Source organism: Lupinus angustifolius, chromosome LG09, assembly GCF_001865875.1.
Source record: "Lupinus angustifolius cultivar Tanjil chromosome LG09, LupAngTanjil_v1.0, whole genome shotgun sequence".
Lineage (NCBI taxonomy): Eukaryota > Viridiplantae > Streptophyta > Magnoliopsida > Fabales > Fabaceae > Lupinus > Lupinus angustifolius.
The window spans coordinates 16,732,335-16,804,423 of NC_032017.1; the positions used below are offsets into that span (position 1 = coordinate 16,732,335).

The 72,089-nt window shown below is 31.6% G+C and overlaps 7 protein-coding genes and 1 pseudogene across 10 annotated transcripts; 5 read left to right on the plus strand and 3 right to left on the minus strand.

Annotated features, from left to right (window-relative positions):
* On the plus strand, positions 24,398 to 26,292 carry LOC109355721 (annotated as a pseudogene).
* On the minus strand, positions 29,615 to 33,920 carry LOC109357239 (ORM1-like protein 3). The gene is made up of 3 exons (XM_019601051.1): positions 33,510 to 33,920; positions 31,173 to 31,321; positions 29,615 to 30,013 (listed from the first exon to the last, which is right to left on the minus strand). Exons 1-3 carry the CDS (start codon positions 33,693 to 33,695, stop codon positions 29,875 to 29,877), a joined length of 474 nt encoding a protein of 157 aa, XP_019456596.1. The 5' UTR covers positions 33,696 to 33,920; the 3' UTR covers positions 29,615 to 29,874.
* LOC109355834 (dynamin-related protein 1B-like) lies at positions 35,419 to 36,742 on the plus strand. Its single transcript, XM_019599070.1, has 4 exons — positions 35,419 to 35,490; positions 35,631 to 35,859; positions 36,112 to 36,251; positions 36,519 to 36,742. The coding sequence occupies exons 1-4, from the start codon at positions 35,431 to 35,433 to the stop codon at positions 36,645 to 36,647; spliced, it is 558 nt and encodes a 185-aa protein (XP_019454615.1). The 5' UTR covers positions 35,419 to 35,430; the 3' UTR covers positions 36,648 to 36,742.
* Positions 39,751 to 45,962, plus strand: LOC109355833 (dynamin-related protein 1B-like). 2 transcript variants are annotated; one of them, XM_019599068.1, is made up of 16 exons: positions 39,751 to 40,041; positions 40,228 to 40,291; positions 40,416 to 40,520; positions 40,993 to 41,094; positions 41,566 to 41,616; positions 41,728 to 41,789; positions 42,145 to 42,235; positions 42,895 to 42,959; positions 43,452 to 43,646; positions 43,786 to 43,905; positions 44,121 to 44,191; positions 44,296 to 44,521; positions 44,752 to 44,802; positions 44,943 to 45,171; positions 45,424 to 45,563; positions 45,831 to 45,962. In XM_019599068.1, exons 1-16 carry the CDS (start codon positions 39,913 to 39,915, stop codon positions 45,957 to 45,959), a joined length of 1,830 nt encoding a protein of 609 aa, XP_019454613.1. In that variant the 5' UTR covers positions 39,751 to 39,912; the 3' UTR covers positions 45,960 to 45,962. The 2 variants fall into 2 exon arrangements, with proteins under 2 accessions (XP_019454613.1, XP_019454614.1); XM_019599069.1 differs by lacking the exon at positions 41,566 to 41,616.
* Positions 60,132 to 60,798, plus strand: LOC109356356 (calcium-binding protein KIC-like). The gene has a single exon (XM_019599679.1). It carries the CDS (start codon positions 60,332 to 60,334, stop codon positions 60,704 to 60,706), a length of 375 nt encoding a protein of 124 aa, XP_019455224.1. The 5' UTR covers positions 60,132 to 60,331; the 3' UTR covers positions 60,707 to 60,798.
* LOC109357407 (serine/arginine-rich splicing factor RS31-like) lies at positions 61,637 to 64,570 on the minus strand. Of its 3 annotated transcripts, none has more exons than XM_019601358.1 (6): positions 64,501 to 64,570; positions 64,208 to 64,321; positions 62,788 to 62,900; positions 62,458 to 62,681; positions 62,067 to 62,360; positions 61,637 to 61,937 (listed from the first exon to the last, which is right to left on the minus strand). In XM_019601358.1, the coding sequence occupies exons 2-6, from the start codon at positions 64,311 to 64,313 to the stop codon at positions 61,913 to 61,915; spliced, it is 762 nt and encodes a 253-aa protein (XP_019456903.1). In that variant the 5' UTR covers positions 64,314 to 64,321; positions 64,501 to 64,570; the 3' UTR covers positions 61,637 to 61,912. The 3 variants fall into 3 exon arrangements, with proteins under 3 accessions (XP_019456903.1, XP_019456902.1, XP_019456901.1); XM_019601357.1 differs by having other exon boundaries at positions 64,208 to 64,330; positions 64,501 to 64,567; XM_019601356.1 differs by lacking the exon at positions 64,501 to 64,570 and adding an exon at positions 63,034 to 63,515 and having other exon boundaries at positions 64,208 to 64,320.
* Positions 66,982 to 68,811, minus strand: LOC109355978 (pentatricopeptide repeat-containing protein At5g08510). The gene is made up of 2 exons (XM_019599284.1): positions 67,800 to 68,811; positions 66,982 to 67,661 (listed from the first exon to the last, which is right to left on the minus strand). The coding sequence occupies exons 1-2, from the start codon at positions 68,727 to 68,729 to the stop codon at positions 67,059 to 67,061; spliced, it is 1,533 nt and encodes a 510-aa protein (XP_019454829.1). The 5' UTR covers positions 68,730 to 68,811; the 3' UTR covers positions 66,982 to 67,058.
* Positions 69,758 to 71,538, plus strand: LOC109356014 (ras-related protein RABA3-like). The gene is made up of 2 exons (XM_019599331.1): positions 69,758 to 70,280; positions 70,763 to 71,538. Exons 1-2 carry the CDS (start codon positions 70,003 to 70,005, stop codon positions 71,217 to 71,219), a joined length of 735 nt encoding a protein of 244 aa, XP_019454876.1. The 5' UTR covers positions 69,758 to 70,002; the 3' UTR covers positions 71,220 to 71,538.

Here is a 72,089-nt window from a genome sequence, read left to right on the forward strand (position 1 = left end):
CTCTATTATTTGTCGTGCTTCATAAAAAAATAATTATATATATATATATTTGTTTTGGCCTTAAAAATATACTATAAAATATAAGTTGTCTCTTTATTAATAGAGATGAGTCTTATTCATTTGTTAATGAGTTAAACTCCTCACTATTAAATATTAATATATAGACAAATTACGAAAAATGCACTAAAAAATTAAAAGTAAATAAGAAAACTAATATTTAATTTTCATTAAAGTTATACTATTAACTTATCATCTATCATTACTATATTAATCATAATTACTTATAAAATAAAACAATAAACATGAATAATGTATTGAGCATATAAGAAACTTTACCCTAATATAATACGTATTAAACTCTATTTCCAATACGTCACTTTGAAATTAAGGAGAATATTTTGGCAAGTGTCTTGTTAGACAAAAGTTAACCAAATTTGAAACTTGAGGCATTCGATATATTTTAACAAAAAGAGACAATGGAGTACATCAGCAAGTAGATTATATAGCCTGATAAGTTTTCATTTCCAAGCACGAGTTCAATGCTTATTATTTTACTATCTCCGCATCGATTTAATATGAATTAAGAAAAAACCCAGAAACACTGCAGCTCCTATGTTTTAAAGTTCGTGTGCTGATATTTGCACTTTATTTTAATGATTACATTTTCTTATTGCCAACAAACCTAATTATTTATTTTAGCGTGGCACCCAAAATGTTTGATAAAACCTAATAAGATTGTCTTAATTTGTATCAAATTAGAAAAATATGCAATAAATTAATTTCAAGTCAAAGCTATTTGAAATAAGAGTGTAATATATATGTATTATTAATGTAAAATTTTTTACATAATTAATGTATCATTCATCTTTAATGTGTATTAATTTTTTAAAGAGTCAATAATATTGAAACATGAATGATGAATAATTCAATAATAATTATATAACTCATATTCTATTAATAATACATTTTTTCTCTTGAAATAAACCATAATTAGCCTTCTCCACTCATTAGTTTGGAATTACATTTCCTGTCCTACAAATTATATCATTTTATATATCATTGTTTGTGTGTTTGGTTGAACGTCAGAACTCTGGGTAGATGTGCCTCCAAATCCTTCATAAATGCTTATTAATTAGTTCAATATCTTTACGAATAAATTAAATGTTGTTGGAAAGTTTATGAACAATAACGTATGGGGATAGTGAAGTGATATAAATTTGATTTCATTGGTGGTAGGGTTTACTGGGTGTGTCGAGGAATGAGACTCTTCTCTAATAATGGAAAGGCAAGTGATATAAAAAACTAAAGAAAATGAGATATGCTTTTATATTTACCCTTCAAACTAAAGAGAAAAATTGCACTTGCCTCTTCATTAATGAAGAGGAGCCTGACCCGTGTTGAGCGAGTGATAAACCAAATATTATATTTTTGTTTTATTTTTATTTATTTATTGTGTTATTAATTATTATCACCTATGCATAAATTGATTCAGTTTAGTTGTAATCATCATTGTTTTATATTAGTATATCGTGTAATACTCCAGTTATGATATTCGATCTCTCATACGTATGAATATATTGAGCGTGTCACCCACAAGTTTAAATATCTGTAATATTTTATTTCCCATCAAGGGAGTCACCCGCGACTCGAACTCATGACCTAAGAGACAAATAGTTCCTTTAGCTTAATTGTAACAACTCAGTGATATAGTGACTATTTATCCATGATGTCACAGGTTCGAGTCGCGGAAGGCTCCCTTTGTTGGAACAAAATACTGCAGAGAGTATTTAAGTTGGTGGATGACACGTTCAGTATATTCAGGGTCCGAGAAATCGCATATCAGGGCTGAAGTATTATGTAGAATTGAAATAAGGTTTGACGAGAGGTGATGAAAGTATAAGGCCATTTAAAATCATTAATAAGTGATTCTAAAAAAATATTGGATTAAAGGTCCCAAAATAAAATATATCTTATGTTATCATGATTTATCTGACATATTTTATTTAAAATTTATTGTAAAAATAATATAAATAAATCTTTTCATAAACAATATGTACTTCATTTTATTTTGACCTTACAATATATTTTATACTCTTATCTATCAAACTTTGACATATAAAAATTACATAATTAAAATTTTAAAACAAAATTGGGACCCAATTGTTTTCACGTGGGGCCTATATGGTGTCAGGAACGGCCCTGATTGGTGGACAATATAAATTTGGTACTGTTAACATGATGAGACAATCATGAAATACAAATGAGTTAATCTTAAATTGAGAAATAGTTTATATTAAATTTGATTTGATTCAATTCTTAATAAGTCAAAGCTAAACTTGATTAGACTAGATTCATTCATACCTCAAACTTTGTTTCTTTTAACTCTCTTTTTCTCTTCCTTTTTTCGTTTCCATTTAAAAAAATAATGAATTGTTTCAAAAAAACATATTTTAATTCCTTTTAAAAATTATGAATGTATTTAGTTTTGTTTTTTATAAAAATAAAATTCAACATTTGACTGCCAACTTATGAGAGAATACAATTACCTAAAAAAAAATCCTAATGCATTTATTCAAAATCTTATGTAGTATACTCATTCATCAAACTCAATATCCCATCTCTGATAAATTAAGTGTATTGTCTTCTTAATATTTTACCTGCATTCACATTAACTAATAAAATTTTATACATGGCATGTTGTAGTGAGTTACTGAATATATATTATAGGTGTTTGAGTTTAAATATATATCCATAATTCTTTCTCCATCCCTGCTCCCCGTGTAAAACCTCACATCACAGGCCTCTCTTAAAAATATATTAACAAATTTGACTTGAATTATAACGGTCGGTTGCTTCTCCCTTAGTTTATAGAAAATACGTAAGGAAATTAATTTAGAGAGAATACCTTTTCTTTTACTTAGTTACATTGAATTATTAAACGATGATTGTGTTATTTTGGAAACATTCAATTTTTATATACTACTTGTTTGGAACGATAACCTTTTTAAAACTCTTTACTCAGTATTTACTGGTCCAGTTTGGAAAGAGTCATTTTTTGCAACTCACGTTCAAACTATTGGAATAGGCAGATGAAAAATTAATTTTGAACTTATATTTTTTAATACTTCGACTTTCTAAGCTAATGTGTTATGTATTTTCTATATCTTTTTAATTTTTGTGAAAATGTTGCCTTATTTCTGACTTTAAAAGTTAATAATCTCACTTCGGAAACGTATATGTTTCAATATAATAGAATAACTATTTATATCATCATTAAAGCTGACAATAGAGTCATAAGTGATCTTCAAAGTTAGAATGAATTGTTTAAGTGATAAAGTGAAAAACATTATAAATTTGAGTCTCACTAGTATATTAACATTTACTTATAAGAAAATTATTAAAGCTTACGAGCAAAGCAAACTCAAATTACAGTGTTCAAATCTCCTTCCAACTCCTTAGTTTCTCAGTCTCCGCCATCAGAGGAATGTAGACTTTTCTGTATTCAATCTCACGTGCGTGGGGTTTAATATATTTCTATCCTTCAACGCTAAAGCCTAACACAAAGATTAATAAGATAATTTATTTTGTTTAGATTTTAGTATAGAAAAATACTGAAGTTTCAGCTTAATTGCATCTTTACCTCTCACTTTTATGATGTATGATTTTAGACTCTTAACATTTTAATAACTTTTATTCTCCAACTTTTCACTTATAGAAATTATATATTTTGTCCATCTACATTATGTAGTGTGATTAATAATCTATTAGTTGGCAGTTAGATGACATGATCACACAGCATGGGCCATAGGACTTATATTAATGTTACGTGTGACCTATAAATTATTATTATATCATCATATTTCAAAACACTAATCAAAATATTATTATTATATTATTTTTTATCATCGTACCTAATATGTTGATAGTCAATGTCATGCCTATCAAACCGTTTTGTTATCGTTTATAATGTGTAGTTTGTACTTTATAAGTGATAAATATAATATTGTGTGTCAGATATTTGTAATTTGCGGTTGAATTTATTCTATTAGTGTAATGTTCAATTTTTAAATACACTTTCAAAATAAGAAGATAATGAAGGTAAAAATAAGAAAATAATGTTATATCGTTTTTGTATAAATAAGAAAATAATGAGGGAAAATAGAGAATCATAAATTATACAATGGTGGATAATTATTTTGTATTTTCCCTTTATTAAGTAGTATAAATATAGATTAAATGCTTCGTCAAAAAGTCAATAAACCCAAATCTACCTTCCCTTGGCCGCACAAGTAATTTTTGTGAATAAACTAATTAATTGAAGATAATCAAAGGGATAAAGGTTTTCTTTAACAAAAGTAGTTGATAAATTACGAAAACTCTTAAACTAACTAAGAACTTTGTAAAGTTAACTATTCTTTAATAACTTTGCTTCATTAATAAGTTGGTATGTATATATAAAATGAAATAAGCCTCTAACTTACCTAATTAAACATGAGTTTATAAACTCAATAATTATTAAAATAAGTTCCATTTACCAAATAAAATCTACTCGCTAATTTATAGTTAACTAAGTTATATTACTAACTAATAAGCTATATTTCATAGTGCAATTCAAGAAAAAATATATTAGAAAGTGTTACTAAATACACTCTAATTTTTTTTTATCAGCAATAAATTTTATTAAAACATAAAAAGTAAAAATTAGGAAAATAAATGATACTTCTATCCACACACATAAAATTAGTTATTAAAAAGACATTTGTATGGATTCAACGTTCAATCTAAAAAAGAGAAATTGAAACTATTACAACAAATTCTTAGGATATTATAAGAATGTAAGAAAATAAATTTTATCACATCCTTAAGACCAAATCTCGAATTTTCGAAAATAATATTGTGCCTCACAAACCATATGTTCCAAATAGTGATGAATCAAAGAGACATCCACCTTTGTTTATTCTTGTTCGTCAATCACAACAAAATCATATGAGTAGAAAATTTTATCTTAGAATCATTGTAAAGAATGGAGGTAAGGCCAAATACAGATATCACCAAACATTGCAAGAATAAAAACACTCTAAAAATACAAAAATACTACCAAATTGGTCCTCAAGATACAACCAAACACATTTCAATCACCAAAAACAAAAACAAAAACAAAAACTAATTTATCACAAAATTGTCGCGGCCTGACGGCATCATTCAATGACTTCAAGTAGCTAGATATTTATAATGTAATTGAGATTTTGTTCTTTCAAAATCAAAACAGGTGGCTATTTTGAACTTATTCAATTATACGGTTATTATTAATATTGTTTGACAGTGTAGGCAAAAATATTGACTTCAAGACAGTTTTTATTTGATCATCAAATTTGACCATCATATTTAAGAATTTAATACTTATATTTAAGAGTAATGTTGATTAATATTGATGTACATTCAATATATTATTCATGATTCATGTATATTACTTTTATTGTTATACTAACAATTTAAAATAATTCTTGCATCCATGTATAGAACAAGCTAATAGTGAAACATGTATTTATAATGTTTTTAAGAAGTTACTTTAAATGTTTGTTGATGTCGGAATTAATTAGAGTTAGTAAGATATAAAAATTAATTAGAATTATATTTGTTATTGTATTACTTGCCTCAAGTATAGGAAAGTATCCTTACTAAGCAGTTAAAGGATGTCACTCAAGGGCTATTCCTCAAGGGCTCCACCACTTCCTACCACCATCATTAGTGATAGTAAGATGCCATTGGCAACTTAATGGAGATACTGTAAGAATGTCAAAACAATTGGGTCTAATTTTGTCTCAAAGGGCGAGTGATGCTCAAATTCTATATAAAGACAACATGGTTAAGTTAGTCATTAGAAGACTTGAACATCCCATACTAGGTTAGACTCAATTGCTCTTCATGTCTGTCCCCTATTTTCACCTTGTCCCATCTTTGATACCTACTTTGGGCAACATTTTATTATTTTTGTTTTCTATCCTTGCTCGTCTCTTCACGGATCTCCATGTATTTCCCAAGCTTTAATTTATAAAAAATAGTAAAAACTAACTAAATAGAATAGACAATTATTATAAAGTCCAAAATATAAAATTAAAGCAATCTCCAACTAACTCACATGCATCAAGTAACAATAATTAAAAAGAAATGAGTTAAAAAATCATAATTCCAAACATCAAGTTTATTTATCCCCAAATTGTCTATGTGTAGTTATGAAAAAATTAATCCCATAAGAATCTGGATTCTATCCATTTTTAAGAAAAATGAAGAAGATTCAAACCCTTCAATAATATATCTATTTTTAAGTAAAGTTCTCTCAAAGGTTTATCACCTGCTAGATGGATAAGAAATAATGGACACAAGGAAATGAAGAAGATGCCCAAAATATTCATATTTTAAATTATAGTTGTCCTTACATTACGTTTTTTATGAAGCAATGTAAGTGCAATTGTGGTCGCGATCAGATAATACAATATGATGATAACAATTGCTATAATGGATTGCAATGTAAAAGACTGCTCTTAATTATTGTAGTTATTTATATTAGTGTTTGCGTTTTTCGACCATATTTTTACTTTTTTGTATAAAATAATTATAATTTATGGTTGAATTTATTCGATTGGTATCAAATATTTTTTGGTGTAATGTTCAATTTTTTAAATACACTTTTAAAATAAGAAGATAATGAAAGTAAAATAAGAAGATAATGTTATATGAGTTTTTTGTAGAAATAAGAAGATGATGAAGACAAAATAGAGAATCACAAATCACATTATGGTGAAATAAATAGAGAATCACAAATCACATTATGGTGAAGTAATTATTTTATGTTTTTCCTTTATTAAGTAGTATAAATGACAAAGAATGTTGATGGTAGTACAGGAAAATTACAATGCAAGATCGTAGGTAACACCTCCCTAAAATCTATCTGGTCACCTTTATATATTCCCTAAAATGGTTTTCCTTTCACTAAAAAACAAGCTTGTAGATACTGTGTCGCCCTTATTGGAAACTGAAATCTAGTCTAAACCAGAACAATTAAAAATGTAATCATACATAATACATAATGAACTTAAACAAAACGTATACCATGCATGATATATAATAAAATAATGCATAAATTGTTATTTTTAAGACGTTTAGGAGGATTAATTTTATGCAATTTGATCACACGTCAAGGTGTAATTGACTGAAATTTAAATCGTTGATTAATGATAATCTCAGCAAGATCATATTATGAAATAATAGCATAGTTGGATCTATTATATTAAATATATTTTAGAGATTATTTTAGAAGTTGATTAATTGATTAGAAAGTTAGTTAGAATAACCATTTTAATTAGTTGATTGCTTTGTAAACTTTCTTTTTCTCTTATACAAGTATCTACTTTTGGCTTGTAAATTTAATCAATAATAATAAGGTAAAATTCCAAATTTGTAACAAAGATCCAAAGTTTTAAGCATTTTATCTTCTCATAATTTGAATAAGTAAAATTTACGAGAGGTTATCATATTAAAGATATATGATAAGTTATTTTGGAAGATGATAGTTGGTTATAAAGTTAGAAATTAACAAGTTAGGTTTATGTTAGTTACTTGCTTTACAAGCTTTCTTTTCTTCTTTTCTCTTGTATAATTAAACCATATTGGCTCACTTCTTATTCAATCAATTCAATTCATTCAATGAGAATATTATCAATCTTTGTTTCTCATTCTTCTTTCTTTAAGCTTTCTTTTATACACTTCTTGATTCATCAAGAAATTTTCTTTTCATGGCTCTTACCACATTTTAACATGGTATTAGAGTGTAATTATTATTTTGGTAGCTTCCGCTTATGGCTGTATCTTCCAAGATTGAACAAAGAATCATCGTCATTCTTAATGAGCCACACATGTGAAACAACAACTTTCTTGCAAGAGGTTCATGAATCTACTAGAGGAAGACTTTGGTATTCTACTATTTATCATTTCATCCTAGACTTTCTTGGCCTCAAAAAAGTTTTGTTCCAATGCCATTATATCAAGCTTCATACTCTACTTCAAATTGAGACTCTAATGTCATGGACGAAGGCGGCCAATTATTGAAGATTATCTATAGATTGTAAATGGTCAGAAATGTTGGATTTCTTTGAAGTATATTGTTTTTCATTCTTGATTATGTTTCCGATGGAGCATTGCATTTCAAGATTCTAACTTTCTTTTGCAACACTTTCTAAAGCATTCATTTTTTTGCTACACTTTCGACCATATTTTCTACTGCTTAAGGCAACAATGACTATTCTTTTAAGCCTTCCAAATCAAGTTCCAATTGTTATAGTTGGTACCATTTCTTTTCTTGCCCTTCTTGTACATGAAAGCTTTAAAGCTTTGGGCTATGATTTTACTAAAGATGAATTCTTCATCATTTACTCCCCCAATTATTTATTTTCTTTACTACTCTATTTTCTTTACTTCTCTCTCGTTAAACACACAACATTATGGTGTGTAATTTTTCCTCATTGAAGCATCATATTAGGATCAAGATTAAGATCCATTTTTCTCTCTTTCATCCATTATGGTTGGTTTGGTTGGTTAAGCTTCTGTCAAAATAGATGGTTAAGCTCAGATATAACTTCTGTCATGGATGGTTAAGCCTTGGATGGGTAGCTTCTGTCGATAGTGGTTAAGCAAAGATATAGCTTCTATTATGGATGGTTAAGCATTTGATGATATAGCTTCTGCCATGAGTGGTTAAGCGTTGTTATTACTTCAAATCAAGCTTCAAATTAATTCCAAGTTGAAGAGTGAAAATTTTCACTCACCAGCTTGATGAGGGATATTAAAGATATATGATAGGTTATTTTGGAAGATGATAGTTGATTATAAAGTTAGGAATTAGCAAATTAGGTTTATGTTAGTTACTTGCTTTACGAGCTTTCTTTTCTTCTTTTCTCATGTATAAATAAACCATATTGGCTCACTTTTTATTAATCAATTCAATTCATTCAATGAGAATATTATCAATCTTTGTTTCTCATTCTTCTTTCTTTAAGCTTTCTTTTATACACTTCTTGATTCATCAAGAAGTTTTCTTTTCATGGCTCTTACCACATTTTAACAGAGACTGATTTTCAGTATACATGATTAAATCAAAGATGTTGGTGCAATATAGTGATAATTCCTTAATCAAATCCCATACTAATGAAATTAAATATATATATTAAAATTTGTTAGTATACCATGTTTTAGAAGTATAAACAAATTTAATGATTGTTTATTTGATTCTTTACAATAATATTTTGGTAAAAGTAAAATCATTTTTATACAAATTTTAAATTTTAAATGAAAAGCTGACTAATATTACCAGAATGGTTTTAATGAAAATGGTTAATATGACTAATTTTAACTATTGTTATACGATCGATATAGTTATTATACCGTAATGACATAGGGATCCGTATGATGATATCATAATTATTTTATTGTTAGTACGAGGGTGGAGAATTCAAGAAGTGACGTGATATGAAAATTAAGGTCTCAACCCTTAATAATATTAATATGGGACTAAAAAACTTTGTTTTAGTCCAACCGTTGAAAGCGTGCTACTATGAAAATTCCAAATGAGACAATCAAAAGTGTCATTCTAAATAATAGAGAGTAGCACTAATATTAAACTGATTCTCGCACTGACTAAGTAAGCCTGTCATACTCTATAGTCTGACTAAAGGTATTTCATATTTGCAATTTTGCATCACATTCAGACTTATCTGGTTGTATATATTGATAAGTTAAACAGTTGTAGCTGTCTAATGAAAAGAAGTTGTATATTTTAATCAACCACTGTTTTAAGGTGCTCGTGTGTGTTGATTCAGATTTAATATTGGTTAAGATTTTGATTATGGACCCAGTCTAATTCAAGACGATTTAGATAAAAAAAACAACTTTAAATATCATGTTTAGTTAAATTATTTACAAAAAGGATTTTAAATTATAAAATTTTAGAAGCAAAAACCTACAACTATATTGTCTTTATGTTTTTCTTAAATAAAATATTAATATAATATCAATGTCTTATTTCTGGAGAAATTTTTGTTTCATGAATAATGGTTTATATTAATATTATCTATATTTACTATTATAAAGGGAACTCATACTTATTCATGTAAATTAGTTTTTACCCTATTTTACTCTCACTAATATTTTATATTTTCAGTTTATATTATATTCTAACTATCATGTCTTTAAATTTAATTATCATTATCACTAATAATAAATTTGTATTTTTTATATTACATTTATTGTGTTGTTTAAGATAATGAATTTATTAAATTATAAAATTGCAGATCGATAAATATGGTAATGTGTGTAAAAATACTAGTCATATTAATATAAAGTATTTTTAATTTATCTATAACTTTCTTAAGAAAATATTTTATGTAAACTATTATGCAACACCAAGTCAATTTTCTAATAAGTAGGATTGTTACATAAGCACCCTACTTAATTTTGTGGCACAAGCTGTTTAACTTCTACCCATTATAGCCTACTTGATATCATATAGCACTTTTTTATTACAAAACCAACTTTTATTGTGGTATCAGGCTAATTTGTTCATAGACTGATCTTTTTTTTATCTACCCTTTGTCATTTAAACAAAATGAAGATCATTCATGTTAGGATTAGGTAATGTAACTTTAATTGAGGAGGTCCCTAATACCAATTACAAGACTCTCAAAACTGTATTAAAGCTGCTCTAATTTGATAAGCCCCTCATACCAAAACTCATACTTTTCTATTCTTCAAAACAAAATATAAAAGATTAGGTGTTTTATCAGAATATTGTAAATGATAATTAAAATAGTTAAGACTAAATGTCTCTTTAAATATAATCACACAATATATTTTTAAAACCACCCTTTTAAATTCTGCTAATCTCATATAGTGTTGACAAAACATGTTAAGATATTTTTGAGTTTTTGGGTACTCGCCAATAAATTTTAACTTTAAGCACTTGAGGCAAATGAGATGCCTTCTTTCGAGGGAGTCATAAGGTGATCAAGTGATGAGAGCACATTTGCTGTTCCACAAAGAGTGTCACTCCATGTGCCACTACTTGTGATTGGTTGAAAAAATATATTTAAATTAAAATTTTAATAATTAATTATTTTTCTGACCAATCATAAATAGTGGCACATCAAGTGGTACACTATTGTGGGACAGCAGATGTCCACCCTCAAGTGATAAGGGTAGAAGGTTTGGAGAGTGGAGTGATAAGGATGATGAGGGTTCAATTCTCACGTACTGATCACAAAATACAAATATAGTAACATTTGTCTATAAAGAAAGATATATCCTTTTCACATGGCTTGCTTTGACCCTTCCACCTTTTCATTCGAAAATTAAGTTGGTGAATGAATGGATATCCACTTCATAAAAATCAATTATGTTCGATTGTAGTGAAGTTTGTGAAGTTTGCTTCTTCTAAGTTATGCGGCTACCAACCTGAGTTGAAAAGATAGTGCTTGTAGTTCATATCACTTTTGTTGCTTAGAAAGTATGAGTTTGATAGTTTGTTTGACTTTGAATATCACCAAATGTAAAATTTGGCTTTGACAAATTGCTTCACTAATCTTGCTATTACTTCAGTATTAATTGCTTTGCTTTATTAATACAATTTGTTTGCTTATACAAAATTGTTTTGTTCTAACGATCTTGATCGGCATTACAATTGAGCTGTGAACCAATTGATAGTGTTTCTGGCTTGTTCACACTTTTTCCTGAAAAGTTAGATATTTTTGGATAATAACCTATAAGATGAAAATGAAAAATAAAAGGAAAAAATGCTAATAAAACTCTAGAGGAAGTTAAATTAATAAATTCAAATAAATAATTTAATATTTTAAAGTTGGAAAAAATTATTGTTTCAGTCTTTAACTAATGACCGAGAATTTTCATTGTTAATGTGAGATGAAAAGAATAAAAATCACTCATAAGTAAGATACTATGTCTTAAATCAAAACTTACAATAATTTCACGAGTTTTTTTCGCTTATAAAATCTTATACTTATCTCTCATATCACATTCAATATGATATATTACACTTAAATATATTTAACAATTGAAACTCACATGCCCATGCTCTCTTGCCATTCCTTTTGTGATTTTCATTTTTTTAACTTCTGACATATAATGTGAGATGGCAATAATTTCTTGTACATCAATGATGTAATTAAAACTGTTGAATTTTGTTATATATGTGTGGACCCATAATGGCACCAATTTTTATCTCTAGATCTAGCACTGCTACGCATTTTTTTAATCATGAGAACGACCTACGCAGATTTCAATTATGCTAAAAGATATTCTTTAATTTTATTCATATGGGTATAAGTTTCCAACAAAATCTATTTTCAGGAAAAAGGATTGTACAAATAGCTAGCATATTCGAAAATCGTAGAATATTTGTTCTGTTCATGATCATTTACATGTACACGTTGCTTAAATAAGCTTTCCTTTGTACACTGCATGTACAATTGAATGTAGATGCTATTAGGTATACTACTCTATGATTCGTTTATGATTAAATATATGGCAGCCCACGTGAGTTTTTGAAATTGATAAGAAAAACTACAATGATTTTGTTTATAATTTCTTGTTAATGATATCGGGTATATTTTTTATTTAATAATTATGCTATTCTTTCTTAAAATTTATGTTATAAAAGTATAAATATAATGTGAACATAAACCTTAAAGAATGTAACTATCATGAAAACATGACAAGAAAAATCTGGGTAATTTTTAAAATGACCGAACTATGAAATTAAATTAAATACCAAGCAATATGAATGTAATTTCTCTCAATTCGTGTTTTCCCATTGTATACCAGTTTTTTATATTTATTTGTCTCCGTTGATCAATATGATAAACTATTTCTATACAATGGCCGCTCCAATTTTGGCTGCTTTGTAAGAATCCAAGAACAAGGGTTGCACTAAGTTGCTGGGAAAATTGTTTTATTGTGACTGCTATTTGATCAAGAGTAAAAAATGTATATATAAAAAATGTAAGAATTTTATATATTATTAGTATATAATTTATTATTTATTTTTAATTATTATTGACTATTCAAAAAAAGTAATATAAATAATAGTGGCTGAAATAATGATTATATATAAATATTTATAACGACGGTACATAGATATTATATTATTTGAAAAATGTTAGTACATTGTACAAATTTTATATTATTTATGGGAAATAAGGCAACAATATAAAGGAATTGCTAATTGGCTAGCGGGTTGTTATATATAAATGATTGATCATTTCTCATAATACACAATATTACAAGAACTTTACAGCCCGTGATACATCTTCCCACGTTGTCCCTGGTCCAAATTTATAGATCCACCATAACATATTATATTAGCATGTATATATATGATTATTGACTATGGTTTGCATTATCATGTCAATGGGGAATGGTATGCTTATGCTCCATACAACTGGGCATAATCTCCACTATACAAAATGTCTCATTTTATTATAAAATATAATTAAAAAATTAAATAAAATTAGATCTGTTAGATCATTGAGACTGTTTTCTTGACTGCGAATTCATCTATTATTACTGCGAATAATTATGACATGCATAAATTTGGTTTTATTAATAGTACTGTCCGTTCAATTGATCGCAAGTGTCCAGTTTTATCTGAGAAGTTGGGGACCACTCCCAAAACTGTCTGGAAATAAATAATTATATATTCTTAATTATTAATGAGAGAGCAGCTTGGTGAAGTGGTAGATAAGCATTTATTATTAGATAAAGTGGTAGATAAGCATTTATTATTAGAGATGCAAGCAATTCTAAACCGCGAAATTGATTGAACCGAATTTAATCAAACTGCAAAAGTTAAGTTTCACATTTGAATTCAGTTATTTTTTTAAGGAACCATTTATGTTTGGTTTGGTTTATGATTTTATAAATTTAGAAATCATTATATCCGAACCGCATATTAAAGAAATATATATTAGTGAATAATGTTGAATTGTTGTTTAAATTTTTCAACCAATTTTGTAGCTTAAATTATCAATTTTTGTATGAATTGTAATATTATATATGTTACTAAATTATTATTATGTTAGTGTTATACAAGTTTTATTTAAACAACAAAAGATAATGTATTAGAATGGCACAAGGGGTGCAACCCAAAACATCAAGCTAAGGATTGTTTCTAATACAATTGTTATCAATGCAAAACAAAGGTTGAAGACACCATTGGTTAAAAGGAAAACTAATCCTACCACCACTTGAATAGTACCATTGCCAACTTCTAACTTGGATCAAGATCTACAACATGGTTAACTAAGACGTTTTTATGATTAAAAGTTGCATCATTCCTCTCCACCCAAATGGACCATACCACACAGATCTAGACCATTCTCCATATTTTCCTCCCTTTTTGAGGCTTCCAGTATTAGTCATGAAGCTCGAGGAAATCAACCATAGACTTTGGAATAACCAACAGGATCTTCAGCCAAGCATAAACTCCACCCTAGACATCCACCACCCAATTGCACGATAAAATTATATGATCCAAAGACTCGAGATACTCATGACACACTGCACAAATCAAGTCCTCCTCCCTATGAAGAATATTACGTCCAAACAGTGTTTCTTTATATGACACTCTGATTCTAAAAGCGCTCTAAATAAAACAACAGACCTTAACATGTGCCATCGTTTTACAGCACCTAAGAAGGATGTTGTTTAGAGCAGAACACTCTTCCTGCTCATCCAATTATTCATGTCATTATTTACTAAAATGTTTCCCAGTATTTTTAATGATTTGGAACATATCTTTCCACTTTTGTGGTATTGAATTTGAAGCTAACATATATCATATATTTTATACATGTATTAACAATATTGTTATATATGGTATTAATTATGAATCGTAAGGTTATATATATATATATAACTATTATATGTGTTATTAATTAATATATGTTACTAATCGTGAATTGTGTTGTTATATATCTTCTATACTATATATAAGCCAAAACATCTTATAACTATCTAATGCAGTGTAATTTCTTATTGCCTATTTTACCCTTCTAATTAACTATTATTACAATGTTTTTATATATAATAAAAATATTAATAGGAGTTTGAGATAGTTACACGCCTAAAAATCATATTATCAATGTAGTTTTTTAAAAGAATTACAATTCACTTTCATATTTCTTTTATCACAAAAAGTATAATATGATTCTCTTAAATATTTAATACTAGGAAATAAGAATGCGGGTCGACAGACACGAAGTGTTTATCGACAAATTAGTGTTAATAATATATATATATATATATATATATATATTAATCTGTTTGGATTGTATTATTATATATGTGATAATTCAATTTTTTCTCTATAAACTATACAATTCTTATATATGTTACTAACAAACAATTATGAGTTCCAATTTTTTTATTTATCTATACATGATTCATAATTTTTATAATAGTAGTAGTGATATTTTTTCTTTTATGGACAAACAATATCCATTGTAATATATTTTGAACTTTTAACCGATGCAAACAAATTTATAAAAAAATAATAGGAAAACCGTGGAACTGAACTGAACCATTTAAGAGCAGTTCGATTCTTATAGTTAAATTTGCAGTTAAATGAACAAAATTGAACCATGTGTTTGTATTCGGTTCAGTCACAAAATACACCAAAAATCAAACCGAACTGAACTTTTACACCTTATATTTTATTGCATAGGGCATGGGTTAATATTGTAACTATAATTTCTTGGGTCGCTAGAATTTTACTACATATAAATATGACTTAATGGTGCGCCTATTTATTGGACATCATTTATTCATTTATAATGAATGTGGATACTATTTCGTTTATGCAATGTGGTTGGGAAAAAATGGTTGAGGTTTAAGTTTCTGTTTCGTGACACAATCAAGTGACTTTTAATTTAGTAAACTAATTTATTTGATAAAAAATAAACTTGTTTGTTGTGGGATGATTTATAAGTCTATATTTGATAAATAATTTAGAAGTGAATTATGAATTACAAGTTAAAGACCTTATTTTACACCAATCAACAAGCTTATAAAGTTAACCTTACTAGATATTTACTATATCATCAATTAGCTTATGAGGTTTTAGTTTTATGTTGCTAGCATATAAGCTTCCAATTACCTTATAAGTTCCAAGTGGACTTTTAAACTCTTAATTATCTTATAAGCTAGTTGTATAGAAAAAAGCACAAGAACAATTAAATGATTAATTTAAAGTTAAACAAAATTCCAAGGAAGTCATTGAAAAGTTTGGTAGGGTTGCACAAAAAACTAATAGAAAAATATATAATTGAGTAGGTTTGTAATTATATATTTTTAAAGTAAATCATACTCATAAAATTTAACTTAATTTTACTTATCATTTCTGCACCATAAGACATTACGGTCATTATATAAAAGGATGTCAATATAATTATACTTGCCTTTCTTGTGAGGTATTCCTGTAACGTATGTATATAAATTAGGGGAACACGTCAGTTGTTCCACTTTTTTGTACCACTTCATGTACTATCAATTTTAATTGCTGAAAAAAATTACTTAAATTAAAATTATTATTAAATATTTTTCTGACTAATCATACATTCTGACACATAGAATGACATAAAATAGCAAAACAATTGATCTGCTCCAGTTAGTTAGGGTGTAATTTTATATGTGTAAAAAACATATTTAATTTGTATAATTTCACAGTAAGATCATATTTAATCTTGTTTTTAATATTTGTTATGGGCCACTTAATAACAACTAACTCGGCCTGAATTAGGCTGCTACATCCAGCATAAGTTGCAAGTTAGAATTAATTGTATCAAAATAAATTGAGAAAAGCAATTAAATATGATCCAACTTATGTTTTTTATTTATTTATTTTATATAATGTTAGCCATTTAGTAGTCAGAAATTATTTTGGATATCGACTAATTTAAATCTGGTGAGAAACTTTATCCATGATCAAAACTCTTTAACTCTTCATTGTCAACTTATTCATTCACAAGACTTCAACATATAACTAAATTAAGGGCATCAAGCTACTCCAAATGGAACCAATATATATTAGTTAATCAATTTGAGTTCCAAGATATCATCTTTTAATATTTATTAATTGCTATAAATCCAATATTATGACAGTGTGTCAGTATCTCTTTTATGAATTAAAGATACATAATAGCATGAAATATAAGTGTGAGACATTTGTATTTATTCCCAAAAGATATCATTACTCACGTTTGATAAATTGGCATTTTTCCTAGAAATCGATTGTCATTTTATGGTTAATATTTTGGACTTGCATTATAAACTGTCGCAGATGTTACTTTTTATTTTGTCCTGGACGACAGTTTTGTAGTACAGGATATGGGCTAGAGCCCAACCCAACAGTATAGTCGGACAATAACCAACCATGAATGTTATTTTTATAGACTGTTTTGAAATTTAGATCCCATTTATTTTTAAATCTCATTACATCACTAAGCATATTTTTTCTACTATATCATTCAAAAAATGTAAGCATTAATAATATGAGTTTTATATGCTATTATATTATTTATCATTTTTCACTATTCAAAAAAAATAATTCAAATAAATGTTGAATAACATATTCACTGTATATAAATCTTTACATTAGTAATACATAGATATTATTAATCCATTCTCTCTCTCCATTTCTTCTGGATGCACCAATCCCATAGGGAGCACATCTGCTGTCCAACAGTGTGTACCATAAACTTGTGATTGATCAGAAAAATATTTAATAATTAAATTTTAACTTAAATATTTTTTTCTGACCAATTATAAGTTCATAACACATGAAGTGATACAAACATGTGTACTCAATTCCATAAATCTTATAATCATTCTTCTTCTTCTACTCAATCAAATCCATCAAACTTTTAATTTGTTATGATTAGTCTACTTCACCTTTAATCTGAATAGCGATTTTTTTATTCGCAAGTTGTTATCGACAAACCACTATCAGAGTGAGAAAATACTGCATTCCCTTTTCTTTTTTTAAATATTTGTTACCTGTCTGAATGTAATTTTTAAATATATTCTGGAAGATCCCAATCAGAATACAAAAAATTTAAATAGTATATTTTTCAACAACCACTTTCCGAAAGCTGAAATGTCGTATACAAAAATGAAAGGGCGAACAATATCTTTGTTAAAGTGATGGGATAAATGATTGAATGAGGAAAATGGAAGAGGATGGTTGTTTGAAAAATAGTCTATGGAATGAGGAAGAGGAGTAGAAAGATAGGAATGGAGGGAAAGAGCGTTATGGGAAATGTGTAAGATGAAAGGATCTAAAAACTAACTGTCAACAACAATATACTAATATCTTATTTTGGGTTTTATGAAGACAACCATCATAGTTACTACTCATCTCTTCCTATTTATAAGTCACATTTTTTAAAATTTATCTGTCCATAAATATAACTCCATTTACGTAGCATTAAATAATATATACTCATCCTTAACTATATTCTATATTTTTACTAATGAGAGTTACAACTATTTTTAACTGTTTTTTAGTACATGCAATTTACTTATAACTATTACACCAGCATGATTCATCCACTGTCCACACAAACCAAACATACCAAAATACTATGCAGGTTGACCGAGGCAATGATCATACTGACCAACAAAGAACAAACCCATGCAATGATCAAACTGACCAACAAAGCACAAAGCCTATTGATCAAGGAAACAAGCTTAAAGAGCATGACACTCACCAAAGACATCAAGCCAAAATCAAGAAACATGACCAAAGGCATTGCATCACACATCAAGCTAGGATCAAGGCAATTAACCAAAACATCATACCAACTGTCCAAGACTGTGACAATGCTTCTAATACACCAGATGATGTACCAAACATTTATATTACTGATGCACATCAGCAAGGGAGACTAGGTAAATAACTTGTTAAGCAACTTGTTAAGCAAGTTAGCCATATTTTGTTTGTTATAATTAGTTTGTTATTTAATTGAGTTAGTTAGGATTAGGTAGCTTTATCTTCTCATATAAATATGAGTTAGCGTTCCTTCAATATAATCAATTCAATTGTACTTTTATCTTCCATCAACAATAAGAGGTATTATTCAAAGTTTATTCTATCCTTTCTTCTGCCATGTCATTTCTTTCGCCATATCCTTTCTTTTGCTGTGTTCTTTCTTCAAGCTTTTCATAACTTGAGTCTTGTTGTTCTTTCACTTTCTTATAATAACTACGACGAAGGAGTATTTTTTAAGCAACTAGGTGGTGCATTATAAATTTCAAATGTTATAATGCTAGTGGGAATCACAAATGAAGGTGATGGTGCATTCAAATTTATCAATGAAACCAAAGTTTGATGTCATGATAGGGCTAAATGCTCCAAAACTAATTGATCCAACTCAAGAAAAGAATACAAGGAAATAAACCATGACAAACAATATGATATGAATTGAACTAGCTGATGGATAACCAGCTGTATCAAACCTAAAAAATTGAATCAAACCAAAACAATTAGTAAATTGATTCAAATTATCATGTCTAATCCCAATTATTGGATCTTGGTTTTAGTGTTTCTAGCATAAAGTTTTTTTAAATAACTTTTTTCTTCTAATTGCTCAAACAATTTTAAACTACTTTTACAGATAATAAATTATGCATTTTTTTAACTTATAGAGTTTCATTTTCTTCTATTATAAAAGTTACAAAAGTAATAATTCCTATAAAAAGTTAGAAAATGAGAAATATATTTGTTAATGCCGTGGATAAAACCACTCTTAATTATGCTCTTCGTAGTCATCAGTCACCAATGGACTTCGTTGTCTAAATCGAATCTCTTACCAGAATTTTCCTTACTATTTTTTTTTAATTGAATCTCTTAGCAGAATTGAAGGGTTAAGTTAAGAAATCATAGATAATGTGTACATACCCTGTGATGGTGAATGGGCCTTAATAGGTTCCATGTCAGCGGGTAACCACTTACTCAAATGGACTTTGTTATCTATATTTATTGAGTGGATTATGGTGCTTTTCCAAGTTAAAACTAAGTGATTTGAGTTAATTAGGCACTATTTACACACTAACAATGAATCATGTTTGAGGTGGGAAATCCATAGTCTAATAGGCTTTTTCTCTCTAAACAGTGGTTTTTTCTATAAATAAATATGGAACCAATTTTTATTTAAAGAGAAACAAATATATATTACTTGAATCATTCACTCATTTATATTTTTTTAATACTATCAAATGTATCACTTTAAATTTTTGGGTAATGAACTAGTTATTTTTAGGGTGTGTGATTGTCTCTTTCAATAAATGTCGTTCACAATAATTACATTTTTGACATTTTGATATTTCTGAAGATCTAGCATAACCTTATACCACCAAACCATACCTCACTCATTTATATTCTAAAAAGTATTATAATAGATGATAATTATATATTAAGAAATTGATGTTATGGACTAGGCCAAGTGTGTCTAATGATGAGACTCACTAATTATATCTCTTATAAAAACAAACCTACTAAATGGACGCCATAAATACAGAGCAAACAATAATCACAACGACCATGCTATTAAATGCTTCTCATTGCCCTAGAATATATCAAATAATATGTTAAGGTATGATTATCCTTATTTCGACGAACTGGAACTCTCCATATAAATGTTCTTTACCATAGTAGAAGCTCCACGTCCCTATTGTGAGAGATGTTGACATTCTACTACAAAACATGACCTAATTCGACTAAAAGAATTTTATTTAAAAAACTATTGGCATAAAGAGATGGAAGATAGAAAATATATGAGAGTTGGAACAAAAAGTTGTAATTATAAGATTTATCCAAAGAAAAAAGATATTTGGTTTGATATCCTATTACTCATATGAAAAATTGACTGAAGCATGCTCCACACAAGAAAAAAGAGAAGAATCTAGGTGCTTGACATTCACTTATCACAACCATGTTTAAAACTCTGTAACAAATACTCATCCCTTTTAGAATTAACCCTAAATTGATGGCATATATAGTATTCATTTTATGGTTTAATAAGGTTAATAAAAAATGGTTTTCCTTTTCCTTCCTTTCAGTTTCATCCTATGGTTCATTATTTTGGCCCACCTTGGTTTCTCTTTGTCGCCTTTGTCGGCTATCCCCACTGCACCTTTTACACAAAAAAAACCTCTTCCATCATTCATTCTCCTTATGTTTTGGTATTATTATCTTTCCATAGTAATGTCATCTCCATTGATTAGGAAGAAACACAATCATAGCACATAAAGCAACGTTGTAGATGATTTTAGGATGCAAAGTTATTGGTATTTTTTACCAAAATGAGGAAAGAGTAACACATCTAAAATTTCAAATAAGGGTTGTGGTCACTATTTTAGAGAGGGTCAAAATCTTAATGTTTCAAACTATTGAGGACAAATACAACTAATATAGCTATGATAAAATCTAACTCACTATGAGTGATCTAAATGGGATTGGTTCTAACATTGTATTAGAGTAATTGAGCATTGCAAATTCCATTTTAGAATTACCCTAATTGTTTGTAAATGATTATTAATTCATATTTTCTACCGATTTGAGATTTCAACACTTCAACATATATTTAAATATATCTATATGACCAAGTAGCCAATTTCATCTCTACTATTGATGATGCTTGGACCAAATTCAACGGATACAATATCACTTCCTACGCTAAAACAACCCAAATAATAAAAGTAATACTTAGCTGGTGGTTAATTTAAACATGCAAACCATGATTTCTACTTTAAAGGTTGTTAGGCCATGCTTGACAAGTCCATTTTGTTGGTCACCATAAATGATTTTGAATATATTCTCTATCTGAACTTGGTTACTAAACACTGGGAGGAGCATTAGCATTGGTTTAAATATGTTTTTTCTTTGTTTTACTTCTTTGTTTTTGTCTATCATGTTAAAAATAATAATGCCTTTTTAGTCCTATTTAAAACATAATTTTTGCTTTTGTATTTTCAGGAATAAGAAACAAATAAAAATTATATAAGAACTAGAATAAAAGCTATTGCATTTACAACATAAAAGTATATATGTTTAAGCCTTAAAAATATAAAAATAGAGAAAGAAGAAAATGAATCACCATGGTGAGGACTTGAATGTGCTTAATTACTTTGAAAGTAAACCTTAGGGGGTAACTACTGACAACAATGGAAAGCATATTGCAGAAAAAGTTCTTTGACTATTAAATTGAGGAAGGCATGAACTGAAGCAATCGAATCCAATATTTCTGATATGTGACAACCCCACAAAACTCTTATGAACTGTCCTTGCTTCTGACAATAAAATAAAATAAAAAGAACAAAGGTCCTTGATTAGAGAAAAAGAAGGTTTGACAATTGAAACATTAATACAAGTCAATATCGTTCAAAAAGTAGAAACCCACCACCATTCATACTCATTAATAATCCACCACAGAAGAAAAAAGCAGACAAAATATATATTAAAAAAAACCAATTCACAATACATTTCAGAAAACCTTATTTGATCACCCTTCACCCTTCGAATATCTATTATAGAAATGATCATCATATATTACATCTTACTTTTTGATAAGCAAAGAATGTATTTAATAAATACAAGGAGTGTTAACTCAACACAAGAAGAAATATTACAAAATGATTTTCTTAGAGGAAATATAAATACAACTTTTAGGATTGTTATACTAATTAATTAACAAGCTCTAAAGACGAATGATTAATTTTTGATTGAAACCAACACTACTATCTTAGGTGGATCAAATCCATTATATGAACTCATAATAAAGTGATACATTCACTAAGTGTATGGACTAATTTATACTTTAAACTTATTTAATTATATATTTAATCAGCAAAACAAATTAATATTTGTTTTTATTATTTTGTCTAATAAAATTCATCTTCCTTTTACGTATGGCTAGGTTACAATAGAAAAATTAAGTTGCATAGTTCTCTCTTGAAAATAGAATTAATTAATAGATTGATTTAATTTTTATTAATTTAGACAAGAAGAAAATAAGCAAATCGTAAACCTTCCTTCTTAGTTTGGAAGGTGGAAGAGATAACATACTAATGATTGCAACAACTTATAGAAAGAAAATAGACAAAGTAAATTGTGTTTGTTCTTCCAATGCATTAATGTTTTTGGGATATTTTTTGGTTGATTAAATCCTTGTTGGCTTTTCTTTTGCCTTCCTGATCATCTTGTTCTCATTTTTTCACCTTTATATTGTTGTTTTGAATTTTGTAATGTCTTTATGAAATGTTTTTTAAAAATAATAAATTAAATAAAACAATATTTTTAGTAATATTTTTTTATAAGTGCTGATTAATAATCCAATACTTAAAGATAATGATATTCGTACTGAAACATCTAAATAATTAAAAGAAAATATGATTGTTATGGTAAAAATATTTTATTAATTTTACAAAGTCACAAAAAATAATTAAAATGTCTCAGGTTGGGTAAGATATTTATTGACCTTATAATTAGTTTTACTCTGCAACAACCTTTATAAAATCCAAAAAATACTCATAAATAAGTAAAATTAATTATTTGGCTTTTTAAAACTACAAAAGTTATTACAATACCTTTTTTTCAGCAATCAAATTCATTAACAAAAAAAATAAGAAATTAGGAGAACAAGTAATACTCCTATTCACATAAACATTATATAAAACACCTAAGGAACCAATTAAAAAGGCTCAACACCCATCCCACCAAATGCTACAAAGAATTAAACATTACACCCAAGAATACAATAAGAAAGGTTTATCATCCATTTCATAAAAGAGTAATTGAAACAAAAAAAACAGACATCGAAAATGTTTCAATAATGCAGAAAGATTAATTCTATTATCTCATGAAATTGAGAGTTGTCAAATATAATTTTGTTCCTAATAACAAACAAAATAGTCCATATAATAACGAACCAGACTGACATCTGTTATTTGTATTTTATCTTTATCCATAACATATTTAAATGTAAAAATAAGTTACTAGAATATTTTTAGTAAGTAAAAGAAAAATTAGGTATTCAAGACACACTCATGCTACTAAGCTATTCAAAGAAGATAAAAATACCCAATCTATATACTAAAAAATACTAATATATTAACATTGGTAAAAAAATAAAAAATAAAAGGAAAAAAACCACTGCTCTTCACTCTCTTTTTCATTTGCATCATTGATAAAGTGAGCCAACGCATAAAGCCATCCCACAAACGAACTAAAACATTCTTTCTTGCACTAAGCCTGCAGCTCCAGACAAACAAGGTGAATTCTTTCTCTCTCTCTCTCAAGTCATCGTTGCTTTTCTCTTTCTTTTCTTTTAATTCATGTGGCCAAAGTTGAGTGTAGAAAATTTCCATGTCTTTTCTTAGATGCGCAATTCTGAGCTTTTTATTCTGTGTTTAGGGATTGTTCAAAAGCTGACACAAATATCAACTTCCACTAGATTTAAGAGTTTTTTGTATCGTTGTTTTCATTTTGTAGCTATATATATCTAGTATCTGAAGATGTTATGTTCATGATAGCTCCAAGCTCCACATATTTATTGACCTTCTATATATTTTTATACCCTTTTAATCAAGCTTTCGATCAGGTCAAAATACAAAAACACAGCTTTTGAATTTTTTTCCTCTTCACCTTTTAGCTCATGTGAAGATTGTTAAAGAACATGTTTATGAGAAGGTAGGAGTATCTATTATTGGTAAAAATTCTAAAAACCTTGTTTTGATTTTATTAAATTCTTTATTTTCTCCTAAAATATGTTATGTAAGTAAACATGAAGACACCAGGTTGTGAAAACTTTTGCCCATGAACACTTGTAATTTTTTGTCCCCTCTATTTTGGGGTTTCTCAGGAGATTCATCATCATGGATTCATGTTCAAGGCCAGTTATAGAGAAGAAAGCTCCTAGGCCACCACAAGAACCAGTGAATTGTCCAAGGTGCAGTTCAACCAACACCAAGTTCTGTTACTACAACAACTATAGCCTCACACAACCAAGATACTTCTGTAAGACGTGTAGAAGGTATTGGACAGAAGGTGGTTCTCTCAGAAATGTCCCTGTTGGAGGTGGTTCTAGGAAGAACAAGAAAGTCACTACAGCCTCAACCTCAGCATCATCAAAGGTTATAGATCCAGACCTAAACACACCAAGCCTCTCAATATCATCATCAGCTATAATTTCTAACTCCCAAAACCCTAAAATAATGCAAGGATCAGGTCATGATCTTAACCTTGCTTTCCCTTCTATGGATCACAATTACCATGGCATGTCTTCTTATGTTGACATGCCTAATGGTGATAACACCTAATGGTGATAACACCAATCATCATCATCACCAAAACTCTTCTGCTCCATCTTCTCTTTCTGCTTTGGAGCTGTTAAGATCTGGCATGGCTTCTAGGGGTTTGAATCCTTATGCTCCTAACTCATTGATGCCAAATTCAAATTCTCTTTACCCTCCATCTGGGTTTCCCATGCAAGAAGTTAAAGCAAATCTTGGCTTTTCAGTTGATCATGGGGCTGGGAATAATAGATCATATCATGATCAGGTTCAAGAGAATGGTGGGAGACTTTTGTTTCCTTTTGGAGATGTCAAGCAGCAGTTTTCTCATCATGCTGGTAGTGCTGAAGTGGAACATAATAATAAGGAACAAGGAAATTCATCAAGTACTGGATATTGGAGTGGAATGATTGGTGAAGGCTCATGGTAAGAAATGATAGAAATATTGGAAAGACAAGGAAGCTAATTCAGAACATGCATTATTATCTTCTTTATCTTACCTATTTTTCTTATTTTTCTTGGATCATTTGTCTGGGGATGTTAAGAAATTAACTATATAGGTTACACATGGTCACTTTATTCTGTATGAATTAACATTATCTTTATTATTTTCTGTATCAATTCTCTTTGTTAGTTATCTAATTGATTAAGAAAATATAATTCAATAAATATTAAAATCAAGTAATTTTAAATTATATTTTCTTAATCAACTCCAGAGTCACATGAAGAGAATTGTTACAGATGATAATAAAGGTGATGCTGTTCCAATTTGTATACACTGCATTTTCTATTTTGAGCATTGTGAGGATTTTACAGCTTATCTCTGTTGATTTTTACAGATTATATTATGAATAGATGAATATTATTAGACCCTTTTTTGTCCATGGCATGCACTTGTATTTATGAATTATTATGTAACAAGTAGTATCACCTTCATTTATGTATTTCAAATATTTAGTCCAAAAATAACTTTTGGGTGATGAAGGAGTTGGATTTTCAGGTTTGTAACCATAATTATATAGATTTTTAATTAAGTGCTTTGTGCTCTTTCCAGCTCCTATTTCTATCTATGTGTCTGCAAAAATTAGTGGGTTGTCAGCTTTTGTTGTCTAAATTATTATCACATCTGAGATTCTTCCAACTATGAAAGCATTTGTACGAATTATTCGAGAAAATAATAGGAAAATAAAACTGAAAAGGAAGGACAAGGGAGTGTTCTAAAATCTCAGTGTTTCAGCTGAATTTGGAATGTCACACCCACTTTTTTCCTATAAAAAAATGAATTTTAAACCATAATGTCAATTGCATGTGTACCATAACAGCGTGACTATGTAATTAACAAATAACAAATATTTTGAGAATTGGATTACCTGCTCCAACTAAACACTAACCTAATATAATTGATATCCCACTTGAAGTTTTAGTTAGTATGAAAGACTTCAATTTCATGAGTGTCATTTTATATGTCATCCATATACCTGCTTTTAATTATAGAATATTAGGGAGTCATAGTCTATGGTGATAAGTGAAAATTTTAAGGACCTCGGTGCAGAAGTTTATAGGTTCGAGTTTTACCTATAACAAATTAAAAAAAAATAAAGTTATAAGGTGATTCGATAATTATGGTGAATAATTGGAATGACTAAGGTTGATAGTTCGAATGTCACTCCCAACAAATACTAACATATCAATCAAAAAAAATTATAGAATATTCAACGACTCAAGAAAATTTTCAGAAGCCAACCTTCGTTTGGTATTTTAGTGGGGGCCTAAAACATTCCCTTGGACAAGTGGAAACTATTTCATCCACTCATGTCAATGGCTTTTTGATATGTTTGAGCAAGTGGACAAAATCAAAAATATTTTTTAACACATGATAGAAACACTCTCATATAGGACACACTCTAGCTAGACAAGTAATAGATAGTGGATTTTAAAATGTAAAGTCTATCTTAAAAATGAAGTAATAAGAACAACATTTTAGTTTTATAAGATTAATATTATACCAGTTGTTATAGGCAATGGTTAAATAATAAAATAAATAAAGGCTTAATTGTATTTTCTATTCCTTTACGTAGGGTTGTTTTGTCTTAGATTAATGTAATTATTTTTTGTTTGAGTTCTCACAATTCCAAAATATGTGTCTATCCTAATAAAGTTATTATGTAGTGATATATCTTAAAAAGTTTCAAATTAACAATATTGCCCAATAAATATGCTTACATATGGTACCCAAATAATATTTTTAAAAATTATTTTAATGATATCTAATTTAAAAAATATTTTAATGTAATTTATTTAAAAATTACATATTAAAAATACCGAAGTAGTGTTGCATGCATGTAAGCATGTTTATGGAGGTAATTTCTCAATGTGTAATCTTGTCATGCATGTTAGCAAATAATGTTGCAAAGTCTAAGACAAAATAACAACTATTTATAGGGACCTAAAAATGAAGCCAAAAATAAATTTTATCAACTCATCTCATATTCCTTAAGGAAATCAGTTCAAATCCCACTACTAATGTGAGCATCTTGGTGTGTAATTTTTAAAAATATTTTTGAATGTATTTAAGGTATATCATGCCCTAGTAAACCATGCATGCAGGATTCAATGCACCTTATTATTTTGTCAATAAAATATTATATTGGGAAATTGAAAAAGTATACTTTCTTTTAACCATTATCATTATCTCAGGATAATGATGATTATCACAGTTGAAATATCGTGTGCAGAAAATTGTAAATATGGTTTAATATCATCAATATATCATATTTTGAGTTCAAATCCGAAAAGTCGACAAAATACTTTCCTCATTTCTCGGCTTTCTTTATGGGTGTACCTTCATCTTTGAAAATCAAAATGTTTTTTACTAGTTATTAACAGAATTTTGAAACGGGTGACGACTTATATAAGTATCATGTTGTTATCAGCAACTAAATTTTATTAATAAAAAAATAGTAAAATAGGAGAACAAATAATACTTTTATTCACAAATATCAAAACTAACAAGCAGAAAGAGGAATAAATGGATATGCGTGAGTTGTTATTTGTCACTACAGCTTTCCTGGAAATAAATACAAGTCAAATGAGTTTAGTCTATTTTTATACTAAAATCTAAAACAAAAATTTGACTATAAAATGGTTTAAATATAAATGCCATTCAATCATATCCGAAAGGCCTTAGTGCCATGTCGTCCTTCTTTTTTGGTTTCATCTCATCAATCAATACAGGGAAAAAACTTTTCCTTGAATTTAATTTTGTATCTTAGTGTTAAAATGTCCGAAAAATAACTATTTTTTCCTTTGCAAAGTTAGAGGAACCTAATCTATCATTTTATGTAAATTTTGTTGTGCATTCTCTTCTGTCTCTAACTTTAAATGAGAAAAGACATTTGTGAGAAAAAATGTTCACCCAATTTCAAATGAGTTGTTTTGGATACATGATTATTATTATAATAACTAGACTTAATATGTTTTTTAAAGTCTTTGATTTTTTGGTCTTATAAAAAATATTGGTCAAACTCTCTGTCTACTTTTATTATATTATTTAGATCTTATTAAACACTAATATGCCAAGTATCAAATTTAGAAGTCCAATATAAAATAATGATCAAATCTAAAAGAAAGTGACATATATCACAAAATAATACTTTATTAATGATTAATTTACAAATAATATATGTTACTTTTTTGTAGGTATGAAAATTAATAAGAGAATATAGCATGATTCTAACTTCTAAGATATTACCTTAAAAAGAAACATTAATATGAAGGGTATTCAAATTTTGAGAAATTCCTAATTTGCTACCTCTTGCCTTTTTCTACCTCTCAACTTTAATTCTTGTTATTTGAGATTTATATATGTTCATTACATAATACCTAGCTATCTTTACTAAGCATGATGACCCATGGAAAATACTTTATTGAGATTATTGGCCCATATAAAAATAAAAAATGTTTTCTTTTATTTATGTATTGTAAAAAATGAGTACACCTTAGTGTCATGATTATGACATCAAAAAGAACCAGGAAGGTAAAATATGCTAATCAATAAATTCATTAAAAATAAGAGAACATATGACACACTCATGAAACTCTAAAAATGGGTTAATTGACAATTGATTTGTTATGAAGAGAACTTGGGTAATTGATAACAATCATATTGAAGAATAGTGATAATTATTGTATCAGTTCTAAGGCATTAATAAAGGAAGGTACAATTTAAAGCACCATTGTAATCTGATACATAAGATTCTCTACTGTACATAAAACAACTCGGTCATATTTATTGGTTTAATACCTTAGAAGCAGCATAAAAAACACTTGGCAACAAAATATTACTTGAGTATCCTTCAAATTCTGACTTTACTATACAAAGGTGCATCTTTTTTTTTTATCAGAACAAGAAAAGGATATGAGGGTCTTGAACAGGTAAATAAGTTTCATGGGTATAAAACCATTTCACTTATCAGCATTGATTCCGAAAATTCGGACCTTGTGCATATTGGGAAACTTTGCAACAACAAGCACAATCACTGCAAGGGTGTTGAAGAAGAGCAATGGATGTTGATAATCAGTTGTGTGAGAAGCTATCAAGTACCTAACAAGGACAAAACAACAACATTGAAATATTAAATAATAATTGACTTCTAAATCACATACACTCTCAAGATGATGAATCACATTGCCAAAGCTTATTATGGAAGTCTCCAGCAGAACTAGAATCATAGAGAAGCTGCAGATAAAAGTGATTGATTGAACTTTTTCCATATAAAGTGATTGCTTTACTTTAAAATTTTGAAGCTTTCTACTAACTTTAAAACCAAAACGTGTACACATTCTTGATCTAGATCAGGTACCATCAACTTCATGATTTTAGTAGGAAATAAGGAGGGAGGGTCTTAAAATGAATAGGTCAGGCATGCATGAGACTCTCACCTAGTGAGGTCTGGGGATGGTAGATACAAGCAGTCTTACCATCACAAGCGAAAAGGTTGTTTCTAGCATTTATACCCATGACCTCCAGGTCACATGGCAAACAACATTACCATTGCGTTGAGGCTCACGCTTAAGGTCTTTATGACAATGTGCTTTAGTTTATATGCTAACCAATGAAGTATTTTCCATTTGATATCCAAAATGCTGGTATTTTCAAGAATATCATCCAAGCAACAAATCTGAGATGGTACACGGTCATCTTGTTTGGCCTCTCTTCGGTTGGGGCTCGCTACACAGTTTGTTCATTTCTATTTTGTGCCTTTGTTAGGGGGAAAAATCTTATCCTCCTCATCTGTACTCTTTTCAACATATCTAATAATGTTTCTTCTATCAAAATATTCTTCTGGAAGAACTAAGCACCTCTAGATCTTCAAAGTAGAAGTCAGGACTCAGGAAGCCATGTGGATTATCCCCAAAAGAAAGAAGATAACAGATCGAGTCAAACCCAAGACACCATGAAAAAGTCATTTTAAGATAACTTAATAAGAACATAGTTTTCGGCCACCATAGAATGTTAAAATCGATCTAGTGTGAAGTAGGTTTAAAAAGAAATTCAAACAATCTAGGTTTTCAGAAACCGGGTCGTGTGCAGCCCGACCTTTTAATCGGTGCACATCTATTACTGTTTATATAACAAGTCTGCATATGAAAAAATCATATTCGCAGATTAACCCTGTGATTAGGAACAGACACACTTTTAAAATGAACATTGATTCGAAGTCCAAATATAAAAATGCTAGCTAGCAAATTGAATAACTTACAGCACCAAGGGAACAACTGTGAGAAACTTCCTGTTCCGAGTGAGCTGTTTTCCATTGTCTACCTGCTCCCACCATGTCAATCTATTGTAGATGCCCTGGTCATCTGCAAATGGAGTTCCTTTCTTCCAGTGGAAAAAGTGATAGGTAACCTGATCGACACAACATAATCAATCAAGGCACATAGAGAGATCAACTTATTTTCAATAATCAGTTATGGCTTTCCATTGATTCACCTACATAAGTCGCAGCTAAAGTTGCAAAAACAAGAACTTGAATACTGCTTGTAAATAATCTAAGGAAAATGACAGATATAGGAACAACAACTGAAACAAGATCAACTACTAGTTCATAATTGACAAACAATATTGATTTGGAGCAAAGAAATGCCCTGCATGGCTGCACATCACCTAAACAAAGTAATAAATGAGCAAACATTAATTGCCTTAGTATTACGTTTAACTAAGACAGATAATAACACATTCACCACCCCCAAAAAACGAAAGCAGTAAAAGAAAATTAAACAAGACACAGAATATGTTCCTTTCTTACCATTCAATTGTGATAAATAGTAGGTTCTATGTCAAAACAAAATCAAACAAATTAATGTTATACTTTAGAAGGGCTGGCTAAACCTTAAAAGGCATGGCATACTTCTAAAGTTAAACATAAGAGAAGCAAGAAAGAAAATGATGAACGTTCCAAGGAAGAGGGAAACTATGAAAAGCACAGAAAATTAAAATCAAACATAGTTCAAAAACTTGGCAATCAATTGAACTATAGAGGAAGCAAAAGCAAATTCTCTAACTGCCTCAATGCTCTGGAGAGTGTACACCTGATAAAGTAGTTATTTTTTGGATAGAATATCGAGGAAGTTTAAAATTTGGCAGGTGAGAAGCCAATTATGTAAATACACTAATAACTGGTTAATTTTTAATAGCTTCATTCTCAGCAACATCTACTGCCTCGTTTTGATGAGCTCTGCTTTTTTAAGAAAAGAAAAAAGGTAAATGCGAGTAATAGATGGAAAAGATCATGAGAATGACAAAAGGACTAATGGGGTCGGTTAACTTTTTTTTAAATTATATATTGGCTTTTATATAATCTTTTTTAATAAACATATATAATGTCTCGAGCATCCTAAGGTAGCTTATCCCAAAGCCAACCACATTATTTTCTGTGTAATACCTGAAAATAACTTCCTAGCCATGGAGAACAATAACTAGATCATAGAGGAGAAATAGTGAATTGCTAGTAACGTAAACTAGGAATGGGGCCCGAAACTCCACTCTTGGTAAACGAAAACTGAGGCAAATTACAGGAGCACTATTTACTTTCAATTATGATTTTGCAAGGCGACAAAGAGACTGATAGAAGAGTCCATAGCGAGCCATCATCACTACGAAGACGTGTCATACCTCTAATTTACACATGTCATAGAACTCCACTCACTCTCTCACTCTTAATTTTTCTGAACATATGTAACTAAAAAGTGCAGTGATTCTGCCATTCGACACTCAATAGCGTCACGCCAACACACTACGACACTGAAACGCTTTTCCCCACGCTGACTCGCTGTTCACCATGAAAAGTGTTGAATAGTGTGATTCAACGCTTGAACTCAAGCTTTTGATTACCTTGTCCACTACAATTAGCTCCCTTCCTGTTACATTCAGTCTTTCATCTTACAAAGCTAATGAGACACCGAACTCCAAAGCTCAACCATTAATTACAATTAAAACCGACCAATCGCCCCTTTTCATGACCCATTGACCAACCAATAACCTACTTACCTGAAACCAAAATCAACAAATGTCTATGACGTAAAACACAACGTCAAGGGTGTCCCTCCTGGCAGGATACCCCTCCAATAACCCTAGAGACTCCGATAGGGCGACAGAGTACTCCTCTTACACAAGTTTCTGTATATTCTCCGAATTGGGAAAGTAATCAATCTTGAATAATCATCAAAGCTATCTAACAGTTTACACTCCAAACAATTCGTTGACCCAATAAAGACAATCATAATAAAAAGTTAATCTTATCCCAAACGCTTAGAATAACATAAAATACAAAACGGTATAAAATCTCTAAAAAGGGTAGTAATAAAACAATCTCAATCCTTAAACCAATGATAAACACATATACCCAACCTGTATCAGTTAAAAAAATAGCACACCCTAAAAGCATTAACATGGTTCCATATTGGTAATAAGATAACATCAAATAAGGCATAAAAAAGAAGGTAAATCAAAATCAAATACCCTGAATCAAATTAACAATTTAAAAACCATAACATAAATATAAATTAAAAAAGGGTATGATGGAATAAGAAGATACAGCAAAATGGGCGAGATTGACGGTGGTCCAAGCAATCCCAGCGGAACAACCAAAAACGGAGAGAACAAGGATCCATGAGAAGAAGAGAATGAGGATATAAGTGGTCCAAACCCCTGGGTACGTGAACCACTCTGTGTTCCTATTCAGATCCGGTGGTGGCACCGCTTTCACATACAGATTTGCCATAACACCCTTTTGATTTTTTATGCTAAAGGTTCAAACTTTAACCGAAGATTCGTGTTTTGATGATCGTGGATCTTATGGGGTTGGCTCAAAATTAAAATTCCAAAACCCGGAACCAAAAACACCAAACTTTCTCAATCTCTCTTTTATTCTCTCTCCTTCTCTTTCTATCTGTGCCTGGTTATCAAATATCCCAATGATGGAAAATGAAAAACTAAAAATTGTTTGCTAGGGAAATAACATTAATAGAAAAAATTAATTCAGATAGGAAGAAAAAAAGCTAAAACTATGTCGTTTGGATGTTATTGATTTGGTTTTTCAGGATATTTATCAAGTATTTCATTTGTTGAGAAGTTTGGAACAGATTTTGACTGAAGTTGTTGTTTTAAAATTTGGACCACACATAAAATACAAGAAATAAAATGGAAAATAAGATGGACCACACATCAATTGGTGGATAAAATAGAATAAATAAAGAAACAAATACTCCCAAAATGTTTCTTTTTTTGGTATATACAACCAAAATGTTAGGTTGTAAATTTTTTGAATTTGTTTCTTTGTTAACTAATGAATGATCATATATTTATACAATAAAGTTGCAAATTTTAGTATAAAAGTTTAAGAAAAGTAATATCTCTATATTTTAAGGACAGGTAAGTCATTAATTTTTGTAAAAATATTATAAGATTGCTAGTTGATTAAATGGCAAAAAGTATTTTATATTATTTTAGTTGAAAAAATCATAGATGTCAAATATCCAAACATCATTCTAGTATTAATGTCAAATATAAAAGTGGTATCCTACCCTGAACTCACCTGGCTTGAAAAATTGAATATATCTTCTCTAACTATACTCAAACCTAGCACACATGACACATATACCTTAAAGTTGAACTTGAGTTTCTCTTTGGCCACAAGTGTTTTAGATTGAAGGACACTGCCTTCTTTGTTATGGGACACCATACTTCTATTCCCCTTTTCCCTAAACCATGAGTAGACTTTAGGATTTTGTGAGGACAATGTGTAAAAACTTATGAGCATTTATTTAAAATTTCCATTTTTTATTTTCCTCATAAATGGCAATTACATAATAATAAACATAGATCATGACTATGCAAATATGAAAATCAACATGTGGTCTCCTTGAGAATTTGGATTTTGCTCAGCTTCTAGACATCGACCCAAATATTTTTAGACATGTAATACTACACTACTTATTGAATTGTTTTTTCGGGTTTCCTATTGGGTTCGGGTTACTCAAAACCTAATTGGTTTGAGATAATATTGTTAATTTCAACTCCGCTCACTTCAAGTTTGGGATTGAGTAAGCAAAAATCCAGCCCAACCTACCTTGTTGTCATTCCTAATCTTACTTATAGATTTGATGGAATGCACATTGCTTTTGTCAGGGAGTTTAGTGGGTCCCAAGTAAAAGAAATGGCAAAAAATGATTTATTATATTGATTAATGTTATATGTCTGACTATATTCTCCTACTATTCATTCTACTCATAAGAAAATTCTACTCATAAGAAAGTGATAAATGTTAATTATAAATCAATCATTAATAAATAAAATATCAACTTGTGGTATATAACTATATATCAAAAATTAGACACAATTAATATTTAGGATTGGGTAGGAGCAAACATGACCCGACAAGCTAATTTTGGTGAATTGTCTTCACAAGATTTTATTTTTAACATTATGAGTTATTCAGTTAATAACTTACTTGTGTAATGTTTAAGGATCATGGAATTTTGAAGGATTTGATTCAGAAGTCTATGAATGGGACAGTGGCAAGTAGCAAAGTTCTTATTTTTATGTATTTCTCTACATGTTTAAGCCTGCATAGCTGTTTTATTAACTTAGCAAAATGTCTAAGTTAATACATTGTTGTTTCATTGTCTTAATGGTTGCAGTTTTCTCTTAATTGTAGGAATTAAAACAATATCCCACCTTGAGAGTAGAACTTGGAAGTGCAGCTGTTGAATCATTGGAGAGGATGAGAGAAGAAAGTAAGAAAGCGACTCTGCTGTTGGTAGACATGGAAAGTGGTTATTTGACTGTTGAATTTTTTCGCAAACTTCCCCAAGACGCGGAGAAAGGAGGAAATCCAACTCACTCACTATTTGACAGATATAATGATGCTTATCTTCGTCGAATTGGTAAGTAGTTGAATTTAGCTAAGAATTACACCCCACGTGTTCACATTTTATGTCTTATAGCTCTACCAAGTGAGTTACGCATACATGACTTATTTAATCTTAATGGAATAATTCAAATAAGAAAGAAGTCCAGTAATAGCCTATGATAGTTGTGTTCATCATATTAAGTACATTACCCAACATATGTTCATGAAATTTGAAGCATTGTTTCCCTCATTCTTTCCTTTACTGATATTCTTTGAAATACAACAGCCACTACTGTCTTGTCCTATGTGAACATGGTATGCAGCGGCCTGAGGCATACTATTCCCAAATCTGTAGTTTATTGCCAAGTGCGTGAGGCTAAGCGCAGCTTACTTGATCATTTCTTTACAGAGTTGGGGAAAAGGGAGGTGAGCTTTTCTTTAATTTTTTTCTTCAGCAATACAATAGCCATGTTTCGAGTATGAGCCTCGGCTTAAATATAAGGTTGTTCACCATGTGATCTGAATGTTATGTATTCAAATCCTGAATACATTTTTTGTTTGTGAGAGTAAGACTATTTATTGTACATGCATTCTCCCCATACCATATTAAGAAGGAGCCTCATATATTGAGCCACTTTTTTAATACAATAGTCATGTTTTGCATGTTCTTCATCTCACATATTGATTTTGCAGGGAAAACAACTAGCTTCATTGCTAAATGAGGATCCTGCAATCATGCAGCGACGAACGAACCTTTCAAAGAGGCTAGAGCTATACAGAAGTGCACTATCAGAAATTGAGGCAGTTGCATGGGATAAATAGGAAGCACCGGTGCTATTTCTCAGAGTTTGAATTTTAGTTTTATGGGGACAATTTTTATTTTCTTTCTAATTCATGATACAATTCTTTATACGTTGACAAAGNGATGAGGATAAGAGGAGGACAAGAATGAGGACGAGAATGAGGATGAGGATTAGGATTAGGATGAGTATGAGGATAGGTTCGAGATGAAGATGAGGATGAGGAAGAGGATAGGATGAGGATGAGGATGGGGATGGGGATGAGGATGAGGATGAGGATAGGAGGAGGATGAGAATGAGGATAGGATGAAGAGGAGGATGAGGATGAGGAAAAGGAAAGGATGAGGACAAGATTGAGAATGAGGATAGGATGAGGATGAGGATGAGGAGGAGGATAGGATCCAAGCAACAAATCTGAGATGGTACACGATCATCTTTTTTGGCCTCTCTTTGGTTGGTGCTCGCTACATAGTTTGTTCGTTTTTATTTTGTGCCTTTGTTAGGAAAAAAAATCGTATCCTCCTCATTTGTACTCTTTTCAACACATATCTAAGAATGTTTCTTCTAACAAAACGTTTTTCTGGAAGAACTAAGCACCTCTAGATCTTTAAAGTAGAAGTCAGGAAGCCAAGTGGATTGTCCCCAAAAGAAAGAAGATAACAGATCAAGTCAAGCCCAAGACACCATGGAAAATTCATTTTAAGATATCATAATAAGGATATAGGTTTGGGCCACCATAGAATGTTAAAATCGATCCAGTCTGAAGTCGTTATAAAAAGAACTAAAAAATCTAGGTTTTCAGAAACCAGGTCTTGTGCAGCCCGACCTGCATAAACAAACTTTTAACCGGTGCTCATCTATTGTTGTTTATATAACAAGTCTGCATATCAAAAAATCATATTCACAGCTTAACCTAGTTATTAGTAACAGACACACTTTTAAAATGAACAGTGATTCGAAGTCGAAATATAAAAATGCTAGCTTGCAAGTTGAATAACTTCCAGCAAGACATTATCAGTTTGACCTATGGGCTATAGAGTAATGGATCCCTTGTTGTGATAAAGTGATATTTTTGTATTAAAGAGCATCTCCATTCATACATTTTTTAGCAATTTTTATTGAATATCTTCATTCATTTGTTGATTTTTATTTATTAAGAATAATCCTTAAAGCCTATAGGTGTGCCACAAGTGAATTTGGATCCTCTCCATTACCGGAGAATCTATTACCATGTTGATATCATGACACGTGGCAAAAATAAAAATCCAATAGTCTTAATTTTAACTCATTTTTCAATAAAATAAATTATAACTATTGTTTCCCCTTAAAATCCAGTACTGGACTCTCCAGTACTGGAGAGGAGTTGGACTCGCCACAAGTGTGCTGCACATTGTCCAAAGTTAATGAAGGCTCCAAATATTGTTTATTTAAGCGGAGAAAATCTCATAAAAATGTGCTCTCTAATTAGTACTATCATTAAATATGAAAAAAAAGTATATATTATATTCTCATGAAGCCTCTATTATTCAAAATTTATTGTATAAATATTACATAATTAAATTATTTGATATCCGAGTTTGGTATAATTAAGGTAGGGGCTAAATTTTTTCTCACTCCAAGTCTACAAAATCTCAAGATACCCCTGACAAAAACATTCTTAGGCTTATACCTATAAGAAAATGTGGGGCCCAAATATAAAGGAGAATAGAAAAACCATTTGTTATTATAAAAGATAAAAGTGTGAGTAAGTTATGAGATTCAAATAAAAAAATAATATTTGTTATTTTGAAAAAACTAAATATTATTCTTACATGTTAGAAGAAAATAATAAATTATAAAATAATTTTCCAGCTGCTCTTACATGTCAGAAGAAAAATGATTCCTATTAAATTTGTCTATAATAACTAATTAGCAAATTATTAACATTTAATACATATTATTTTTACATGTATACGGAACGATTCATAAATTGATTCTGCAGAGAATATATCATATTTCTTAGATGAAAAATAATGTTAGTGCACAACTAATTAACACCAATATCATCCACAACCACGTTTCAAAATTAAAAAGTCACAACCATACTATAGTATATAATCTCTTAAATGAGTCTCTTATTATTTAAGTAACTTGCCTAATTTTTCATTTCATTCATACAACTTCACAAAATTTCTTAAATATAATTTACAACTCGCCCTACCCATACAGTTTGCACATTTTCTTTTTTCTCTTTACTTTTAGTATACTTAGTGATCATATTCTTAGTTCAATATCCACTATGTTTATACACATTCTCTAGGCAAGAATAACATGGATATGCAGTCAAAAGTTGATGAATTTTTTTGGGAATATTTACCTCTTCCCATTCAACATAAGAAGTGTGATTTTGGTCCTTCTATTTTATTTTGATCACTTTTAGTCCTCATGTTTCCAACTTGTGCATTTAGTCCTTCTATTCATCTTCAACTATTTAAGTCACAAAACTTAAGTAGATAGTACATTCCCACTTGATGTAGAAGTAGGGTGCTAATATGATTATGTATTCATATTAGAGAAAAAGATATATACACCGGTAGTACAAATGTTTTTTATATTGTCACTACATTATTCCTCATTGGTTTTTAGTCATTATTGACTTTTAAATAAAAGTATTGTAAATGAATGGTGAATAATGCACTGACTATATATAAATTTTTACACTGTCAGTATACACATTTTACACTCTTCATATTAATATTTTTTAGTATAACCAATGGTATTATTTACTTTTTTTGTAAGGAACTAATCCTACTGAGTTAATTTCTGGGATCAAGTGAGGCCTTATCATCCTATTAATACTTATTATAGTATTTTAGTTTTATTATTTTAATAATTAACAAAGTCTAAAGGCCAAATAACAATTTATTACCTACATAGGCAAATTTTGCAACTTAATTGGAATAAAGGCACTAATAATGTCTAAGTTGAAGAGTTGAGTGCCAAAAGGAATCAAAATAAATGGGGAATTAAAGTCACACCATTATATAAAAGATTAGTATAGACACAAATTTACAATTAGGACTTAAATACCGAAGTTGTTAATTTCGAAGAAGTGAAGGTAAAAAATTAGAAATAAATGAACGAGAAAAAAGAAGGTTGGTTGTTATGTTTACGTAATAACGGGAAAGGTGACGAACTTTTCAAAGGAACAAACATTGAAAATTTCAACTTGGAACAAGTTACCTTTTTCTTCTTCTTCTGATTCTTCATTTCCAGTTTTCAGCATAATCACCGAGTGAGGTCGAATTATGGAGAATCTGATACAATTGGTGAATAAAATACAAAGAGCATGCACCGCCCTCGGTGATCACGGTGAAGAATCTGCATTGCCCACTCTCTGGGACGCTCTTCCCTCCATCGCCGTCGTCGGTGGCCAGGTCTCCTTATCTTACATTATCCATTTTATATTTCATGTTTTCCTAACCTTTTATTTTAATTCATTCCTATTATGTCCGAACATATGATATAACATTATCGCGTCGTTCTGTGTAGCCGATCTTACCTATTGAGATTTATGCTTGATTATTGTTGTTGTTACGTTAATAAATTTATTGATATTGCAGAGCTCTGGAAAATCTTCAGTTTTGGAGAGTATTGTTGGAAAGGATTTTTTACCTCGTGGATCTGGTAATTAATTTAGTTTGTTAATGCCTATTGCCATCATTAGCCTATTACTATATGAATGTATGTAATGTACTGAATATATGGTATGAACTTGTGGATAGTAAACCTGTCACTGTCTTTTATGTAGGGATTGTTACACGGCGTCCTCTTGTTTTGCAACTTCATAAGATTGATGAAGGGAGAGAATATGGTGAATTTATGCACCTTCCAAAGAAGAAATTCACTGATTTTGGTATCATATCTGTCTACACACTTTTCTCACACTAATAGCATTATGTGTATTGCACTTAACATCAGTCTAGTAGCAACTAACTTTATCTGGTTTCTTAACAAATATTGATCATAATGATGTGTAGAAGTGTGTGTTAATTTTTGTGTGTCAAATGTTGATGATGATAATATAATGACTTGTAGTAGTTTGTATTAACCAAGGAAGATTACATTGATATCCCTTGGCTTTTAATCATACTTGATATCCTTCTTTTTTCAAAAGCTATACTTACATTTCCTTAAGAAAGGTCCATATGATTTAATCACTTCTCCATAGGGGATAAGTGTAATAATGATTGAATCTTAAAGAATGAGTGTAGTTTTTAAAACAATGAAACTACTGAGTGTAATTAATCTAAACCTTAGTTGTGACTAATGAAGTTTCTCCTGTTAAAAATTTCTGAATTTATGATCTTTATTTTGCCTGCTCTTAGCTGCTCTTAGGCAGGAGATCGCCGATGAGACCGATAGAGAAACAGGTCGCTCCAAGGGTATTTCTTCAGTTCCCATCCATCTGAGTATCTACTCCCCTCATGGTGAGATATAAATATTAGCAAGTAAATATTATTTTATCTATAGGTTGTGAGAATTAAGACCATGCATAGCTCAGTCATTTTCTAAGTTTTAACTTTTTAGGTTACATTTCATTTCATATTATCATCTTGTTGACTACTGTTTCTATATTTTTATTAATCACTGCTTACTTGCATAATACAATGATGCATAGTGCATAAGTTTTTTTATTTTGGATGTTGCTATTTAAGTCAAATAATTTAAATAATGATGAGTAACAAAAATAACTAGAGTTCAGTAGCAACAAGGCTTATCTTTCACTTCCGTATACTTACACTCTTGTCCCATGAGACATTTTCCAGATAGACAATATTTTGGTGGTGGGAAATAATTCCTTCTCCACATAGAGCTTCTTTGTGTTTGCTATTACTGTTTTTAAATTCAATGTAAATATTTAAGCACCCATTCATGCATTGAATATTTTAACTTTTCAGTTGTAAATCTTACATTGGTTGATCTTCCCGGGCTTACAAAAGTTGCCGTCGGTGAGTTTCTAGATTGAATTTTTGCTTTGCCGTTAAAGATAAAATTAAATTTCCAAGTACAATTTCATCATAAATACAGAGTAATGGCATAATGTTGTTGGGGTATTGCAGAGGGTCAACCTGATAGCATTGTGCAAGACATCGAAAATATGGTTCGGGCCTTTATCGAAAAGGTAATTATTCTTATATACAACAAGTGAGTGCAAGCTTGCATAAGTTGCATGCATACATCCAGGAAAGGTTTGATGCATATGGGAACATATTTGTTTGCTATGAGGTTTAGAGAAGTTAAATGCAATGATTATATCAAGTTTTGTATAAAAACATTTGCTTAATGCTCATGACATTATATTCAATTTCAGCCATTCATACCGGTGGCTATAAAAAGCTCGTCTAACTCTAAAAATAGATAAATCCTTCTACTATGATTTATTTATTTATTTAGATGAATGAGCACCTATGGTACAAGCTAAACTTCCATAGCATGACATCACTGAATGCAATACTTAAAGCTATCACTTATTGCAGCCAAATTGCATTATTTTGGCAATATCTCCTGCCAATCAAGATATTGCTACCTCAGATGCAATTAAGATTTCCCGTGAAGTAGACCCTAAAGGTATGATGCTGAACATAATTTGTTTTTGTTTTTTATATAGTATTGGAGCTGAGGAAATGTGTATACGAAGTTAGCTGTATTAAGTAATTTCATAAGTTAGCTAAAGCTTAAAGACTTGAACTATAGATGATAAAATTAAAATTGTAGGAAGGCTTGCAACATATTTTTCTATTGGGCCTCTTTGATCAATAAATTATCATATCTACATAGAACGCCAATTACAATTTTCCTTGATACACAATGATTGGCATTAAGATGGGTAAATTCAACTTGATTGAACACCAAGTTATGTGACTGAGATTCTAAGCAATTATTTTCTTCAGACTTCAGAGATGTATTGAGTATTTTCTTCACAATCTTTTCATGGTTTGAACTTTGAAGTTATAACTTATGAGAAGATGGTAAGACTTCTTGATGAATTTTCTGAGACATGGTAGCTTTGTTTCTTAAAGTTTATACCGTTGGTTATTTATTGAGCATATTCAAATTTTTGGTCACTTTCATGCTTCTTGATTGTGAATGATTCAATGTCAGTATATCTTGGCCTTTATATAAGGAGACAACTCAAATATTTTCAAGATTAGTTTACTAGTGATTGGATTAAATTGTAGCTTAAGATCAATTGTTTTTCAAGCATTATGGCTTATCAAAATTTTCAGGTGAAAGGACATTTGGAGTTTTGACAAAGATTGATCTTATGGACAAGGGTACTGATGCAGTTGATGTAAGCATTCTCTTCCCCTTCTCAAATACAGAAATAGTATGCTGCAGTGGAAGGTTTACATCATGCAAAATTATTTCCTTCATGTCCTCGAGTCGACGTTTCGGTATGGGAAGAGTTATTTTGTAATCACATAAAAGCAGTATAAGCTAAGATTGTAGTATACACATAAACTTAAAATTATATGGTAGAAATGTGGCGGAAAATCTTTTTTTTCCTTATGTGTAAGCATCATGCTACTTAATGGAATGGAAGATGGGAATAATATCATCTTGCACTTGTTTAATGAGATTTATGTTTTGGCTTATATTTTCCCTTACATGTCTTAACATCAGTAATTAAATTTTAGAATCACACAATCAACTGTTTCCCTATTGGTAAAACTTCCTTGTTTCACCTTTTCTTCTTGTAAGCTTAAATTACTAGATTCAAATTTGTCGAGTTCATGAAGTGACTTTCCACTTAATGTTTTCTCTCTTCTGTTCCCTTTTCTAGATGCTTGAAGGGAGAGCATATAAGCTAAATTTCCCTTGGATTGGTGTTGTTAACCGCTCTCAAGCTGATATCAATAAAAATGTTGATATGATTGCTGCTCGGCGTAGAGAGAATGAATATTTTGCTAGCACACCAGAATATAGACATCTTGCTAGCAGAATGGGCTCTGTGCATCTAGGAAAGGTGCTATCTAAGGTATGCTGAATTGCCAACCTCTTCCTGATGTAATACTTGAAATTTTAATGACATTGATTTTGGAGGTACTATCATATTGCTGAGTTGATTAAAGTCCTTTTCTTTTATTGTTTTATCAAATATGGTTTTAAATTTTCAGCATTTGGAATCTGTCATCAAGTCTCGGATCCCTAGCCTTCAGTCACTTATTAGCAAGACTATTATTGACTTGGAGTCCGAACTTAGCCGTATTGGGAAACCGATTGCTGCTGATACTGGAGTAAGCTAATTCCTCCAACTCTTCACCCATACCCTCCCTAACAAGTAACAACTAAAGAAATAAGAAGATTTTTAATTTGCAAATTTTTTACAAGTGCAAACTGCTCTTCACATATAGGTTGTCCTGTTTTTTTTGTTGGTTTGTTTCCACACCTCACTGCCTACCATTTGCATTTACAAGTGCATGAATAATTAATGTTCTTTCTCCATTTTCAGGGGAAGTTGTACGTGGTAATGGAAATCTGTCGAACTTTTGATCAGATATTTAAAGATCATCTTGATGGCATGTATGTCCGTTTCCCCTGTTGTGTAGTCTATATAACAAATTAAAATGCAATTCTTCCATTCAGACAGATCCATTTTGATCTTGGAAGTGATTGAATGTATACAGACGTCCTGGCGGTGAGAAAATTTACCAAGTATTTGACAATCAATTTCCAGCAGCTCTAAAAAGACTGCAGTTTGATAAACATCTGTCACTGGACACTGTGCGAAAGCTAATAACTGAAGCAGATGGATATCAACCTCATCTCATCGCTCCCGAGCAAGGATATCGTCGCCTTATTGAATCTTGCTTAGTATCGATTAGGGGCCCTGCTGAAGCAGCTGTAGATACGGTATATATTTATGCACAAAAAACAGTGATTATTTTTCAAAGAAATGCATTTTGGAACATGTTCCTTTAAAGAAACTATGTGTGACAAATCTGTATTTATCTCTAAAATTTTAGTCTGGACTACTTATTATAAGACAAAGATGAAGCTAATTTTGGAGAATTGTCTTCAGAAGATTTTAGTTTTAGCGTTATGAGTTATTCAGTTAATAACTTACTTGTCTAATGTTTCAGGTTCATGGAATTTTGAAGGATTTGATTCAGAAATCTATGAATGGGACAGTGGCAAGTAGCAAAATTCTTATTTTTATGTATTTCTCTACATGTTTAAGCCTGCATAGCTGTTTTATTAACTTAGCAAAATGTCTAAGTTAATACATTGTTGTTTCATTGTCTTAATGGTTGCAGTTTTCTCTTAATTGTAGGAATTAAAACAATATCCCACCTTGAGAGTAGAACTTGGAAGTGCAGCTGTTGAATCATTGGAGAGGATGAGAGAAGAAAGTAAGAAAGCGACTCTGCTGTTGGTAGACATGGAAAGTGGTTATTTGACTGTTGAATTTTTTCGCAAACTTCCCCAAGACGCGGAGAAAGGAGGAAATCCAACTCACTCACTATTTGACAGATATAATGATGCTTATCTTCGTCGAATTGGTAAGTAGTTGAATTTAGCTAAGAATTACACCCCACGTGTTCACATTTTATGTCTTATAGCTCTACCAAGTGAGTTACGCATACATGACTTATTTAATCTTAATGGAATAATTCAAATAAGAAAGAAGTCCAGTAATAGCCTATGATAGTTGTGTTCATCATATTAAGTACATTACCCAACATATGTTCATGAAATTTGAAGCATTGTTTCCCTCATTCTTTCCTTTACTGATATTCTTTGAAATACAACAGCCACTACTGTCTTGTCCTATGTGAACATGGTATGCAGCGGCCTGAGGCATACTATTCCCAAATCTGTAGTTTATTGCCAAGTGCGTGAGGCTAAGCGCAGCTTACTTGATCATTTCTTTACAGAGTTGGGGAAAAGGGAGGTGAGCTTTTCTTTAATTTTTTTCTTCAGCAATACAATAGCCATGTTTCGAGTATGAGCCTCGGCTTAAATATAAGGTTGTTCACCATGTGATCTGAATGTTATGTATTCAAATCCTGAATACATTTTTTGTTTGTGAGAGTAAGACTATTTATTGTACATGCATTCTCCCCATACCATATTAAGAAGGAGCCTCATATATTGAGCCACTTTTTTAATACAATAGTCATGTTTTGCATGTTCTTCATCTCACATATTGATTTTGCAGGGAAAACAACTAGCTTCATTGCTAAATGAGGATCCTGCAATCATGCAGCGACGAACGAACCTTTCAAAGAGGCTAGAGCTATACAGAAGTGCACTATCAGAAATTGAGGCAGTTGCATGGGATAAATAGGAAGCACTGGTGCTATTTCTCAGAGTTTGAATTTTAGTTTTATGGGGACAATTTTTATTTTCTTTCTAATTCATGATACAATTCTTTATACGTTGACAAAGAGTAAAATTTTAAATCAAATATTTTAATATTTTAGTAAAAGTCAAAATAGTTTTGGTTAAGTGAGTGTTATAAAACATGTTAAATAAAATTTATTTGATATAAAATTTTACTCTTTTAAAATATGAGTTCAAAATTTATTTGATTTAAAAGAGTAAATATGAGTTCAAAATTTTAATATTTTTTGATATGCATGTAGAAACCTCCAAAATATGTGTTGTCATCTTTAGGTTCGATTCGTCCCTACCATTTTAAGTATAATGGATGCAAATGGGATGAACAGCGAATCCCTTTAAGGATACTTTGGAAAACCTTAATGTGTTTTGCACCAACACACCAAACATATCTTTCGATAGTAGTTTACAAATCTATGTTTCCTACACTTCTCTCATGCATTAGAGAAATGTAGGATGATTTCTTAGATGAGAAATTTCTGATCTTCGGATGTCATATTATGACTTGAAGTTTCTCTATTTATAGAGAAATAAAGGCCACTTGGTGAAAAGAAACACTTTTGGGTTTCTACACTAAATCACGAATAGTCATATACAAAAACGGTTCACTTCTTATTTGAATGAGTTCTGTAGCTTAGTGGTAAAGTACATTGTTTGGTAAGTAACACATCTTTGGCTCGAATCATATTATCATTATGTTTCATATATTATGAAACCAAAATATGTATATACGCGTTATGTGAATTCAGATATTTTGGAAATATCTCTGACAGATGGTGCTCAGGTCTCTTCTTCCATTATCTATCTATTATTTCATCTTACATTATCCATTTTATATATAAATTCATTTTTCCTAAGATATAATTTTGATGCATTCTAGTTATATTTAGACATGATTTATGACATTGCATGGTATAGTTTGATGTGTTTAGTTGAGTGAAATTAAGATTTTATTGTTGTTATTTTAATTATTTATTTATGTTGCAGAGTCCCTGGAAATCTTCAGTTTTGGAGAGTCCCTGGAAATCTTGTTTCATGCTCTATTGTGCGTGTCTAAGATGTTTTTTGAAGTTTTCTAACATCCTCGTTATTATTATCAGCGGGTCAACCAGGTAGAATTGTGCATGACATCGACAGTATGGTTTGGGCATTTATCTTAAGGGTTTGTTTGCGAGTTTGGAGGGGAAGGAAGGGAAAGGGAAGGCTTGAGAGCCATCTCATAAGTGTATTTCATGCCTTCCAAGCCTTCCCCTTTCCTCCATTGCCCTCCAAAAACCAACTCGCAAACAGACCCTAAAGGTACTTATTTTTATATACAACAAGGTGTATTCAAGCTTGCATATATTGCACGCATACATCCATGTAAGGTTTGATGCCTATTACTATTAGCCTATTCTTGTATGAATATATGTTATGTACTGTGTATATATGAACTTGTGGTTAGTAATACTGGTTTTTTTTACGCATTGTCACACTACGCCCTCTTATTTTGGAACTTCATAAGATTGATGAAGGGCGATAATATGCTTAATTTATGCACCATCCAAAGAAGAAATTTATTGATTTTGGGATCATACCTGTCTACACACTTTTCTCCCACTAAAAGCATTATGTGTATTGCACTTAACGTCAGTCTAGTAGCAACTAACTTTAGCTGGTTTTTGAACAAATGTTGATTATAATGATGTGTAGAAGTCTGTGTTAATTTTTGTGTCAAATGTTGGCGATGATAATATCATGACTTGCAGGAGTTTGTAACTTGTATTAACCAAGGAAAATTACATTGATATCCCTTGGCTTAATCAAAATTGATATATCCTTTTTCCTTTAAAAGCTACACACATTTTCTATAGAGTTCAATATAATTTCGACCACCTCTCTTGAATGGATAAATCATAAGTGTAATAATAATTGAATCTTCAAGAACTAGTGTACCTTTTGAAACATTGAAAGTAATTAGTCTAAACTTTAGATGTGGCTTACGAAGTTTCTCGTGTTAAATTTATGAATTTATGATCTTTATGTTGTATGCTCTGTAGCTACTGTTAGGCAGGATATAAGTGATTTGAACAATAGAGAAATAGGTCGCTCCAAGGATATTTCTTCAATCCCTCAAGGTGAGATATAAACATTAACAAGTAAATATCATTTTATTTATCAGGTTGTGAGAACTTTAAGACTGTGCATAATTCATATAGTTTTTAAGTTTTAACTTATCAGTAGAACTTAACTACCAAGAGAGCAAATTACAGGGTTGTGAATAATAAACAAAGAAAAGAAGATGAGCAAAGCTCTAAATATTTTTCATAATCCACAACAGCCAATAGGTTTTAAATACAATAGAAACCCTACTTAGAATACTAGTCATACACTTGGCATTATCTTACTTAATATGTTTTTAATAAAGTAGGAAAATAAACATAATTAAATAAAACTTAGTAAGTAACATAATCATTCATCCATCCTGGAACAATTCTGGCCCTTTTTGAATTAAGCCCAATTGGGAGTCATCCATATTGGAGACTGGGTCCAGCGACCTATCAATACCTGACCCATTGAGAGCAACCTTGTCCTCTAAGTTGATAATTGAATTTAGACCCGGAGTAGAATTTGATGAATTGGTTTGAGGACCTGTGTTGATTGAAGAGTGAGTTGTTGTTGAGAATGGATGATAATCTCCACGTGCCAAATCAGGATTGGAAGGAATGAATTGCATTGTATTGTGATAAGTTGGACCATTGTTAGTTGAATTTGCAATGGCTGTTGAAATGAGATAAGAACATGGACGTGACACATTTGGATTGGAAGGGATGGATTGCATTGAGGGATAAGGATTCCCTTCAATCTCCAATGGCTGGAAGCCCACGTGAATAGAGTGATGTGGCTCCGTTTGGTTGGTGGATTTGGCCGGTTCTGTAGGGATATTTTGTGGGTTTGACATTGTTTATTTGTTTTGGGCAGTGAACCCCTTGGAAACCAGAATGAGTATTAAAGTTATGTGGAGTCCGTGTAATTTGAATTGGAGTCCCCAAAAAAATATCTTAATTTATTTTTAAGTTATGGATCTTTTATGAGTACTTTCAAACACATATTTCAACACTTTAACTTCTTTTTTCTTTTGTTCCCAACTATAGCACTATGACCTCCTTTCTATTTCTTTCTTTTGCTATGGTACTAGTAACCTTGTCTCCATTAACTTTTTTATTTAGCCAATGAACTCATTTCGTCCATTTCATTTTGTAGCGAGGCTGAAGAGATTCCGTCGGAGGTGTACCCTAGAAGAGTCGAAGCTTTGATACATGAAATATTGTCTACTTGAAAAATAACTAGAGTTCAGTAGCAAGCATTATCTTTCCAACAACCAAAATATTGTGTACTTGAAAAATGTCTCATGGGACAAGAGTGTAAGTATATGAAATATTTTCTTCCTCACATACGGTTTCTTTGTGTTTGCTATTTTTTTAAATTCAATGAAATTATTTTAGCATCCATTTCATGCGTTGAATTTTTTAACTATTCACTTGTAAATCTTACACTGGTTGACCTTCCGGGACATACAAAAGTTGCCGTCAGTGTGTATCTAGGTTTGATTTTTTTTGCTGTTAGAGATAAAATTAAATTTCCAAGTACAATTTCATTTTGAGTATAGAGTAATGGCATAATGATGCCTGGGGTATTGCTGAGCAATACATCGAATATATGGTGCGGGCCTTTATCAAAAACGTAATTGATGTATATGGGAACATATTTGTTTGTTATGAGTTTTAGAGATTTCAAGTGCAACCATTATAAAAAGATATGTATTAATACAATTGGTGTTGAGGAAATGTGACATAGGAAGTTTGGTGTCTTAAGTAATTTCATAAGTTATTTAAAGCTAAGTCTGGAACTGTAGATGATAAAAATAAAGTTGTAGGAAGGCTTGCAACATCGTTTTCTAATTGTCCTCTTTGATCATTAAATTCTCTTATCCACATGCCGGTTACATTTTTTCTTGATATACAATGATTGGCATTAAGATATGTATATTCATCTTGGTTGAATATCATATTATGTGACTGAGTTTCGAAGCAGTTATTTTCTTCACTTAAAGTGGTGTAGTGAGAATTAAAAATACATGTTTGAATTAAAAATAAATGTTTCACAACTTTTTCATTGTTTGAACTTTCAAGTAATAACATGTAAGCAGATGGTTAGTCGAGTGAATCGACATCATTTACATGCTAGGGAGAGTCTGCAATCTAAACTAATTACATATGCATTCATTAATTATAAAGTAAAGTCGTCTAAAGATTCTTTCTGGTGTTGGGATCTCCTGTTGTTGCTGGAGCACTTTGAGTACCCCGGAAAGCAGAACCAATCTCGATGATCGGAATGTTGTGTGCTGAACTCGATGTTTGGATGCTTAAAGAAACGTGGTTATTGTTGCGGTAAATTCCTTTCCGCAACAAATAATAACCCATTCCTAACACAACTAGAAATATTCATATTGCACATATATGTGGAAGTAGGCCTTTTCCAAGATATGCAGCAACACATTTTGTTGCTGAATCATAAATGTTGCCGCACGAACTAGACTGTCCCAATCTCAAAAGCAATGTTGATAACTTTGTCTCCCATAATGTGTGCGAATAGAGGAAACGTCATCCATGTGACATATTTTCCGTAAGGGTAAATACTTTTCATGACGTCGTCTTGAAAATATAAATTCTCGTCCAAAACATTTTCCACTAATTTTAGGGAACCGGTTGTGAAGAGGATGAAGAAAGTGAGCTTCCGCTGAAGTTGTTACTGGTCCACAATGTGAGTGCTCAAGATTTTCATTGCACATACTGAAATAACGATTGTGATCAAGATTGTCATTATGGTGATAACAATCTTGACTATTTGGGGTACTGTGGTGATGCGAATGCTCCACATCTTCAAAGTAAGAGTGAGAATGGTGCCAAAGCATATGTAAGCAATCAATAGCATCAATTTGCATACCTCTATCATTTTCTTAAAATAAAAAATGGAAAATTGTGAGTTACAAACAAAATTTAAATACGTAGAACATTGAGGGAAACAAGTTTGTGTTGTTTTCTAACTATAGATTATGTGGATATTAAGGCTTAAGACTATATATTATTTTCACAACTTTTTCATTGTTTGAACTTTCAAGTAATAACATGTAAGCAGGTCGTTAGTCGAGTGAATCGACATCATTTACATGCTAGGGAGAGTCTGCAATCTAAACTAACTACATATGCATTCATTAATTATAAAGTAAAGTCGTCTAAAGATTCTTTCTGGTGTTGGAATCTCCTGTTGTTGCTGGAGCACTTTGAGTACCCCAGGAACTAGAACCAATCTCGATGGACGGAATGTTGTGTGCTGAACTCGATGTTCGGATGCTCAAAGCTACGTGGTTATTGTTGCGGTAAATTCCTTTCCGCAACAAATAATAACTCATTCCCAACACAACTAGAAATAATCATATTGCAATTATATGTGGAAATATGCCTTTTCCAAGATATGCAGCAACACATTTTGTTGCTGAATTGTAAATGTTGTCGCACGAACTGGACTATCCCAGTCTCGAAAGGAAGGTTGATAACTTTGCCTCCCGTAATGTGTGCGAGTAGAGTAAATCTCATCCGTGCAGCATATTTGGCGCAAGGGTAAATACTTTTCATGACGTCGTCTTGAAAATATAAATTTTCGTCCACAACCTTTTCCACTAATTTTAGGGAACCGGTTGCGAAGAGGACGAAGAAAGTGAGCTTCAGCTGAAGCTATTTCTGGTCTACGATGTGAGTGCTCAAGATTTTCATTGCACATAGTGAAATAACGATTGTGATCAAGATTGTCATTATGGTAATAAAATCTTGACTATTTAGGGTACTGTGGTGATGGGAATGCTCCACATCTTCATAGTAAGAGTGAGAATAGTGCCGAAGCATATGTAAGCAATCAATAGCATCAATTTGCATACCTCTCTCATTTTCTTAAAATATAAAATGGAAAATTGTGAGTTACAAACAGAATTTAAATACATAGAATTTAACTATAGATTATGTGGATATTAAGGCTTAAGACTATATATTCTTTTCACAACTTTTTCATTGTTTGAACTTTCAAATAATAACATGTAAGCAGGTGGTTAGTCGAGTGAATCGACATCATTTACATGCTAGGGAGAGTCTGTAATCTAAACTAACTATATATGCATTGTTGTTGCTGGAGCACTTTGAGTACCCCGGGAAGTAGAACCAATTTCGATGATCGGAATATTGCGTGTTAAACTCGATGTTCGGATGCTCAAAGCTACGTGGTTATTGTTGTGGTAAATTCCTTTCCGCAACAAATAATAACCCATTCCAACACCACTAGAAACAATCCTATTGCAAATATATGTGGAAGTATGTCTTTTCCAAGATATGCAGCAACACATTTTGTTGTTGAATCGTAAATGTTGCCGCACGAACTGGACTGTCCCAGTCTCGAAAGGAAGGTTGATAACTTTGCCTCCCGTAATGTGTGCGAATAGATTAAATGTCATCCATGAAACATATTTGCCGCAAGGGTATATACTTTTCATGACGTCGTCTTGAAAATAAAAATTCTCGTCCACAACCTTTTCCACTAATTTTAGGGAACTGGTTGCGAAGAGCACGAAGAAAGTGAGCTTCAGCTGAAGCTGTTTCTGGTCCACAATGTGAGTGCTCAAGATTTTCATTGCAGATACTGAAATAACGATTGTGATCAAGATTGTCATTATGGTAATAACAATCTGAACAATTTGGGGTACTGTTGTGATGGGAATGCTCCACATCTTTATAGTAAGAATGAGAATGGTGCCGAAGCATATATAAGCAATCAATAGCATCAATTTGCATACCTCTATCATTTTCTTAAAATAAAAAATGGAAAATTGTGAGTTACAAACAAAATTTAAATACGTAGAACATTGAGGGAATCAAGTTTGTGTTGTTTTCTAACTATAGATTATGTGGATATTAAGGATTAAGACTATATATTATTTTCACAACTTTTTCATTGTTTGAACTTTCAAGTAATAACATGTAAGCAGGTAGTTAGTCGAGTGAATCGACATCATATACATGCTAGGGAGAGTCTGCAATCTAAACTAACTACATATGCATTCATTAATTATAAAGTAAAGTCGTCTAAAGATTCTTTCTGGTGTTGGAATCTCCTGTTGTTGCTAGAGCACTTTGAGTACCCCGGGAACTAGAACCAATCTCGATGGACGGAATGTTGTGTGCTGAACTCGATGTTGGGATGCTCAAAGCTACATGGTTATTGTTGCGGTAAATTCCTTTCCACAACAAATAATAACTCATTCCCAACCCAACTAGAAATAATCATATGGCAAATATATGTGGAAGTATGCCTTTTCCAAGATATGCAGCAATACATTTTGTTGTTGAATCGTAAATGTTATTGCATGAACTAGAGTGTTCCAATCTCGAAAGGAAGGTTGATAACTTTGCCTCCCGTAATGTGTGCAAGTAGAGTAAACGTCATCCATGCGGCATATTTGCGGTAAGGGTAAATACATTTCATGACGTCGTCTTGAAAATATAAATTCTCGTCCACAACCTTTTCCACTAATTTTAAGGAACCGGTTGCGAAGAGGACGAAGAAAATGAGCTTCAGCTGAAGCTGTTTCTGGTCCACAATGTGAGTGTTCAAGATTTTCATTGCAGATAGTGAAATAACGATTGTGACTGGTTGGGGTACTGTGGAGATGAGAATGCTCCATATCTTCAAAGTAAGAGTGAGAATGTTACTGAAGCATTTGTAAGCAATCAATAGCATCAATTTCCCTACCTCTATCATTTTCTTAAAATAAAAAATGGAAAATTGTGAGTTACAAACAGAATTTAAATACGTAGAACATTGAGGGAATCAAGTTTGTGTTGTTTTTAACTATAGATTATGTGAATATTCAGGCTTAAAACTATATTATTTTCACAACTTTTTCATTGTTTGAACTTTCAAGTAATAACAAGTAAGCAGGTGGTTGGTCGAGTAAATCGACATCATTTACATGTTAGGGAGAGTATGCAATCTTAACTAACTATATATACATTCATTAATTATAAAGTAAATTCGTCTAAAGATTTTTTCTGGTGTTGGGATCTCCTGTTGTTCCTGGAGCACTTTGAGTACCCCGGGAAGTAGAACCAATCTCGATGGTCGGAATGTTGTGTGCTGAACTCGATGTTCAGATGCTCAAAGCCACGTGGTTATTGTTGCGGTAAATTCCTTTCCGCAACAAATAATAACCCATTCCCAACACAACTAGAAATAATCCTATTGCACATATATGTGAAAGTATGCATTTTCCAAGATATGCAACAACACATTTTGTTGCTGAATCGTAAATGTTGCCGCACGAACTGGAGTGTCCCAGTCTCGAAAGGAAGGTTGATAACTTTGCCTCCCATAATGTGTGCGAGTAGAGTAAACGTCATCTGTGCGACATTTTAGCCGCAAGGGTATATACTTTTCATGACGTCGTCTTGAAAATATAAATTCTCGTCCACAACCTTTTTCACTAATTTTAGGGAACCGGTTGCGAAGAGGACGAAGAAAGTGAGCTTCAGCTGAAGCTATTTATGGTCCACAATGTGAGTGTTCAATATTTTCATTGCACATAGTGAAATAACGATTGTGATCAAGATTGTCATTATGGTAATAACAATCTTGACAATTTTGGGTACTATAATGATGGGAATGCTCCACATCTTTATAGTAAGAGTAAGAATGGTGCCGAAGCATATGTAAGCAATCAATAACATCAATTTGCATACCACTATCATTTTCTTAAAATATAAAATGGATAATTGTGAGTTACAAACAGAATTTAAATACGTAGAACATTGAGGGAATCAAGTTTGTGTTGTTTTCTAACTATAGATTATGTGGATATTAAGGATTAAGACTATATATTATTTTCACAACTTTTTCATTGTTTGAACTTTCAAGTAATAACAAGTAAGCAGGTGGTTGGTCGAGTAAATCGACATCATTTACATGTTAGGGAGAGTATGCAATCTTAACTAACTATATACGCATTCATTAATTATAAAGTAAATTCGTCTTAAAGATTCTTTCTAGTGTTGGGATCTCCTCTTGTTGCTAGAGCACTTTGAGTACCCCGGGAACTAGAACCAATCTCGATGGACGGAATGTTGTGTGCTAAACTCGATGTTCGGATGCTCAAAGCTACGTGGTTATTGCTGCGGTAAATTCTTTTACGCAACAAATAATAACTCATTCCCAACCCAACTAGAAATAATCATATTGCAAATATATGTGGAAGTATGCCTTTTCCAAGATATGCAGCAATACATTTTGTTGTTAAATCTTAAATGTTGTTGCACGAACTAGAGTGTTCCAGTCTCGAAAGGAAGGTTGATAACTTTGCCTCCCGTAATGTGTGCTAGTAGAGTAAACCTCATCCATGCGGCATATTTGCCGCAACGGTAAATACATTTCCTGACGTCGTCTTGAAAATATAAATTCTCGTCCACAACCTTTTCCACTAATTTTAGGGAACCAGTTGCGAAGAGGACGAAGAAAATGAGCTTCAGCTGAAGCTGATTCTGGTCCACAATGTGAGTGTTCAAGATTTTCATTGCAGATAGTGAAATAACGATTGTGATCAAGATTGTCATTATGGTAATAACAATCTTGACTGGTTGGGGTACTGTGGTGATGGGAATGCTCCATATCTTCAAAGTAAGAGTGAGAATGTTACCGAAGCATTTGTAAGCAATCAATAGCATCAATTTCCCTACCTCTATCATTTTCTTAAAATAAAAAATGGAAAATTGTGAGTTACAAACAGAATTTAAATACGTAGAACATTGAGGGAATCAAGTTTGTGTTGTTTTTAACTATAGATTATGTGAATATTCAGGCTTAAAACTATATTATTTTCACAACTTTTTCATTGTTTGAACTTTCAAGTAATAACAAGTAAGCAGGTGGTTGGTCGAGTAAATCGACATCATTTACATGTTAGGGAGAGTATGCAATCTTAACTAACTATATACGCATTCATTAATTATAAAGTAAATTCGTCTAAAGATTCTTTCTGGTGTTGGAATCTCTTGTTGTTCCTGGAGCACTTTGAGTACCCTGGGAAGTAGAACCAATCTCGATGGTCGGAATGTTGTGTGCTGAACTCGATGTTCGGATGCTCAAAGCTACATGGTTATTGTTGCGGTAAATTCATTTCCGCAACAAATAATAACCCATTCCCAACACAACTAGAAATAATCCTATTGCACATATATGTGAAAGTATGCCTTTTCCAATATATGCAACAACACATTTTGTTGCTGAATCGTAAATGTTGCCACACGAACTAGAGTGTCCCAGTCTCGAAAGGAAGGTTGATAACTTTGCCTCCCGTAATGTGTGAGAGTAGAGTAAACGTCATCCATGCGGCATATTAGCCGTAAGGGTATATACTTTTCATGACGTCGTTTTGAAAATATAAATTCTCGTCCACAACCTTTTTCACTAATTTTAGGGAACCGGTTGCGAAGAGGACGAAGAAAGTGAGCTTCAGCTGAAGCTATTTATGGTCCACAATGTGAGTGTTCAATATTTTCATTGCACATAGTGAAATAACGATTGTGATCAAGATTGTCATTATGGTAATAACAATCTTGACAATTTGGGGTACTGTGGTGATGGGAATGCTCCACATCTTTATAGTAAGAGTGAGAATGGTGCCGAAGCATGTGTAAGCAATCAATAGCATCAATTTGCATACCTCTATCATTTTCTTAAAATATAAAGTGGAAAATTGTGAGTTACAAACAGAATTTAAATACGTAGAACATTGAGTGAATCAAGTTTGTGTTGTTTTCTAGCTATAGATTATGTGGATATTAAGGCTTAAGACTATATATTCTTTTTTCAACAACAAACAAATTATTAATTTTAAGGCTTAATGACAATTTTGGTTGTGTTAAATTTAACTATGTAGAATCATTGGAGGTCAATAAACTGGATTAAAAAAAATCATTGTTCCAAAATGACATAAATTTATGGAAACAAATCATTTATGGGTCAAAATAAAGTTTATAAGTCATAAGAGAGACAACGAAAAGATTCTTACCATGGATGAAGACTAAGAAGGTAATCAGTAACGTGGAAATTGGGGACTTGAGAGGATTAAAAAAACCCATGTTCCAAAATGCCCTAAATTCATGGAATCAAATTCTGTATTAGTTAGAGATAAAGTTTATATGTCATAAAGAGAGAGAGAGCGAAAAGATTCTTACCACGGATGAAGGCTAAGAAGGTAAATAGGTAATGTTGAAAATGTGATTTGAGAGAACACGGTCTTTATATTTCTAGTGCTCGCAAATGACTAAGAAGGACTCGTTTTTTTTTTAAATTCAATGAAATTATTTTAGCATCCATTTCATGCGTTGAATTATTATGTATAATATTATTTTTGTAACTTATCCAAAAAATGAATTTTATATTTCTTTATGACATTAAAAATATACTTATTTAATTATTTATTTATCAATATAATTATAAATGTGTATTAAGTTTCCACAATATAATTATAAGTGTGCATTAATAGATCCAAATATGAACAAATTATCGGAATTGATGTAAAACATAAATGGATAGATATTACTCAATTAATTTTCCACAAATTTCTTCACTTAAAGTGGTGTAGTGAGAATTAAAAATACATGCTTGAATTAAAAATAAATGCTTCACAACTTTTTCATAGTTTGAACTTTGAACTTTCAAGTAATAACATGTAAGCAGATGGTTAGTCGAGTGAATCGACATCATTTACATGCTAGGGAGAGTTTGCAATCTAAACTAACTACATATGCATTCATTAATTATAAAGTAAAGTCGTCTAAAGATTCTTTCTGGTGTTGGGATCTCCTGTTGTTGCTGGAGCACTTTGTGTACCCCGGGAACTAGAACCAATCTCGATGGTCGGAATGTTATGTGCTGAACTCGATGTTCGGATGCTCAAAGCTACGTGGTTATTGTTGCGGTAAATTTCTTTCCGCAACAAATAATAACTCATTCCCAACACAACTAAAAATAATCATATTGCAAATATATGTGGAAGTATGCCTTTTCCAATATATGCAGCAACACATTTTGTTGCTGAATCGTAAATGTTGTCGCACGAACTGGACTGTAATGACTAAGAATGCCTTCTAGTGCTCGCAAATGACTAGGATGAACTCGTTTTTTTATAAATTCAATGAAATTATTTTAGCATCCATTTCATGCGTTGAATTATTATGTATAATATTATTTTTGTAACTTATCCAAAAAATGAATTTTATATTTCTTTATGACATTAAAAATATACTTATTTAATTATTTATTTATTAATATAATTATAAATATGTATTAAGTTTCCACAATATAATTATAAGTGTGCATTAATAAATCCAAATATGAACAAATTATCGGAATTGATGTAAAACATTAATGGATAGATATTACTCAATTAATTTTTCACAAATTTTTTAATTATAATTCTGCAAATTTATATTCCATTTTTATAACTGATCATAAATTTAAATAAAATTAAATATAAATTGAATTAAATATTAATATTCCGTAAATTTATTATTTACAGTTCTACAAATTTATATGCATAATCAGAAATATTTAAAATTAGGTAATCATAAATAATTTAATCAATATATAAATCAAATTAATTGATTATCACAATCAAATTAAATTACTTTAATATTTTAATTGTTACATCTTATTAAAGATAAAAGAGAAATTTAATCCAAAAACATAATAAAAAATCAAATCACAAAATTAATTGAGAGAGACAACTATTAAAAAATATTTTAATTGATTATCACAATCATTTTTGTAACGATTTTTTTTAATTTTATTGTTTCCTTATGACATTAAAATAATAATATTTAATTATTTGTCTATAAATATAAATATAATTTTTGTATTAAATTTCCAATGTTAAACTAACCGTGCAGTACGCATCAATTAGTGACTAACCATTTCAAGGAAGTTGGAAATTTGTTGCGGGTTTGAAATTCTCATTCTGAAAAATATGCAATATAAGGTAATTGGAGAGTTTGATAGTTAAAAAATGTGTATGACACGTAGTACTATCTTTATCCAATACAATATTCTCTATTATTGAGATGATCTGGATTCTTTGTGGAGTAGGCATGTTTTCCATCTCTAAATCCAAATTTTATCCAAGTTGCCTTGACACCCTTTCTAAAAGAATGTATTGTTACTTGTGCATAAGGTTGCATAGAAAGGTTATGCAAAAGTTGCATAGAAATATATGATATAAGAAAACAAAATTCTAAATTTGCATAGAAGGCTATTTCTTAATTTTTTTTTTCGTCTGATCAAATATTCATATTGAGATATTAAGAAACTGTGGAATAAGTGTTTCCGTTATATCTGTGTGACTTAAGAAGAAATAAATATTGGGGTAATTGGCATATATGATTGGTGGAGAATACGACAGAATCGCATAGAAGATCAAATTTTGGTAGATAGAATAATAGGAAGCTTCATGGAAGCTACTCCAAAACAGTTCCTTCCGAAGTTCCAAATAAAAGATCACGCGAATATCCTTTGTTCCCACCACAGGCACCTTCTTGGAAACCATCACAAATAGATGGATACTATATTAAACTGATGAAAATACAAAATGGAAATAAAATATCAATAGCACATATTTCATGCATGCATATTCGGTTTCTTAAACTTTATATTAAGAATTTGATTCTATAGTTTATGGACATTAGACCAAGACAATATTTATGTCTCCTAATACATTAGTCTTTGATTGTCAGCAGTTAGACACGTGTAAAAAATGAACATGTAATATTCCAAAACATGTCTCAAATCATATCATGTACCAACGAAAACATGTCATATTAATTAAAAAGATTAAATATTCATTATTTTTCTTCTTCTTATTTTTACTTCATTGTCATTTGTGCTTGACATGTTTTAAGATAATTGTTCAAAAAATAGGTAGGACCCATCAAGAATATAACTCCCAAATTGATGGTTTAAATCATAAGACACAATGTGGCCAATTTGACACCATGAAATGCACCATCGAAACCATGAGGTTGTTCCATAAACCAAGGACTTTGACATCTCTATAAAATGCTATTATCCTAACGGATTCTCATTGCTACATAGTATACAAAGTCTTCAAAAGTTGCTTTCCAGTTCCACCTCTCTCTCTATAGTTCACAACTACAAGAAGAAAAAAAGGAAAGTTCTTTTACAATAATGGACAGCAACCGGAACATGAGTGAAATAACAACCATGAAATCTGAGTTTGAGGATTTGCTACCAGTGATGGCAGAGAAGTTAGATGTGGAAGCCTTTATGTCTGAACTGTGTGGTGGTTTCAAGCTTCTAGCCGACCAAGAAAATGGATTGATCACAAGTGAGAGTTTGAGGCGAAACTCGGCACTGCTTGGTATGGATGGTATGAGCAAGGAAGATGCAGAGGCTATGGTTAGAGAAGGTGATATTGATGGAGATGGAAAGTTAAATGAGACTGAGTTTTGCATCCTCATGGTGAGGCTTAGCCCTGGGATGATGGAACATGCTGAAGAATGGTTGGAGAAGACTATTGAGGAAGAGCTCATGAAATCATGATCTTGAGAGCTTAACCATTATGGAATCGATCAATTGTAATTGGTAAGGTATATTTGTCAGTTTGAGTTGCAAAAATTGATGAAATGAATCTCTCAAGTGAAGCACGTATGAGTTTGTTACACAAGTATGTTTTTTTTTGTTGCATTTCTACCATACAGATAATATTAATATCATTTGATGGGCTATATTAATATGATAGATATAAATTAATTGATCCATTTCCAGGGTAGGATACTATCTATGCATTATCAGTATAAAAATTTATACACAATCAATTACCATTCAATATATAAATTTTTTCTCTTTCCACAGCCATAAGTCAACAATAATCATGTGGAAATAGCATTGATATTTCAGTCAGGGTCCCATTAAGGAATGAAAAGGCTTCACTTCAAATACTTTTCTTAACAGTAAGGAAACTAGTTAATATTTTCCATGATAATTTTATGTAATAGCAGCAAACATCAATATCAATGATATCAGCAATGGTATAGAGCATTAAGTTGCGTTAACTTTCAGCTACTTGAAATGAGCAAATACCAAGGTCAGATTCAGATTGATCCATTCAGTGATCATGAAAATGGTTGGGGCCACTGATCAAATGCTTTATTATTAAAAGCCAAGGCTTCAGATTCTAGAGCATGGCACAGCCACAAAATTGCAGCTACAATCACTACCAAAACTATATTCCGGTTAAAATTCAGTGATGCAATCAAATCAGATTAAAAACAATTTTCCAACCTCAATCTTTCACACCAAATGCACATCCAAATTACCTCAATGCCTACAATTGAAACATCCAAAGCCTCAACCGCAATTTAAAAGCATGACTAGAACAGTTAGCAACTGATAAATATGATCTCTAGCACTGGAACTTCATTGGCTTAAATGCGTAACATGTTGAATTCAATCACAGTAGATATCACAATATGGTGGGAAAACAACATAAATTTTCAATCATAGCAATAAATGTCCTTGAGGGCCTTGAAAAAATATGCATCAATAATTCCTACCATAAAAAAGGCTAAATCGTGGTACTATAAGCACAATCGGAACCGACTAAACAGCTAAAAGACAATCAAACTGAAGGGCATTAAATTTTCGGAAGCATCCTACTACACATGTACCACCTGCTACTCTAACATTTAGAAAGTAAAAGTGCCACAAGAGCCTGCTTCTTACCCCAAAACCAGAAATCATTTAAGTTCATGGCCTTCGTATTGGTGAAGGGCTGCAGATAAATAACAGAATAAATAAGCTCCAAAAAGTAAACCAATGCAAAAAACAGACAACTAATGAAGAAAATTAATAATATCTTAGAAAAAATATTAATTAAATATATTGACTGGGAATGCAATACCTGCGATATCTACCATATTCAGGACTCCTGTGCCTGCCATATCCAGGACTCCTTGGCCTATCATACGCAGGACTCCTTGGCCTATCATAATCAGGGCTCCTACGCCTGTCTGCTGCATTATATCTATCATATACAGGACTACGCGGACGACCATAATCAGGACCTGGTCGCCTACGATAAGCTGGACTTGGAGATCTCTCATAACCACCTCTTCTAGGGCTGTCATAATTGTCAGCCCTCTCACAATCATCTCTCAGAGCATACTCCACAGACACCACCCTGTCAAGTATCTTGCTGCAAGTGCAGTGAGACCAAAAAAATCATTATTTGTACACAGTAAATAAGAAGCGTGAAATAATTTTATGAAAAGATATTGGATTTAAGCACCAACCTCATATTTGTACACTCCAGAGCTTTAGTAGCATCTTCTTGTTCTTCAAACTGCACAAATGCAAAGTTCCGACGAATTCGGACATGAACAATCTTCCCATAAGGTTCAAAGTGATTTTCTATATCACGAACTCTAGTACGGATTGGGTCGAAGTTAATCACAAAAAGGGTTTTTGTGGGCCTCTGGTTTGGCTTTGAGCTATCACGATGGCGGCCACGTTCGCCCTGCCAAAACAACACAGAAAGCTCTTAATAAGATCAGTAGGACGTTTCTCATGAATTCATTGATAAATAATACAACTAAAACACGATCTCAAAAATACTAGCATACCCTTGCCCATTCTACGGACAGCCTTCGTTTGTCAAAACCAAAGGGAACATTGTCAAGTGCACGAATTGCATCTTCAGCATCACGCTCATCCTCATAGTAGACAAAAGCAAAACCTTCAAGACAAATCAGGACAAGTATTAAAGTTACAAATGATGATAAAAGACATCACTATGCTATCCCTCGCCAGAAGCACATCAGCCGAATCAGGAAATCATTTTCCCTGTCAGGAACAAAGGAATACAACACCTGAATATATGTGCAGGCTGATGCACATGAAGCTGTGGAGGCATTGAATGAGGAACAAAATCATGATTGCAATTAAAGGTTTAAATCCAAAATTCAGATCTGACATTGTCATTGTCAAGCATGCTTCTCCATTCAGACAGCACAAGTGATTTCAGAAATAGAAGGCACGACTTGTGAAGGAATTTCATTGAACCACTATTATCACTGAAGCTAGGCATGGCTGTACAGAATTTCATTGTTCCCCTATTTTCAGTGAAGCTAGGCATGGCTAAATAAATCGATTGATGATCCCATTATGAAGATTCTGATCGAAATGTCAATTTAGATGATGAGGTAAGTGAGTGAGGAATGATGATGTGAGAAAACGAAGATCCATAGATACAAGGTGAGCAGACAAGCAGGAAGGTTTCCTTCCAAAAAAATTGCAGAAAGATTGGAGAGCCATGATAGAAGCTCATCATTCTTTCCCTTAGTAGAAGTTCCTGCGTCAAAAGAAACACTTAAAAACCATCGGATTTATCCTAAGACTTCGCAAATTTTTGGCTTCCATTATTTTCCAAGAGGATGTAGGATTCAAGCCACAAAAGCAGCCATATCTCCATTCAACATCCAAAATATGGCTGCCACAATACCCTAGTTTTTACTAGCTGTTAGATGAACAACATTCCTATACAATTACAGAGTAAAGTTGGTCGTAGTTGATACACTCACTTCACACAAATGAGGTTATCTATTAATGAAAAAATGTCATCATTTTAAAAACCTGAATGATAAGGCTATTATAAGACCATGAAGTTGGTCTGCCTAAGAATTTTGTGCATTCAACTTTTAGCTCTAATTCTATCATTTAGATCTAAATATCTCATTCTACATGCCAACAAATAAATGCTGTCCATAATGTAATGACAAAGCAGGATTTTTTACAGAAAAATAAATAAAAGTATAAATAATAATACTGAAATAATTAGCTAATAGAGAGAAAGCTCCATTATACCCCAAAAATCATTAACAATGAAAGGCTAAGCTAGAAGGCTCAAAACAATAACCTCCAAAATGTTCAAAGTAACCACTAACCATAAAAAAGGAAATCAAACACTAAACAACAATCTCCATTCTTGTGAACCCATTAAATGTTGTTATTGCATATGAGAAGAGAGGAAAAGAAGAAAAATACCAGATTTCATGTCCACGCGATCAATCCTGCCATACTTGGAGAACAAGCGTTCAAGCTCCGATTGACGAGTATCATACCCCACGTTCCCAGCAAAAATAGGCCTCATCTTCTTCCTCCAATGACCTTCAAAATCAAATCTTTTTCACACAGCGCAACATAAATAGAAACCCAAAATGTGCTCTAACCCTAAGACGCCATTATCACTAAACCCACATGGCGCTTTCGCAAAATCAAGAATTGCGTAATTGTTTATTTACCAGAAAACGGTGAGAGAGAGAGAGAAGAAAGCGTACCTGAATCAAAGCTTCGGTTTTTTAGGGTTGGATGAAAAGCTAAGGTTAGGGTAATATATTTGGTCCCAAAAGGGTTGAATTTAATTGTGTATAGTATACTAACCAATACATTTTCTATCCATTAAAAAATGTATTAATAATTTTAGGGATATATTAGTTAAATCAATCTTATATTATATTTATACTGTATATAAACCCAAAATATGATGTAACTTTTATCATGGTGTAATTTTTATTTCCTATTTTGTCATTCACATTATTTAATTTTTACAAAAAAACCATATAATCCTAATGTACCACCACCAACACATTAATTAACCAAATTTCTCACCATAAACTAAATATTATCATAAACACATAAAAATTATAATATAAAGTACACTGAATACAACAAATATATTCTAATTATAAAAAATGAAATATATAAAAATTAAATACGTAGTACCATACACTATTGACCCGCAGGCACGGAGTGCCTGTACACACTAGTTATAATAAACAAAAAATAATGAAAATATATTGACTAATATACTATTATTTATTTCTACCTATATCATATTTTGTTTAATTTAATTGACTTTATCACACTTATTTATTTGTTGAAGAAATGATACTTATTTCTATATTTAGTATAAATAAAAATCAAAGATTTTTGGTAGGTATAAAAAACAGAAGAATGATTTCAACAATTTCACTATAGCTCTCAATCTCTCATTCTATAATGAAACTAGGTGAAGGTGGGGTTTAATCAGATTCACAATATCGGAAACCCTAAATTTGGCTTCTGACGTTGTGTATTGGCCGTTGGATTTGGATGGATGGACGATCAAGATTTATGAAGGGTTTTTTATAGGCTATTGCATTCTTGGACATCCTTAAGCCCAAAAGTTGTTGCACATTATGTTTTTGGGCTGTACGTGACCCATGTTTTATAAATTTAGGTCAATTAAAAAAAGGGTTGTATTATAGATGGCAAAATGGATGGATCTAACCGTTGATGATAGGGATGACAATGAAAACTGACCTGTGAGTACCCATCTACACCAAATCTAAATTTAACGGGTTAAATCTGCTGTCATTGGGTTTGGGTTTTACCCAATGTTAATTTTCGGGTTCGGGTTATGTGATACTCTATCCTGAACCCGTCTAGAACCCGTCCCCATTGTTGTTGCAAACTTTCAGTTGGAGCACATGGTATGGTAAAATAGTGTGCTTGAATGACTCAAAGATTGGAAAGTTATGTCCATCTTTTAAAAAACAGTGCTTTGAACAACTTCATTACTCATCACACGTTTCACTTTATCCATGTACAATTAGAACCATATTCAATGTTCCAAGTCCCAGCATGGTTTTAGAGTCTCAAAAAACTTTGTTTATGGTCACCTTGAGAAGCAAGTTAACAATTCAGAAGTTTCATCTCATCATTGTACAGTAGTGATGGGTAATATAAATAACAACTTCAATCTGAATTTTAACTAAGGATGAATTGGTTAACTAGGGATGAATTGATAGGTAAAAGTATTTCTTATTAAGTCAGATTGTTTCAACTTACAAGTGAACAACTGAAGAGTATTTACTATATTAAATCTAATCTATGCCACCATCACCATTGAGACGTTATATCCTCCTTCTTCTTCCTGCCATCAGTCCAGTGTGCCAAACATCAAGTTCTTATAAACTTTCGGGTTCCCTATCGGGTTCGGGTTACCCGAAACCCAAAGGGTTCGTGGATGGTATTTTTAATTTCAATCCCGCCAAGTTTGGGTTCAGGTTTTGGATTTTGGGTTCGGGGTTGGGTAAGCATAAACCCGACCCCGATTCACCCCGTTGTCATTCCTTGGTGGTGAACTAAACAATTGAAGTAAAGAGTTGGCAAACTTTTGATGAATCGAGTCAATTTGAGTTTACGAGACAAATTGAACGGTTCATAAATTTCAATTGAGCCGAAATTGAGTTTGAAACATAGCTAATTTCAAACTCGAGTTGAGTTTCGAACCCAATAAATCCTTATCAAGTTGAACTAATTCGAGTAGTTTCTACTTTCTAGTCTGATTTTCCATTGAAGTGGAAGTTGGGACCTTAACTTCTTTGTCCAGTTTCTAGATCTTGCTTTACATTGGAACAGGCTTTCTACAGTCATTCGTTATATGCTCTGTGATTTTGCTCATCTCCAGTCCATTACCACCAAAAAATATAATAAAATCGTGACATTCTGCAATATATGAAGCAGAGAGAGGAAACTCTGGATGATAATGATATTGAACGATTTCATTTTTTATATGAACGGTTTTATATTTTTCAATATGATATATTTCATTAGTCAAAGAAATATAACTAGTTTAGCCAAATTATGAACAGGACTTAAACCCATATCAATAAAAAAAATTATGAGTCATGACGCTTGATAGGTTGAAAGTGCATAACGATATTTCACTTGCACTAGTGAGTATTATAAACCGATTATGGCAACTCATTGCCTTGGCCAAAATGGGATCGGTGGAAAAGTTCATGGTAGCAACTTTGGGGTATGCACCATACATAAATTGTACACACTTTGATTAGTAGCTCAAATCAAGATCCAAATGGCATTCAAATGAACTTATATTAAGCTTTATCAGTTCATAAACTCCATCTAGCAAAGCAAAAATTTCATTGCTTTCTGGATGTGATCTATCATCCACAATGAACTTATGCAATTGGCCCCCCTCTTCAATGAAACTATGCCCGGCAGTCTTCGTAATTTGACTGCCCTTCATCACCTTCCTGAGCTTTGCAACTCCATCCCATTTGCCAACTGATGCGTAAATGTTAGAAAGAATGACATAATTTCCTGGATTCCAAGGTTCGAGTACAAATAGTGACTCGGCTGCTATCTCAGCTATCTCGACATTACCATGGAAGCTGCAAGCTCCCAAAAGAGCCCCCCATATTACTGAGTCTGGTTTCATGGGCATACTTTGGATGACCTCATAAGCTTCTCTTAATTGCCCAGCACGTCCTAGGAGATCAACCATGCAGCCGTAGTGTTCTAGTTTGGGAATAATGTCGAAATCGGTTGCCATTGACTTGAAGATACGCCTGCCTTTTACAACCATGCCTCCATGTGTGCATGCCAAGAGGAGCCCTACAAATGTCACATCATCAGGTGAAGTTCCTTCTCTCTGCCATTATGATGATGCAAAAAAACATCAATGTTAGTATTGTTTAAAACTTGGGCAGTTCAAAATCACTTCCAAAAATTGGTATATTATAGCATCTGCAAAGAAAATTAAGAACAGGGCCAGAGCGGTTCGGATTACCATCATTTGATCATAAAGCTCAAGGGCCTTGCTGCATTGTCCATGGACAGCCAAACCCATGATCATTGAGTTCCAAGAGCACACGTTTCCCAACGTGCCAATCTCCTCAAACACCCTCCAAGCAACATCAATATTACCGCATTTTGCATACATCTCCAACACAGCATTGCCAACATACAAATTCTTAAAGAACCCATTTTTTCTCGCGTACTCTTCAATCCTCTGCCCAATCTCCAGTGCCCCAAGATTTGCACAAGCTGGCAAAATGCTTGCCACGGTAACTTCATTAGGCCTAATGTCTTTCAACCTTTCCATCCTCAGGAACAACCCCATAGCCTTCTCATACTGTTTGCTACGCGAGTAACCAGATATCACGGCAGTCCACGACACCACATTCCTACAAGGCATCAACTTAAACAACTCCAATGCTTCCTCCATATCTCCAACCCTTGTGTACCCCGCAATCATAGCATTCCACGAGGGTATCTCTCTTTTACCCATTTCATCAAACACTTTGCGTGCAAACTCCAAAGTACCCAGTTTAGCATACATGTCAAGCAAAGCAGTGGCAGCAAAGAGGTCAGGTTGAAAGCCTGATTTGACAAAATGGGTATGAAGGAATTGGGCAAGGGGAAGAGAGCAAAGGGAGGTACATGCAGAGAAGAGAAAATTGAAAGTGTGTTGATTTGGAGGGTAACCATGAAGGCGCATTTGGGAGTAAAGGGAGAAGCATTGGTGTTGGGTATGGGAAGAAGAAGAATAGGCTTGAATGATCTTGTTGTAGAGATAAACAGTTGGGTTAGGAGAGTGGTTAAAGAGGATATGTGCATATTGGATGTTTGGGATTTGAAGTAACTTTTCTATCAGAATTTTGGTTTGATCTATGCCATTTCTCACTGTATAGGCATGGATTTGCTTCACTTGGTTCATTACAATTATTATTTGTTTTCTTTTGTTTCAGATTTAGGTTAGAGACCTTTAAATTCCCGGTAATATCTCTTGAGTTCTAATGCTGCACAATGGTCCAATGTACAGTTTCACTCTGATTCCGGTGGACTATATATATTCAGAATCAGATATCTCACTAATCTATTTGAGATTAGTTTATCTCATACTAAACTTTATCCGATTTAGGTTAGCAACATTTATTAGAATAGACAGTCCTGTACTCGAAATAGTGACGGATGCCCTTTCGTACCCAAGACTTGTATGTGATTCACTCTAGGCTCTTATCTCTCGTGGTCAGATACTAGGAAGTTGTTGTCCTTCTTTTCTGTTATGGGTTGAAATATATCAATGTCATTCTTACAAATAGATAAATGTGAGGATAAGTTAAATTGTTTAAAAAAAGAATTTGAGTAATTTGTCAATCGTGCTCTTGGACTTTATAGGAAGAACTTGAAGAAACGAAATACATCCAATTTCATTGAAGGCTTGCATAATATAAAAAGAATTTGCAACATGAAGAAACGTAATGATACACACTGAAGAACTAATAAAAAAAAATAGTCTTCTTTATTATCAGCAACAATGGTAAAAAATACCATGGTTTGTAACAATGAAATGATTTTTTCTATTGCTTCAGTAATGTGTGTTTGCAATTTATATACTTCAATTAAATGATTAACCATATTAAATCAAAAGCCACGTATCCTGGGAAAATGGAAAAAATAGTGGAAGCAAAAGCCATGTATCCTTAGATTGCGCCTTAAATTAAGACCCAATGATGTTAATTAGACATTACAATCATTCAATAAAATCACAATTCTTAGTCCCCTTAACCTGAGGCAAAGAAAACCTCCATAGCTCTTTATAATTTTTTGATTGATTTATATCTGTGTTTCCATTAGTCTAAAAAAATTTCAATCACTATTCAGACATATGCATAATTAATCCTATGATATATTAGCGGCAAGAAATCATCAAAGTAATAAAGTCCAATATTAAAAGAGACACAAACACTGGTCCACATTTCCTTGTCTATATACTTTTTGCACTTGATTTAACACTGCTTTTGTTTGGCTCATGTTTTTCCAACCAAATTCCCTGTTCCTTTACTTGCCTCTACTTACCTCCAATATCTATACTTAGACCAAGTTATACCTTTACTTTGCTAGTGAAAAATAATACCATCTTTGGAGCCTAGTTTGAGGAAGAAAAACCTATTCTCCTTCAAGTTCCTGTCTTGAGAGTTTAGAAAAAAATGATCCAGGAAATGAATGGAGTTGAGGTTAAGAAGCAGCATGAGAATGGACATGAGACAATAGACTATGATATGCAGGACAAGATAGATTATGTGTTTAAGGTGGTTGTGATAGGAGACTCAGCAGTGGGCAAGACTCAAATACTCTCAAGGTTTGCAAAGAATGAGTTTTTCTTTGACTCAAAGTCTACCATTGGAGTTGAATTTCAGACTAAGACTGTTATTATAAATGGTAAAGTCATCAAAGCTCAGATCTGGGATACTGCTGGCCAAGAAAGGTTCATTACTCTCTCTTTCTCATGCTTCATTTCTTTTCTGCTTTGAACATTATATCATACAATGTGATATATCACTGACTTGAAAAACATATATTAGTATTTGTTTTACTTGTATAGTTATTTAATTTCATTTTCCTTGATATGGTCCCAAAAGTCACATTAGTATTCTGTAAGTGGTTATATTGAGATAATGAAATGTTATTATGGAAGATTGTAATGTTTTTTTCATACCATCTAAGCTTATTTAATCCTGTCAGATCCCACATACAGATTATACACATCTATAGAAAATGTAAGTAGAATCCAAACAATATAAAATTGGAAACTGTGTGCATTAATGACAAAGAAATACAGATTTAACAAAACCTAATAAGTTATAGTAATAGTGTGATACTATTACCTTGATCATTTTGGTGTAGAGAAAGTCTAACTATTCTAACATATTATATAATGTGTATCTTTAAATTTTGTTGATAATATAGGTACAGAGCTGTGACAAGTGCATACTATAGAGGTGCATTAGGTGCTATGCTGGTGTATGACATAACAAAGAGGCAGTCATTTGATCATGTTGTTAGGTGGGTCGAGGAGCTACGAGCACACGCCGATAGCTCTATTGTGATCATGCTAGTTGGGAACAAAGGTGACCTTGTGGACCAGAGAGTTGTTCCGGCCGAAGACGCGGTGGAGTTTGCAGAGGAGCAGGGTTTGTTTTTCTCAGAGACTTCAGCTCTCAGTGGTGAGAATGTGGAGAGTGCATTTCTCAAGTTGCTAGAAGAGATCAATAGGGTGGTATCTAAAAAGGCATTGGAATGTGGTATTGGTGTAGGGAATGGTGACAATAATGTTGCCATACTCAAGGGATCAAAGATTGATATAATCTTAGGTCCTGAATTGGAAATAAGTGAGATGAAGAAATTGTCTTCATGCTCTTGTTGATCTCGTTATAACTAAATATGTGTATTTGAGTTGAAGTTTGGGAGTGAGATAATTAAGATGGAAATGTATGTGGGTGTATCTATATGCAGAAGTTTGTATGGGTCTATGTGCATCAAAACCACATAACATCATGAAATTTTTCTTCAAAAAAATCAACCTAAAGTTTCAATCAAAATCCACCATAGGTATAAGTGTGCCTAACTTGACATTAGTCTTGAAGAGTGCTGCATTGTTGAAACTCCAAAGGTGAAAATTTTAATGAGACAAAAAACAAGCATGATATGAAGATGGGAAGAGCAATTTATGCCCGATGTCTGAAAATGAATCAACTGAAATTTCATTTCTCTACTAAGTCTCAATTTTGGAGGGTCTTTAATTGTCAAATATTAGTTGCTAAGATAAATGTGTAGTTATGTAATTTTGTGGCACGTGTGTGTCTATTTGCATGGATTAAGCACATATGATGATGCGCTTACATAAAAAGCAGTCAAATAAGCATAGGTTTCTATGGTGTTATGTAACTTTTGTTCTCAAGCCTCAACAGTCTATGTACTTAACAATGGTGATACTTTGGTGGAAATTCATGGTTATGGGTTCATATGTATACTCTGGTTGATCAAGCCACCTCCACTCTGTTCAACTTTTGAAAGGATGAAAAAGTTAGACTCCGGTCGAACCTGTCACTAGAGAGTAGAAAGTGAGTAAACCATGAAATGAAGTTACTAGATACTAATAGATCAACGTTCACACAATAATTTCTTATTCATAGGTCCCAAAATCGTATCTTTCAAAATCATATATGCCTACTGATCCACTCACATAGTCACATAGCTCACAATTTTTTTTTGCTGTTATGATATATAATTTTAG

Bases quoted from the DNA above. Each gene is read 5' to 3' on its own strand.
- LOC109355833 (XM_019599068.1), top strand. From the start codon at position 39,913: ATGGAGAATCTGATACAATTGGTGAATAAAATACAAAGAGCATGCACC. The intron at 40,292-40,415 runs GTAATTAATTTA...TCTTTTATGTAG, and splicing joins TTTTTTACCTCGTGGATCTG to GGATTGTTACACGGCGTCCT. The intron at 42,960-43,451 runs GTAAGCATTCTC...TCCCTTTTCTAG, and splicing joins AGGGTACTGATGCAGTTGAT to ATGCTTGAAGGGAGAGCATA.
- LOC109357407 (XM_019601356.1), bottom strand. From the start codon at position 63,145: ATGACAATGTCAGATCTGAATTTTGGATTTAAACCTTTAATTGCAATC. The intron at 62,901-63,033 runs GTGTTGTATTCC...TTTGTCTTGAAG, and splicing joins CAGCCTGCACATATATTCAG to GTTTTGCTTTTGTCTACTAT. The intron at 62,361-62,457 runs GTTGGTGCTTAA...CTGCACTTGCAG, and splicing joins CTGGAGTGTACAAATATGAG to CAAGATACTTGACAGGGTGG.
- LOC109355834 (XM_019599070.1), top strand. From the start codon at position 35,431: ATGTTTAAGGATCATGGAATTTTGAAGGATTTGATTCAGAAGTCTATG. The intron at 35,491-35,630 runs GCAAGTAGCAAA...TCTTAATTGTAG, and splicing joins AGTCTATGAATGGGACAGTG to GAATTAAAACAATATCCCAC. The intron at 36,252-36,518 runs GTGAGCTTTTCT...TTGATTTTGCAG, and splicing joins CAGAGTTGGGGAAAAGGGAG to GGAAAACAACTAGCTTCATT.
- LOC109357239 (XM_019601051.1), bottom strand. From the start codon at position 33,695: ATGGCAAATCTGTATGTGAAAGCGGTGCCACCACCGGATCTGAATAGG. The intron at 31,322-33,509 runs GTATCTTCTTAT...TGTGTCGATCAG, and splicing joins TCAATCTCGCCCATTTTGCT to GTTACCTATCACTTTTTCCA. The intron at 30,014-31,172 runs GTAAGTTATTCA...TGTCCTTGTTAG, and splicing joins ACAGTTGTTCCCTTGGTGCT to GTACTTGATAGCTTCTCACA.
- LOC109355978 (XM_019599284.1), bottom strand. From the start codon at position 68,729: ATGAACCAAGTGAAGCAAATCCATGCCTATACAGTGAGAAATGGCATA. The intron at 67,662-67,799 runs GTAATCCGAACC...TCATAATGGCAG, and splicing joins AGCTTTATGATCAAATGATG to AGAGAAGGAACTTCACCTGA.
- LOC109356356 (XM_019599679.1), top strand. From the start codon at position 60,332: ATGGACAGCAACCGGAACATGAGTGAAATAACAACCATGAAATCTGAG.
- LOC109356014 (XM_019599331.1), top strand. From the start codon at position 70,003: ATGATCCAGGAAATGAATGGAGTTGAGGTTAAGAAGCAGCATGAGAAT. The intron at 70,281-70,762 runs GTTCATTACTCT...TTGATAATATAG, and splicing joins GATACTGCTGGCCAAGAAAG to GTACAGAGCTGTGACAAGTG.